The following is a 72089-nucleotide window of genomic DNA, read 5'->3' as shown; positions in this document are numbered from 1 at the left end:
GTACTGCTGAGTAGTTTATACTACTAAACTCATTACAAGCTTCGTATATCGATGCCACATGTGTGCTGAAAGCTTGAATGAACTCTCGATTAGTCAGTACATCTGTACATCAAAGGGTGTAGAGATGTAATACCAGCATAAATTTCAAAGCAAACTAGCTACCAATGACTATAGGACGTACACCTCCACTTCCTGGTGGCACTCCATTCGTAACTCTAACTTCCGTCCGATTGAGACTCTGAAACGTGCAGTTGAAACGTTAACGTAATCAACAGCTGGAAACAGAGTCCGCTTTCACGCTGCACGTCTGTGCAGTAATTAGAACTGCGAGAACTCTGATTGGTCACGCTTAGAGCTGGCATTTACGCGAAGTTAACACGCGTAAATGACTCTGTCAGGCGCTTTTGGTCTCATATGATTTCAGCGATCTTTTCTTTTTTCGTGTGTCAAATCAAGGCCCCAGTTTCTAATTATTTCTCGTCTATAACATACAGTAATTTTATTACCTTAGCAAATGGCGGCTCCAGGATTTTTTTTACGAGAAGGAGGTGGTTGGGATTGAAGCGAGAATCTAGGAGTTGCGTTTTCACTGTTTACTAAGCCGAGGAGAGGCGGGGTAGGAGAAACCTTAGGAGAGTGTTCCAGCCCCTCCATCTATATAACGTCAACTAGCGCCACTCCTATACCTTAGCGAAACTTGCATAACTTCACACATCCGCGTGAATGCGCTGATTTCATCATTCACTCTGTCCCTCAACCGTCCGATCCGACTTGGGGATGCAGTGGCATCTCCTATTCAAAAGTGGATTCACTGAAGCGCGCGCCCAATGATCCTATATTTTAGAATAGTGGAGAACATGGGCTCAGGCTTCAGTGCATATTGAATTCACGAGGTATTCGTACGCTTATCCGCCTGCCGTTGGAGATAACAGCCGACAAAGGGACGAAGACTAATTCTGTAGTCGCTGATGCGGTCGGCTGGCACACTTTGCCCAACGGCACATCTGCTGAGTCTAGGATGCACAGCCAGTTCCGACAAATCACATTTGAATACTCGCATAACATGTTCAGATACAAATATATTTAGTGCATCGTCTATAAATGTAGTCAAAACCAGTTTTTGAACGGTCGTTGCTAATATTTCGAATTCTCGGTGTTGCATCATGAATATGCCATTTTGCCTCTAGCGAAACATCTCAGCTGTGTTTTTGTTGTCATTCAGTTCCGTAATTCTTTGCCCTTGTTTTCTTGTTACTACTGCAAACTGTGCTCCATTAGTTAGTTTGGTACCAAAACGATTCAAAGTGTGCATGTTCGTTCGGTCTGATTGTTCTTTGAGGCCAAATCTCAAGATGGCTGTGGTAAGAAACAAATGTATTAATGAACTATTGATACTGATAAGCACGTTGAAGAAGTGCATTTTTGCGCCGTCTTCAAATTAAATGCAAGCTCCTAAAGAAAATAGGGGGTTTAGTAGGGTGGGGAAGAGGGACGGCGCACCTAATTGCTTTCATTCTTTCATGTTCTTTCGCTGAAGCTACCTGCTCATAGATGCAGAATAATTCATTGTCTGATGATTCACACTTGCCATAATCATTTATTTAAAACTTACACGCGTTGTGAATCCAGTTGAGCTGAAGTGTAGCGCTGTTTTAATGCCAGCTGCTGAATTTCGCGCACAAACATTATGAAATGTACAAACATAATATGGTGGTTACGGCATGCCACTGAGGTGTCAAGATTAAAATGAGGTAATTCTTACAAGATGAATTCTGACATTGAAAGATTTATAATTTTTTCAAGTAAATAGAAGGTTGGAAATAGGCTAGACTGTGGGTTTAGGACACTTGCAAAGCGGCATTTTTAAGCGTCTTATGGCTGAAATTCAGGAATATTCTTTACTACTTTCTTTATATTCTAATGGAAGCTTTGTGGATTAGAACATTGAAGCCTTTCAAATTTGGACACTCTGCCCTCTACGGAATACCACTTTTCTTTAGGTGTTTCTATAAGCTCACCGATCTCTGCCGCGCTCTTCAGTCGAGCAGCGCTCATTATCGCAAGCTTTAAGACCACCTGATCTGAAAGTCCGCTTCTCGTAACAACCCGCGCAAATGATGCTGAAACGCATACGCTTATATGGGATCACGAGCCTTCTTTATTTAAAAGCGCAAGCAGAGAAGCAGCAGCTTCAGAAGCAGCAGCAGCAGAGAGGCGCACGCAGAGAAGAGTCAGCGATGCCCACGAAAATAGGCGTGGTGCGTGTTCCTTGCACGTTTGGAAGAAGGAGATGAAATGACAGCCCGAGTCAGAATGGTGGTGGGGGGGGGGGGGGGGGAAGACCAAGTTCCCGGAGGCGCGCGCTTCCCGGAATTCCGGCGTTTGGGGTTGAAGCCGCTCGGTGAAGAGAGGCACACTTCTGCGTGGACGCAGCGATAACCGCGCACCACATTTGCCGGCCATCCGCCGGTATCGAATGTCTTCGTTGCGCTGGCGGAAAACGGTGGTGAAACTTGCAACGAGGAGAACGGCTTTGGAAGTGGTGCAGGGAGTACGCAACCAGGTATTACCTCCAGGGGACGACACCGACAGGGCTAAGCTCCAGGCTCGCATTGTGAAGACAGTCTTTCGGCTTGTGTTCCGAAGGCGCCCAGTGGAATCCACGGCGATCCTCCCACTGTGCTCTTCCTATATTTGGACTCTTTTTCATATCAAAATTCTGTTGTTCACTATTAGATACATTGGACTTTTTTAGGGAGAAAAAATAGGAAATTCATTGTGTGAGCGCATGCCTTCCGTGTGCCTGTTTTTTTGTGTATGTAACATTTGTTCAGTTTGTGTATGTTTTTTTGTGCTGACATGAGCGTGTTTGTGTATGCAAACACGCTCACGTCAGCACAAGCGTGTTTGTGAATGCAAAGCGGTTGTGGATCCTTCTGGCCTTATTCATAGAACGAACATCCACAAAAATGTGACAGTATGCCTAGTGCTCTGGAAGCATTGTTCGCGTGTTGCACGAATACTACAACGACCACTATTTGCGAAATTCACATCGTCAAACCGAAACTTTCACTTCGTTGCGACTAATCTGGCAGCCCTGCAGCAACTCGAGTGCTTACGACACCCCGGATCATGATCTACCCTTTGTAGGCCTTCTTAGCAAGCATTCCTGGCACGCCAGGCATACCAGATGTTCCAAAATAATGTTCCTAGTTCTCAAAAATTAGGTACCGAAGGCGGTATTTGCTTGATTCATTACAATAGCTTATTTTCTAGACACAAGTATGTCAAGATGGCTAAAGACATAATTAAATAATTAAATAAAGAGTTAGAACAACCGACTATTTAGAGGAGTTTGGTGATCATTTTAAAAAGGAAAAGTCACGTAGTTCATTCGGAGATACCCTACTGCGGTGGTCAAGTGGCTAAGGTACTCGGCTGCTGACCCAGAGGTAGCGGGATTGAATCCCGGCTGTGGCGGCTGCATTTCCGATGGAGGCGAAATTGCTGCAGGCCCGTGTGCTCAGATTTTGGTGCGCGTTAGACAACCCCAGGTGATCGAAATTTTCGAAGTCTTCCCTTACAGCGTCTCTCATAGTCACATGGTGGTTTTGAGACCGCATTGCAGCTTCGAGATTCGGAAAAACTAGCCTCTATCAGTACTGCTACTGGAGTAATTTAGTTCTGGCAAATGCAGCGGCAAAGCCAAGTTCAGAACACGGAACTGCCGTATTCTTCTGAGCCGTGCAGAATCAGCGAGCTTAGCCACATCAACTATCAACTGATTTCGTTGTGGTAGTGCACGAGCAGCGCTTGCAAATATAGCACGCATAACGCATACGCGTAAATGAATGCGGCTGAACCACATCTATGTAATCGCAGTCTTAAACAGTGACGTCATTCTGGTTGTCGTTTGATTGCGCTCAACGATGCTTCGGTTTTCGTTTCGTCGATGAATTTGGTTGAAGTTCATTTCGCGCAGTAAATTTGAAGGCCGCGTTTTCTAAATTTCAAAGGTACGATGGCTTCTTCGCAAGGAGTACTTAAAATCTTTTATTTGACATAAACGACTAAATACACTAAATAAACAGTTAATTAACTTGCGGTTACCACTACCTGAAATGATGTTTTAACAGCTTCAGAGGTATGCCGCTGCAGAATATTCTAGTATGAGGACACCGAATGAATATCGTGTTTCCCCTTGTTGTTGACAATTTCGATAACATTTCGGGAAACACCCGGTAGCTGCACGACTCCACAATTCACGCTTTGATGTGAGCGCACCTCGCAACCCGTGGCTTAAATTGGAAGCATCGTCACAAACAAATCTTTGTTCACAGGTTTGCATGAAGCGAGCTCCCGCCGTACATTAGGATCTGCACAGTTTTCTCGCAATCGAACTTTGAGGGCGAAAATTTACGTGTGACAAATCTATAAGTGAACAGATGATAGAGCAAATTATGGCACTTTTAACAAAGATAATATCGTCAGCTTCCAACCGATCAAAATTGATTAGGGACAATGACTGCACAGCTTTAGGGTCTTGCATGAAAAATATATTAGCAGTGCCGCTAACGATAAAAACTTTATCAACAAAATTAATATTCAACTTGAAGTATGCAAAACTGGTGACACCTTGCAGCTCGGTGTCCAACTCGTGAAGCTTGCAGAGGAATATCACAAATGATTGCCTGCATATGCAGTGACAGCTTTGGTATTTATTTGCGTTTTTATTCAATCTGGTACTAATATACTGAACTCCATCTCAGAGATTTTCAACTAATATACCCTGAAAGCAGAATAGGTATTCATAATGCAGGGAAAGTGTTTCAACCCGTCGTATTTCCTAACCAGTTCCAGAGTTTAAACATATCTTTGCACTCCTATCGCAATGGCCGCCATTTACAAAAAAGTGCTCGCTAATTGTGAAGAACTTTGAAGCCGTAAGTGATCTCTGCTACGCTTCTGTAAAGGTTTGCTTTTACATTTTATTGTGTTTAGTTCAGTCATGTCAAAAAGGGCGAGCTGTAGTGTAGGCGATTCTCAGAAAAAAAGTTCAAGAGGAACTCGCTGAACAATGCAGGTTCAATATTTATCTAGGCTTAGGTATGCGATTTCATGCTTCTAATGCACAGTGAGCACATATCGACCAATGAGATATGTCACTTCTATTGTGAGCCTGTCATAATTGGTGGCAAGCAATATTTGCTAGCACTTTCATTGTAGTCTGATTCGCCGCGAGGTGCGTTGGCATCTATACATGTGGAAAGGAACATTCTGATAATGTTATGTGGGTTTTAACGTCTCAAAACCACCATATGATTATCAGAGATGCCATAGTGGAGGGCCCCAGAAATTTCGACCACCTGGGGTTCATAAAGTGCACCCAAATCTGAGTACTTGGGCCTAGAGCATTTTTACCTCCATCGAAAATGCAGCCGCCGCCACCGGGATTCGATCCCGCAACCTGCGGGTCAGCAGCCGAGTACCTTAGCCACTACACCACTGCGGCGGAGCCAAGAAACATTCTCAAGCCTTATCACTGGTGCTTATGTAAGCTCTCGCATAAAATTAACTGTAGGAGACCGAGCCTAATTTTGAACACTCGCGAAGCCTGTAAAACACTGCGCCGTGTGCTACTTCCAGAAATAGAGAGAGAGAGAGAAAATGATGCAAGGAAAGGCAAAGAAGTTAACGAGACGCATGTTGGGTGCGTTACCCTGCACGTCAGGGGGAAGGAATGAAGGGGGGCGCGATAGAAAAGAGGGAAGAAATGTACACATAAACACGAGCACAACCAGTGAACACCTGTAGTCTACTAGTTGTCGTTCAGATTTGTTGTGTTTAGGGAACTGCAGTAGCACTTTATTCACTTTCTTTTCCTACCGTTGCTAACGTTCCATGCAGGTGAAGCCTAAATACATCCATAAAAGGCAATAAACGCGCGAGGCTATTTGCAAGGGGCTTTGAAAGGAAGCCGCGCTGGAATGTATTAGAGGCTTTGTTTATCCACTTGAACACCATTCTTGCTTGTTATCAAGCACAGCCGTTCACCAGCCTAAAGTCCAAACGTGACATAAGAACAAATTAGGAGATTGCTGCATACGCCCTTCAGACAGTCTGACGCCCGCCGTTCGTTAGCATGGTCCTTTACCGTTCTCGAGTGATTCCTTTCTTACTTCAGGGCACAAGTTCCTTCTATAAACTCCCCTCAAGTTTGTTGTCGACATAGATTTCATTTCTATCTATCTGGGTGCTGGCCAGCTCGTTGTCACCTACGTGACAACATGGTGGCACAAGTCCACGTGAGAAGCGACTGATCGAACTATTTTTACCTTTCGCACCACGTATAATAGAAAAATCAAAGGTAATACTGCACATTACTTCAATACTTTAAAAATAGTGCAAAGGACTCCTTGTAAAAGAAAACATTGTTCTTATGAGGCACGTTGCACTTAAATAACATAAACAAAGGAGTTGAGCTGCAAATGTACAGTTTTTCTTTTGTCATAGTGTTGTTGCTGTTGTCTTACTAAAATTCTTGATCTGCCGATTTGTGCAAAAACATGCAAAAGTTGACGCCGTATACTGGGGCCTGGCATAGAAATACTGCATGCTAGATCTTTGGGCTATATTTCCAGCACGAATAACGGCTCGTAGATAACATGAAATATCAGGTTAGTACAACGGTAACCACGCACTCTACCACTCTGAAGTAGTGTGATTTGGTCTGTACGTAAAAGCAAGTCAGAAAAAGCAAACACGCCATCAGTTAACTGTTGCTGCTCAGCAGCTAATTAACTGCTCAACAGCTAAATGTTCGAAAAATGACATCTAGACATTTTTATTGCCCGACATCTACGCTTAGTTATTCTTCATCACTGCAGGTGGAATTCAGGTGCATTTTTTCATTGTTACTTGATGGCCAATGAGAACCGCTGAGGTCTGCAGTATAGAGAAAGTTCTGTGAAACCAAACAAACTCTGAAGACGCTTGACCTTCGCATAGTGAAAACAAAAACGAGACACCGTAGTCGTGCCTCATTAATGCATCGCCTGCTCAATGGCTAGCCTTGCTTCACGGATTAGTGAACAGTATCATCATGCCACATGTTAAGAAATTTCTGTACGAATACCATCTGTATATCATATGATTCTAGATTGCATAGTACAAACACGGTTGCGCCCCGCCGCAGTGGTCTTCTGGATAAGGTACTTGGCTGCTGACCCACCGGTCGCGGGTTCAAATCCCGGCTGCGGCGGCTGCATTTCCGATGGAGTCGGAAATGTTGTAGGCCCGTGTGCTCAGATTTGGGTGCTTGTTAAAGAACCCCAGGTGGTCGAAATTTCCGGAGCCCTCCAATACGGCGTCTTTCATAATCATATGGTGGTTTTGGGACGTTTTGGGACACACACACACACACACACACACACACACACACACACACACACAAGATGCTGTAGCAACGGGTCAAGAAATAGACAGCATTAGGGTAAAATTAACGAAAATCAGGAGAAAACAACTGGACTTCGAGCTTTATTTTGACTTTCTAACAATCCAGGCAACGGCGCACATTCCTAAATATAACGACGGCAACTCCTCCCACATGTACTCACCTACGTGGAATTTTAAGATATTCAGAACCCTACTATTTGTAAATTTATTTTTCGTTGAGAACGACTCTTTCTTGCGGAAACTGAAACGTTCTGCTTTTATGTGAACGGTCGTGGTTGGTGCTCACTATAACCCCATTGGCTCGAAATAACAACCGCAGCAACGAACAAAGAGAGAGTTGACAGTGGCACTGCAAGTGGCCATGACGGCGGCATCACGTATACGTAGCACACTGTGTCACACCACCGATAACGTTTAGTGCAACTTTATGGATTGTGTAGTGTGCAGAAGTCCTCACACATGAAGTTAGAACAAATCACCGCTGCTCAAAAGTGCGAACAGTGCAATGTCGCGGTTAGAAGCAACTCATCCAACCGCTAGCTTCCTTTCGCCAGAGCGAAGCCAAATCACTTGATTCTACCCTGCACGTCACAGCGATTTCAGCGCCCACGCCTCCAGTCGTGGACCTCGCGTCCAAGATGTGAAGCAGTAAATTTTCAAATGGTGCGTTTCCTGCGTTTCTGGGGTCATATCCGCTTAAATTTCTCGGGATAACAATCGAAACCATTGCTAAATATTTATAACATTGAAAAGTGATATTTTTCATCTTAATATTGCTAAACAGCTACGCATTTGGACAACTGATAATTATGCTGTTCTTTATCTACAACTTTAAAAAGATGATTGGTTGTCGAGTAGCCATTTATTCTGTAGCACGACCTCTAATTATTGTAGGTAGTGGAGAACACTCATTGACTGAAAGTTAATAGGCCATTTCCATAAAACCAAAGTACGCTATAGTGCAGTTTAATGCACTGCATAATCGCGCTACTAATGGCACCACCAGGCATGCTTCTAATAGAAGCGAAGTCACATTTATCTAAACACGTGCTGGGCCTTTTTTAATGCGCGTGAACGCTAAATGAAAAGCTTTACATAATATTCATTTCCCGCAACCCTGAGCTGGCACACTGCGCTTGAACCCGCTGTTTGCAGTAGTGAATATTGCTGTTCTAAGCTGGAGGAACTGCATTATGTAAAGCAAGCTTTAAGGTTATGAAAAGGGTCTTTTTTTATCCTTTCATCACTCTTTTTTCACATTTTTTGGCTCTGCAGGCTCGATCACGATCAAAAGTGCTGAAATAATTCAATATTTGTAGGGAAAAAACACCGAAAAAGGAAACGAAGCTAATGTGTGACGACTACTATTATATATCTACAAAAAATTGTCAAGATTTTTGTTGCTATTTTAAATACCGAAAGCCATTTTTGCGATAAAAGAAATAAAAGTAAAACATGGCAAGTTCAAGTTTCGCACAGTGAAATATAAAGTGCCAATATCTTTATCTTTCTTTAATATGGGGAAAAGCTTAGTTTACTTAGTGCACGAAAATATGGTGGGCCTATAGTATAAAAAAACGCCGAGCATGCACACAAATCAAGAGCACCAGGAATAATTTTCACGCGATAAGCGAGTTATGGGTAGAGTCTTAGTACGTTTATTCTATAATAGACGTGCTGGCAATGAGCGTGATTATATGAATATTTTTTTATTTTCCACCTGAAAAAAACTACTCTCATTTAATGCTTGAACTGCGAGTGATCACTCCTTGGCCAATGTTCCCCGGAGTCGGAAACTTTCTCGTCGCCTATAAGATGCAAATGAGCTGGAATTGGTGTTCCCGCTAAATTTATCACTCTCTCGTGGCTTTAAAAAAATGCGCCCTCTCCTTCGGAAAGTTGATGTCAGCCAATGAAAAAAAAGACCCATCATGCGATTGTTTATCTTTATGAGAAGCTTATATCCTTTTTCCAAGTTCACTGCTGACCGACGAGATTACATTCTGGCAATCACTCGTATCTATACACACACCCTGCGTCATGTATGAATGTGCAAGTGTAGCTGCATAATGGAGACGTCTTTTCACGTACGAAATTGTGGCAGTTGTTCTATGGGTAGTCGAAGGCGTTCAATTTGACAAGATTAGAGACATTCAAAGGAGATCGTTGGCAAGCACTGAAAGCTGCTGACTTTTTTTTTCTTTAGGTGGCCTGCCTCTTCTAAAATGTTCGTTTAAGCCTGTGCTTACAACCATTCTAAATATAAAGCTTCAAACTGGTTTGTTGATGATATAATAATAAATTTGAACCCCCTGTCAGTAAGATTTCATAAAATGGCAGCGGCGCGCCCTTACAGTATATCGAAAAATTTGAGAGTGATGCCTACGCAGTGTCCTTCTAAACAATGCATCGATTCAGTTGTCACTATGACCTAACTCTCGTATGAATTATTTATTTATTTATTAATAAATAATTATATGGTAATTATTGGCCAAATAATTATTCAACAATAATTTAATCAATTAAATTATAATTAATAATTCATGCGAGAGTTAGGTCATAGTGACAACTGAATCGATGCATTGTTTAGAAGGACACTGCGTAGGCATCACTCTCAAATTTTTCGATATACTGTAAGGGCGCGCCGCTGCCATTTTATGAAATCTTACTGACAGGGGGTTCAAATTTATTATTATATTATCAACAAACCAGTTTGAAGCTTTATATTTAGAATGGTTGTAAGCACAGGCTTAAACGAACATTTTAGAAGAGGCAGGCCACCTAAAGAAAAAAAAAAGTCAGCAGCTTTCAGTGCTTGCCAACGATCTCCTTTGAATGTCTCTAATCTTGTCAAATTGAACGCCTTCGACTACCCATAGGACAACTGCCACAATTTCATACGTGAAAAGACGTCTCCATTATGCAGCTACACTTGCACATTCATACATGACGCAGGGTGTGTGTATAGATACGAGTGATTGCCAGAATGTAATCTCGTCGGTCAGCAGTGAACTTGGAAAAAGGATATAAGCTTCTCATAAAGATAAACAATCGCATGATGGGTCTTTTTTTTCATTGGCTGACATCAACTTTCCGAAGGAGAGGGCGCATTTTTTTAAAGCCACGAGAGAGTGATAAATTTAGCGGGAACACCAATTCCAGCTCATTTGCATCTTATAGGCGACGAGAAAGTTTCCGACTCCGGAGAACATTGGCCAAGGAGTGATCACTCGCAGTTCAAGCATTGAGGGAGAGTAGTTTTTTTTAGATAGAAAAGAAAAGAATATTCATATAATCCCGCTCATTGCCAGCACGTCTATTATAGAATAAACGTGCTAAGACTCTACCCATAACTCGCTTATCGCGTGAAAATTATTCCTGGTGCTCTTAATTTGTGTGCATGCTCGGCGTTTTTTTATACTATAGGCCCACCATATTTTCGTGCACTAAGTAAACTAAGCTTTTCCCCATATTAAAGAAAGATAAAAATATTGGCACTTTATATTTCAATGTGCGAAACTTGAACTTGCCATGTTTTACTTTTATTTCTTTTATCGCAAAAATGACTTTCGGTATTTAAAATAGTAACAAAAATCTTGACAATTTTTTCGTAGATATATAATTGTAGTCGTCACACATTAGCTTTGTTTGCTATTTCGGTGTATTTCTCCCACAAATATTGAATTATTTCAGCACTTTTGACCGTGATCAAGCCTGTAGAGCCAAAAAAATGTGAAAAAAGACTGACGAAAGTATGAAAAAAGACTCTTTTCATTACTGTAAAGCTTGCTTTACATAAAGCAGCTCCTCCAGCTTTTAACAGCAATATTCACTACTGCAAACAGCGCGTTCAAGCGCGGTGTGTCAGCTCAGGGACGCGCGAACTGATAATTATGTGAGGCTTTCCATTTGGCTTTCACGCGCAATAAAAAAGGCCCAGCACGTGTTCAGATAAATGTGACCTCGCTTCTATTAGAAGCATTGCTGGTGGTGCCATTAGTAGGGCGAATAGGCAGAGCAATAACCTGCGCTAAAGTGTACTTTTGTTTTATGAAAATGGCCTATTAACTTTCAGTCAATGAGTGTTCTCAACTACCTACAAGAATTAGAGGTCGTGCTACAGAATAAATGGCTACTCGACAACCAATCATCTTTTTAAAGTTGTAGATAAAGAACAGCATAATTATCAGTTGTCCAAATGCGTAGCTGTTTAGCAATATTAAGATGAAAAATATCACTTTTCAATGTTATAAATATTTAGCAATGGTTTCAATTGTTATCCCGAGAAATTTAAGCGGATATGACCCGAGAAACGCAGAAAACGCACCATTTGAAAATTTACTGCTTCACGTCTTGGACGCGAGGTCCACGACTGGAGGCGTGGGCGCTGAAATCGCTGTGACGTGCAGGGTAGGATCAAGTGATCTGGCTTAGCTCTGGCGAAAGGAAGCTAGCGGTTGGATGAGTTGTTTCTAACCGCGACATTGCACTGTTCGCACTTTTGAGCAGCGGTGATTTGTTCTAACTTCATGTGTGAGGACTTCTGCACACTACACAATCCATAAAGTTGCACTAAACGTTATCGGTGGTGTGACACAGTGTGCTACGTATACGTGATGCCGCCGTCATGGCCACTTTCAGTGCCATTGTCAACCTACACTCTTTCTTCGTTGCGGCGGTTGTTATTTCGAGCCAATGGGGTTATAGTAAGCACCAACCACGACCGTTCACATAAAAGCAGAACGTTTCAGTTTCCGCAAGAAAGAGTCGTTCTCAACGAAAAATAAATTTACAAATAGTAGGATTCTGAATATCTCAAAATGCCACGTAGGTGAGTACATGTGGGAGGAGTTGCCGTCGTTATATATAGGAATGTGCGCCGTTGCCTGGATTGTTAGAGAGTCAAAATAAAGCTTGAAGTCCAGTTCTTTTCTCCTGATTTTCGTTAATTTTACCCTAATCCTGTCTATTTCTTGACCCGTTGCTGCAGCATTCTGTGTAAAGTGCATAAGTAGATGCGAGTTGCGTAACACACAATTATTATTGCATGAATGACTCACTTTTATTTCTGAAAAGACACAGAAAAACGAAGCAAATCTAAACGCCGTTCGGCTGGACCTGGCTTCGCTACACATAAGTGCAGATTTCAGGAATTAATGCTACATTTTATAATAATTATAAAAATGAAAGGAGCAACAAGAAAAGAATAACAGAACCCAATAGTATAAAAATTTGCAAGATAGGCTACATGAGAATAAACAATCAGACGCCATGGTTCCTTATAAAAATAAATGCAAAATACGCACACTCACAGTAGTGCATCACATAATCATACACTCATATATTCATACATACATCTACACATATGTACGTACATACCTTTCTATACACACGTGTTGTGTACACAAAGGTGAGATAGTGTAATATAGGAGAAACCTAGCTTGGAATTTAGCGAAGGCATAATACTTACTTGAATCCTTTCACGAGTAATAATGATAGTAAAATGAGGTTGATAGTAATATACTATCAAGAGGTTGATCGTAATATGATAGTAATGAGGTTGATACAATGATAGTAAAACGCGTTTTAGAGCGGCACTCTTTTATAAAACAGGAGTGCGGTCATGACAAGTCAAGTGGTAATGGCGGAGCCAGCCTGTGTACCCAGCCAACCAAACGTCGTCCTCTTCACAGACTGAGCGATACCCCCTGCATATCCGAGCAGCACTCATCTTCACTACATTTTCCTCCCCTCCGGAGCCATCCTGGCGACTCATGGGCAGGAGACAATAGAAAGATCGTAATACGGTTGTAGGCGGTCTATGTGGACGGTCGCCCGTCCACGGCATCGTTGATCATGGGGCGGCTCAAGCGGCTCCACGATGTAATTTACGGGTGATGTTGATTTAACCACACGGTAAGGGCCGCTATACTTGGACATCAGTATCGTTGAGAGACCAGGGCTGGTTGAAGGGATGCGAAGCCAGACAAGATCATCTGATGCATAAGAAGCCGGAGGCGTCGGGCTATCGCGGTGGCGTTTCTGGCGTTGCTGTTCAGCACTTGTGAGGGAGCGGGCAAGCTGAGGACACTCTTTCGCGTATTTAGCACCTTGTGACACCATCGTCGACTCAGCAACATCCGGGTGGTAAGGAAGGATGGTGTCTAGTGTGCAAGAGGGCTTGCGACTATAGAGGAGGAGGTATGAAAAGAAACCAGTGGTTGTCTGGACAGCAGTATTATGCACGTATGTTACAAAAGGGAGAATACTGTCCCAGTTGGAGTGATCGGTTGCGACGTACATCGACAGCATATCTCCTAATGTATGGTTGAATCGTTCTGTAATGCCATAAGTTTGAGAATGATATGCGGTGGTGGTGCGATGAATGACTTGGCATTCCTTGAGCAGTGACTCGATGGTGTCCGACAAAAACACACGCCCTCGATCACTCAGGATTTCTTTTAGTGCACCCTGACGTAAAATGATCTGATGCAATGTGAAACGACCGACGTCACTCGCTGACGCAGAAGAGAGTGGTGACGTTTTCGCGTAGCGCGTAAGGTGATCAATAGCGAAGAGAACCCAGCAATTTTCAGTCACTGTAATCGGAAGAGGTCCATACAGATCAATACCAACACGGTCAAACGTTCGGGCAGGACAAGGTATGGGTTGTAGTGGAGCTGGAGAACTTGGAACTATAGAAGAATGCAGTGCGAAACTGCGTCGGTGAATGATGGGGAAGAGGGTGACGCGCAGCAATGAACAGCGTCAATAGGTAGCGTAGTCGAATGGTCAGGAACTACACGTGCACCCGAGGGATCAATGTCACCGGCAAACCCCAGGAACTCTCCGCACAGTAACTTGGAAGGCGAGGGAAATGGATTGGAAACATAAATTGCACTTGATCCATCTTGAATGTCCAGAACGGCGAAAGGGATCAGGAAGCACTTGCGGTGAACAGCAGTTTCAGAAGGCGTAAAAAGAACAGTTGAGCCACTAGAGATGTCACAGGAAAACGAAACCAGGGCGGATGAGAGCGGGGGTGTCGAAGTGTCGGCGGCAACGAAAACTTTTGCAGGTGAAAGGGGCGAGTCGAGTGAAGCAGCGTCGCATGATGGCGCGAACTCCACTTCGGCGCGAGCACAGTCGATGACGGCATGATGAGTGCAGAGAAAGTCCCAGCCCAAAATAATGTCATGGGAGCACAGCGGAAACACTACAAACTCGACGACATAAATATCGTCAGCAATAGTGACACGTGCTGTGCATGCAGCAAAAGGATGAATTCATTGCTCACTCACAGTGCTCAAGACGAAGTTGTGAAGAGGCATTTTGACTTTTTTTAGTCAACGGCAAAGTTTCTCAGTCATTACAGACACTGCGGCGCCAGTATCGACCAATGAAAAAACAGGTATACCTTCAATGGAGACATCAATGACGTTGGATGGCGAAAAACAAGGTCTTGTGGAGTTCGAAAGATCCGCAGTGCTTGCCCCCGGAACTGCGGCTCTTGGTTTTCCTCGGGGACAGGGCGAGGTCGACGTTGTATAGGGGAAAGAGAACGGCGTTGAGGTGAAGGCGACCGGTGTCTGTTGAAGTTCCAGCGAGGTGAAAATGTGTCCATGGTAACGGCTCGCTAGATACAGCAGGCTCCGGTCGTGGTGAGAAATCATAATTGTTAAACCGGGCGTCGTCACGCAGGAAAACCTCAACCCGTCGACGAAATCGTGCCACGTGACCCGCAATTCCACAGGCGAAGCATATGGGGCAGTTGTTTTGAGTGCGCCAAGGGTTCTAAAAGCGCGGTGGTGGTGGTGGTCGGGAGAAGGGATGGCAGCCTGGTACATAGGCTCAGTCGATACGACTAAGGGGAGCGTGGACGTAGGCGTTCGCGACAAAGAAACGTGGGCGTTCGCGCCAGGTGGACGTCGGGTTCCGTTCAGTGCTTCGGCATAGGTCAGTGGAGCAGCCAGAAGCGGTGCGTGAGTTTGGTAGCACCTCGGACACTTGTTCCTGAACTACTCGCTGTATTGATGGCGCTAAAGTAGATGGGGCACCTTCGAAGGTATAAAGCACGAGGGAAAACTGGCGTGCGACCTCCTCCGTACAAATTGCTTGACCTCGAGAATCAAACTGGTGTGGTCTACAGCAGTGCCAGCCGACGTTAACGCGGAAATTGTTGCACATGGCGCGCTGGCACGACGAGTGGTGTAACGCTGTTTCCAGAGCTGGTCATAACTATGACAAAGTTGTATCACTTCCGCTACCGTTTGCGGGCTCTTGGCGACAAGCATCTCAAATGCGTCGTCAGTCACGCCTTTCAAGATGTGTTTGATCTTCTCGGCTTCTGTCATGGCCGAGTTGACACGCCGGCAAAGGTCGACCACATCTTCGATATAACTGGTGTAATTATCACCATTCTGCTGAGCCCTAGTACGCAAGCGCTGTTCGGCCCATAGTTTGCGAAGCGCTGGACGGCCAAGCAAGTCCGCAAACGCCGTTCAGAAGGCCGACCAGGTGGGGAGGTCTCTCTCGTGATTACGATACCAGAAACTGGCGACGTCCGTCAAATAAAATCGGACGACAGTAAGCTTGTGCACATCGTCCCACTTGTTGTGCTTGCTCACCCGGTCGTATTCGCCCAGCCAGTCTTCCACGTCCTTCTCATTGGTTCCACTAAAGGAAAGCGGATTGCGTTGCCGAAAGGAGCCGAGACAGGCAGGAGCTGCAGTAGTTGGAGCCATGGCAGCCACCTGCTGATCGTCGTGCGTGGACATCGTAGCAACGAGGCAACGTACAGTTTTGCGATTCAAGGATTATGCGTTACCCAGCACCTCCACCCAATTAAAATGATGCGTTTTAGAGCGGCACTCTTTTATAAAACAGGAGAGTGGTCACGACAAGTCAAGTGGTAATGGCAGAACCAGCCTGTGTACCCAGCCAACCAAACGTCGTCCTCTTCACAGACTGAGTGATACCCCCTGCCTATCCTAGAAGCACCCATCTTGTTCACTACAATAGTAATAGTCATCGTCTTCCCAAGTCTGACAACCCGCACTCTAGGGCAAAGACCTCTACCATGTTCCAACATTCAACGATGTCCTGTGCTTGCTGCTGCGACGTTATGCCCGCAAACGTTTTGATCTCATCGTCCCGACTAATTTTCTCCCTCCCCCTCCCATGTTCGCCTTCTTTTGGAATCCAGCCAGTTACGTTTATTGAACGGCGGTTATCCTGCCTACGCACTATGTGCCTTGCCCCTGTACACTTCTTGACTTAAACTATGGTATTCGTAACATCCTTTTGTTCCCAAACCTACTCTACCCTATCATCATTGACTTGCATAGGTTTCGGCGAAAGAAAATTTCTTCCGGTCATTGACTCCATTCACTAAGAAATTTGGCTATGGGCACGCTGCCTGTTCCACAATATTTTCCCCGTGAACGTCTTAACGCCCCCCCCCCCCGTGAACGTCTTATCGCACAGGCATCGTTTGCGGTGATTGCGGTGATATTTCCGGCTTAACGATTTCTCATCCCCGCTTGTGTCTATGTAGCCATAAATAGAGCACGCGCTCAAGTTGTTCCGAGGAATGCGTATACACATTCGCCGATCATACAGCGAGGAAGAACGCGACGACGATCAATATCGTTTAGGGCCCCACGTGCTCCGGCACACCTTTTACTGAAATTGGATTAGATCTCTCGCAGAACAAGCTCCGGCTCCTCGTACACTTTGCGGTGCATTTCGGTTCAATAAAATTATATATGCGTGACCGCTTAATTGAGCACAACAGTATCCGCGTTGTCGTGCGTGATAAAATGTCGTTGCCCGTCAATGCACGCTATGTTGCGCTATAGCGTCTCAGTCGGATCTGAGTTACAATGTCTGCAATATGCCGCATGCATAGGCCTTGTTCTTGGAAGCGGTATGCTCTATCGTTGCGTCAATTCAAGCTGCCCTCCTTAATTACATTTTGTGACAGGGGTCTCAAACAGGCAGCCCGACCGCTGCACGCGGCCATCAAACCTTTCGATAGCGGGTCGCGTTCTCATGTGGCGTACAGTGTTGAGACCTTTCATTAAAGTTCTCGTCGTATTTGCTCACTAACTACAATTATTATCAGTTTGTTCGGAAAAGTATAAAGACCAAACTGGTCTCAAGCATTATGGGCAATACCATAACTGTGGAAATGAAACACATTATCTCAGAATTGTTGCCGTGATTTTATTTTAGTCACTGTGGAAGTCAACATAAAAAAGTTACACACATCTGAGTGTACAAAAGAAAGGCGTTCTTTTAACTGGCAGAGTTAGGTGGCAATTTGTTCAAACCTTCTCTCTCTACTCATCCCCCCCTTCCTCCGCCTTCCACTGCTGCCATCTTCATATTCCCAACCTTGGTGCGACTACATTTCATTTCTGCTCCCACGGTCTTATGCGAGTTGAAGATCCATGTGCATAGCTCACAAAAAGCACTACGCGCCAGTGCTCTTCATTCATGCGTAAAAGAAGTGCTATCTTAATGCGCAATCCGAATGCAATGTGCAATCATCTTTCTTTCTCGGTTGTATTGGCAGCGGACGAGTGGCTTATAGTTGATTCGATAAAAAAATGCCCGCAGCTTCCCTCGGGGGAACACTGAGAAGGATGCGGAGCATATAATTGGTTAACGGGGTGTTAAAGTGCGACTTACTTGGGTCGATGGCTAAATTGGTTAACGTGGTTGTGAAATGGGGTGTTAAATTGCGACTTACTTGTGTCGATGGCTAAATTGGTTAACGTGGTTGTAGGAGGGGGTGTTAAATGAGTGAACACGTACACACGTATGCGAAAGGGCGGCGCTGGTCGAAGGGACGTCGATCATTGTGTTTGTGGATTCGTTGGAATTCATTTCACCGCGACCTTGGACGTCGACGCGCCGTACAAACCAACCGACGAGCGGCAACTGAGCGAGCGAGCGCCGACCTTGAGTATATATACAGCGCGACGGCGCATGCACTGTCAGCTGTCGAATGTTCGAGAAGGGGGAGAAGCGCAACGGCGCATGCGCGCGCGTCAGCTGCCGATGTTCTCAAAGCGCGACGGCGCATGCGCGCGCGTCAGCTGCCGATGTTCTCGAAGCGTGACGGCGCATGCGCGCTACATTATACAGCTAGCGAATGTTCGTGAAGAGGAGAAGCGCACGCGGTGTGTAGAGGAGGAAGGGTGCACAGATGGTGGAGGAGTGAAGCGCGCGCGGTGTGTAGAGGAGGAAGGGATGCACAGATGGTGGAAAAAGGAGGAGGAAGCTTGCGGACGGCGCCGCACTACAAGCCTCGAGTATTATATGCTCCGCATCTAAAACAATTTATCACTGCGTAACTTAGAAGTGTGGCAGCTTGGGCTAGTTGGTATGGCAGGACGATAGTTATAGCGCGAGAAAAAAACGACGACACAGAGACAAGAAGGACACGAAAGACACGAGCGCTCGTGTCTTTCGTGTCCTTCTTGTCTCTGTGTCGTCGTTTTGTTCTCGCGCTATAACTATCGTTATCACTGCGGGCTGGTGAGCGCAACTACTGCAAACGGTAACTCTCAGGCTTGCATAAACAAATTTGTTAGTTTATTCGTGTGAATTTTAATAAGCATATTCATAAGTGATTGACCCCCTGTCTACTCAAAAAGCTGCTGAAGTAGCTCAGTGTGCCTCGGTGGTACATTAGTTACAGTGCTCGGTCGCCTACTCCTAACTCAGTTCCGGCAGTTGACTCCGGCGGAATACGAGACACCCGTGTGATTTGCGTTGTCATGGCGCGTATGAAAACCAGATATTCGCAATTGTCGGGGTCCTACGCCCCACTCGTATAATGTCGGGGTAGCCTAAAGCTAATATAAACCTAAAGTGGCTGGCTCTTCATAAGTATTCTTTCTTAGACGTATACAGCCACGCGTAGCAGTGAATGTAGAAGTCGAAGTACAGAACTTTTTTATCAATAGACAACGGATGGGCTCTCATTTCAACACCAGGGACGTCAGAGGGATGGAAAAGAGAATTTTCTCGGCAGGCTTGTTTCTCTATACCAAAGAGCCAAAGGTATACGGGCTGTCCACGCATCTCGACGAGCCTCCTGTAGAAGTAATTCTAGAGGCAGGGTAGACAACAACGCGCCCTCGTGCCACGCGCCACTTGTGTCGCGTTCTTCTTGTTCGGCCGAATCGTACTTGACGTGGAAGAATGTTCGCGTTGCTGTGCAGCATCGACAAAACTGTCCATATAGGCCGTAAATTATATCACCGGCAAGTCTGTGGATTTATGTTGGTTCATTTGTAATCTAAGTATCATGGCTACCCGCAGCGTCTTGAGTTTGCCATTACTTAAGGAGAGACTTTCTCTTTTTTCCATATATTATAGAAAACCCTGCACAACCAACTCAACTGTGTACCAGCCCACTTTTGGATGGCAGCCAAATTGAATGTTGTACGCTCCATTCTTAGCGGAATATTTTGAACGAAGTGTGTTTGCGTTTAGTCTGACGTAATATGTCAAACTCGTGAAAATCCATGCACATATCCGTCTGTCTACTTCGATATTTCTTGCCTATTTGACGCTATGCTTGCTAGTTTGACGCTATGCTTGCCACTTTGATGCCTGAAGAACTTTAATTTCTGGCATTCACTTAAAAGACTTACTAGACTCAGTTTTGTGTAAGCTGCCTCTGACTGCAATATGATGGTTCGAGTAATCGCCACACTTGTAGGAACGTAATATCGGTTAGTACAGCGTGAAGCGAATAAAGTTGTATCAAATCATTAGGGCCGTTTTTCGTAATGCGTTTTCGTTATTTTTGCTTGCCGCCAATCAGTCATTCTACGAAAAGGTTTCAGCACGGCTTTTCTTGCTCTCAATAACTTTACACCAAAATAAATTCTTATTGCCATAGGTATTTTTTACTGGCGTATAATGAATGAAATTCGCTGCTCGATGCAGTGATTTTCTCGGCTTCTCTCATTGCATTCTTAAAAGAGTTTCATGCTCTCGGCTATTCAAATTATCCGGTGTTTTAAATTTAACGCTAATCTTTAACGCCACGATGGGGACGCGAAGTGTTCATATGTGCTTTTTTCTTTCTTTTTTTTTACTCGTGGCAAGTCTGTGAAGTAAGCAGTGCCCTTTAAATCACATTTCGCGTGAGTGTTTATTACTGAACTGTATTGCATTGTTGTTCTATTCCTGTAATGAGCCTTCTAAGATTGACAGCATGAACAAACAAACTAATAAATAAAAGTCTGAAATGAAGAGTGGCTGTTGGGAACTTTTTTGTCCCCTAGAAACATAAGCCATCAAGCTTTCTTGCATTTCCTTTGCTAAAACGTGTACACTCACTGCATGCCTATCAATAATGTTATCTGGCAAAGACAGCGAAGACGTCATTTCTGGCTCAGAAGCTCCAATTATGCGGCTTTAGAGGGTCCCTCAACAACCTCCAAAATTACAAAAAACGCCATGTTATCCCACGATGCTTCCTGCCTTTTCAGTAAAATTGCTCGCGCCAAAGGTGTGTTTACGTAACGTCATGCACATGTGTAACCTCTCGATGGGTCCGTGTACGAAGTATACCGGTAGCGAATTGGTTTTTTTTTTATGCTTTGCTACGCAGTCTCACTACCTTAACTTTTTCTCTCGCACGGCTACATAGTGAGCGATTAAATTATCTTCCTTCGCTCGGAGATATTTCTACTCTGCAAACGGAGAAAAACCATGAAATGCTGTTAGTATTTCATGGTAATCCCAAGATTCCGATAGGCTCAAAGCTTTTTACTATCACTGTCCGCCTATCTTAGGTTTTGTTGTACCGTTGCATGAGATACGAACAGCACAAAGAAATGCAAACTGACACTAAGTTCTTTGTGTTGTTATACGTGTCTTGTGCTGTGCATGTCTTTTCTCACTATTACGAAGCGTAAGGGATTACTCGATATACCAAGAAGACCAAGAATCCTACCTTATTCACTGTCCACGTACTGAATGAGTTGCAAGGAGGAAAGGGCGCCTGCGAGAAGGGTAGTGAGGGCAACAACGAAACCGCTCCATCGTATATTCACTCGGGATCGTTAACAGGCCCTTTAAGGCAACAATGTGCGAACACAATAGAGGACGACCGTAGATCCAGAAAAAAAGTTTCGCCACAAGGGCGACACAGTGAATGCGATAGATAAATTAGAATTTCACGCAAAAAACGATTCTTGTACACGTAGCGCGCCGGTGCTGTCATGCGAAAAATGACAAGCAGCTGGGTACTGTACAGCGCGCCACTGTAGTACAAAGAAGGAAACTCGACAAGAACGTGCTCGTGTAGACGGTTTTAAGGTCACAAGCGTTGTACCCAAAAAAACTTCCAGTTATCACATTGGCCAGCACCTAACGTCAAAACTGAAAGCCAATTTTCCATTTCTATTCAAGCATAACAAAATTTTTTTTATTTTGCACATAAAAGAAACTTGCTTGAAGTACAAAAAAATATTTTATATTTTTATCTAGCTCAAAAGATTATTTATTTGAATATACTTTGCTAAATATGAGAAGGAAACAGTAGAAAATCAGCGGCTTATATTCTAAAGCTCTTGAGGTTCACCAATGTTATCAAAGCACATCGGTCGACAAAAGCGGATGTCATCAAGGGCCTGTGTTTGTAAACCTTGAAAGGGTTTGTACGCAAGGCAAGTAGGAGCTGACTGCGGTCACAGTTGTTACGTCTTGGTTTATGAGCGGCGCACTGCATAATTCTAAAGTGCGAAACCAGACGCTCTAAGACATTCCTTCTTCTTTTAAAACGCGGCACGTGAAGTGACCTGCCTGCATCTCCTGCCACGAGGTGGCGATTGACAGCAGGTGTTCCCGAAGTTCTTTTAGATGCGGAGCATCTAATACTCGAGGCTTGTAGTGCGGCGCCGTCCGCAAGCTTCCTCCTCCTTCTTCCACCATCTGTGCATCCCTTCCTCCTCTACACACCGCGCGCGTTTCACTCCTCCACCATCTGTGCACTCTTCCTCCTCTACACACCGCGTGCGCTTCTCCTCTTCACGAACATTCGCTAGCTGTATAATGTAGTGCGCATGCACCGTCACGTTTCGAGAACATCGGCAGCTGACGCGCGCGCATGCGCCGTCGCGCTTTGAGAACATCGGCAGCTGACGCGCGCGCATGCGCTGTTGCGCTTCTCCCCCTTCTCGAACATTCGACAGCTGACAGTGCATGCGCCGTCGCGCTGTATATATACTCAAGGTCGGTGCTCGCTCGCTCAGTTGCCGCTCGTTGGTTGGTTTGTACGGCGCGTCGACGTCCGAGGTCACAATGATCGACGTCCCTTCGACCAGCGCCGGCCAAAGTGTTGGCGGAACCGCAACCAAGTCGTCGTCCGAAGACAAGGCAGCGCGGAGAAGAGCTCGCGACGCCGAACGTAAACGTCGGCGTCGAGCAGATGCTCAACTTACAGAACGTGAAGCCACTGAGAGACGTCAGCGTCGAGCAGCAGCACCGGATTCGGCCGCTTTGAAACGTAAGCGTCGACAAGAGGACCCGGACTTTCGAAAACGGGATACGTGTCGTACGTGTTCACTCATTTAACACCCCTCCTACGACCACGTTAACCAATTTAGCCAGCGACCCAAGTAAGTCGCAATTTAACACCTCATTTCACAACCACGTTAACCAATTTAGCCATCGACCCAAGTAAGTCGCACTTTAACACCCCGTTAACCAATTATATGCTCCGCATCCTCCTCAGTGTTCCCCCGAGGGAAGCTGCGGGCAATGTTTTTAAATGCGAAGCATTTCTTAGCGTACTTCGGCGACTTTGAGCGTATCTATCTATCTATCTATCTATCTATCTATCTATCTATCTATCTATCTATCTATCTATCTATCTATCTATCAGCCGCCTAAGACTTGTAGCTCTCCTGGCCGTTTCGTTAGTGATATCAATACCAAACTTGGTATGGCATAACATGACTGTATGACGATCATAAGTAATTAGTCATAACAAGAAAATCATGACATATTTGTGATGAATATCATGATTTACATTTCATGGTCTTGCTGCTCTTGCGGCTATTTTGTTCACATGACATATTGCAAATCTGGTATGGTATGGAAAATGAGATGACTGAACGGCGAACATAAGAGGCAGGCCCTAACGAAGAGATCATGACTTATGAAAGGCACGTACAGAAAGGCACCCCGGTCCTACCATATACTCCCAGGTGCGCACGCGCTGCGTTTCTTTGACACATACACGCTTCAGCGCCTCCGGCGTCCCGAAGTCATGAAAAGAGGTAGTCGCAGTGTTGTCTGGGGAACGCATCGGCACAAAATGCCGCATGTCGCATTTCGCGCCAGTTGCTGTCGGGCAGCGCCAACGGACACTGGTCGCGCCTGGCGTCAGACTATAGAGTGCTCGCGGTTTGCTAACGTTGCGTTGCTGTGCCCAGCGCGCGCGCGCGTCAGCGCTACATTAGAATATAATGGACCCTTCATGATGCGGTCGCGGCCGCTTCGCTTGCTCCACATATAACAATGTTGGTGTTACGTGACAATCGTAACACGCATGTCATGTAAGACAATGACATCCTACCACAATGATACCATGCTCGTGGCCATTTCGCTAGCTCCCCATATACTAAATTTGGTATCACTTGACGTGAATAGATGACGAATCTAAACGACACATCCAAACATAATAAATATGATACGGAAGTCATGTCCGGCCTTATTTAACTCCTCCCCGTAACGTTCTGCTGATTTTAAAGTGACATATCAACATTTCTCATTCGTGCTTCGCATATCATCGATTTCCATTGTACGTGGGATCTGCTAAATTTTTTCTACACCACGAGTGCGTGCAGAAACGCCCCCTTTTTTGTGCGTCTCAAAGAAAGTTTTCAAAATGTCAGGAAATGTAGGATTCTAGCGTGATAAAAATTACGCTCGAGATCCTTTGAGATTTGCGATCCGTGAGACGTATACATGCTGTATATAAACAACTCGCCCTTATGTCTGCGTAAGCGTGATGCGAGGAGTGGTTGTCTGAGGAGGCCCGATGTCGAGTGAGGCGTGAGCTTGGACCAATATGTCTAGTTAACTACAGAGAGAAGCAACAAAGACAGCGTTTGTTGTGAAGCCCACCCACACTTTCCGCGAGCTCGCGAAAGTGAAGTGAGACAAACGTTTCTTCCGCGTATTCTAATGTTCCTGTTGCTGAAACCATGAAAAAAAATCTTGACATCATCGAGAATAATGACAGTCCTTGTCAGCCACAAATATTTATCGAACTCTAAGACATCCTCAATTTCTTAGCCTTACCTGATTTTACAGCAGCTGATAGAGACAGGAACGTTTACGGGACCCGTCCGATATAATAGTAACTTCTGATACCTTTGACAGCTAAATAAAAATGACAAGGCTTATTACATCTACAGCAGAAAACGTTCACAAAATGTAGGAAAGGTGTGAAGGCGTTAAAAAATGCTGCGGTTACTATAACGTTAACTGCTTTTTGGAAAATGTGGTATACTGTAACAGGATATTTTATGCACTTAATAAATAACAAAATTGTGAAGGCAGTGTTTTTGTTAGGAATACGCCTTTATCGAGACAGTCAATTGGTAGGTCCGGGTAAACACGCAGTCTGGTATTACAGTCTCATCCTTTCGAAAATGCACTCAGAATATATGGGCTCCATACATTGTCACGGAACATTTCGGTACTTCTGGAGTGGAGCTAATTCTGAGCAAATATGTTATTTAGTCATCCCATTTATTTCGTCTTGCTTGCAATTGAAGTCCGACTCTCCAGTTCGCTCATTCATTCAAATATTTTTTCACAAGACTCAAACAGACGTCTACACCTTAGTAATTGTTTCGTTTTTGTTGCACATTGCTGTTACGTTCCCAAGACACGTTCACATCGTATTGGCTGACTCTAGGTCATACACGCATATTTCTAACGTGCGTGCAGCACAGTAAGTAAACTAAAAGTCTTGTTCACTATCCACAGTTGTTCCCCAAAGCAGACTGACGTCATAATTACCACCTCGTGATTTCTACATTATTTTTCTGAACACCTCTCCTACAGGCCTCATGTCTTTCGAGCACCGACAGCACGTCTTGCAGTAGCTGCTGCTTACTCACGTATTTACAACTTCAGAAGAAAATTTAGGAAATCAGATACAGCAATGTACTTGCTTCATTTGTCCTTGTTCCAAATATTTGACTCTAAGAGATCAATCAATCCAATCTACAGAATGCACCTACACAGTTTGCTGAAATATCTCTTTCATTTCAGCCTTTTTTCTGCTAGCGTGGTTAATTTGCTTACATGTGTGTTCACAGAAATGACATACACAAGTGACGTTTACTAGGAGTGCGTCTTTATTAGAAATGAATTACAAACAAGTTGAATACGAATACAGACAATACTATAAAATTCTTTCCGCCACCGTCAATCTAGAATTTGCGCCGGAGACACTCAGAATCGCGGTTCAGTAAAACTTGTTGCTTGGCGAGTTGGGTAATATTTCTCAGTAAACTGGTGTGCCCAAACACATACAAACGACAACCGAAGAGACAGAGACAATCGCCACCAGTTTACACAAAATATAAAAAAGTCGCCCCACTACAATATTTACTAGACCACATTTCTACTATAACGCGCCCTTTCTTCATTGTGCCTGAAAATTTGCGTTTGTTCCTGTCTCTTCTTTTCTCCTGTCGCTTGTCTGCATTTGCGCACACCAGCTTACACGGAATACTAAGAACCATATGAACTAAAGAATTCAAAGCTCTGGTGCTTGTCTATCAGCCTGTAGAGAACAGCCACAAGCCAAACGAAAGTGTTATACGGAAGAGAGAAAAGGCTTGTCACATGTTCTTGTATCTATACCCTGAGCTTTGTCATAGAGATTGCAGCCCTTAGTCTAAACAAAATCTGCTACCGAAAAACCGGTAATAAGTAAACGTCGCGTACCAAACGCAAGTCTGCGTAGACATACAGAACTAGGAAGCCTTAAGCTCAGATTACTCCGGGAAGGTCAGTCTCTGTGTAGGGGGGTGAAAAGGTCTCAGACCACGCTGCCAAAAGAATAGATAAAATAGTGGCCTGGAAACAATTGACTAGCCCTGTATATTTAGTCGCAGTCGCAGCGTTTCCACTTGGAGTTCAGCCCGTGGTGTCTGGTGTGGTGGGCGGTCCGCAGTCGCCCGTTGAGAAACTTCATGGGGCATAGACCGCACGGAATGGGGCGCACGCCCGTGTGCTCGCGCAGGTGCCACTCCAGCTCGAGCTTTTTTGCAAACAACTTGTCGCACGAATCGCAGCGGTACCAGGTGCCGAAGCCGTCGTCCACAGTCTGCTCAGGTTTCTTGTTCTTGTTCTTGATGCCTACAGGCTTTGGGCAGCCGTTGGACTCACTCTTTATGGCAGCCGCCTCTGTCTTCGGCTTCTTTTGCTTCTCCTGGGACTGTCGTTCACCTGCAGCGTGCCATCAATAAAGTAGAAGGAAAGAAGAGTACATTTAGGGGCTAGTTTCTTTGTTAGACACAACATTCACGAGATCTAACAATCATGCCAAGGAAAGCATAGGAGATAATATTAGAAGCATATTTATGTATATGTGAAGAAATAAACGTGGATGAAAAAAAAATTGTTTTCCCACGTACAGTGCGATTGATAATATGTGAAGCACGATTGAGAAATGTTGATATGTCACTTTAAAATCAGCACAACGTTACGAGGTGGAGGTAAATGATGCCATACATGACTTCAGTGTCATGATTATCATGTTTGGATTGTCATTTACCTTGGTCATCGACCAAATTTAGTATATGTGGAGCTAGCGAAAAGACCGCGAGGACGCTACGAGCGTGGTGGGTTGTCATGTTCTTAAATGACACGCGTGTCAGGATTATCATGTTAGCCCAAGTCATATACTACGTCATCCATGGACGTCACGTAACATGCAATTTGGTATATGTGAAGCTAGCAAAATGGCAACGAGCGCATCATGAAGGACCCAATATACTCCATCGTAGCGTTGACGCGCGCGCACGCTGGGCACAGCGACGCTACGCTAGCAAAATACGAGCACACTAAAGTCTGATGCATGGCGCGACCAGCGTTCGTCGGCGGGGCCTGGCGACAACCAGCGCCAATTGCGACATGCTGCATTTCGGCATTTCGCGCCGATGCATTACCCAGACAACACTGCGTCTCCCTCTTTTCGTGACGGAAGGACGCTGGACGTGCTGAAATTCCGCATGCGTCATAGAAAGGTAGTGCGGCGTGCGCCTGCGAGTATATGGCAGGACCGGTGACTGGCGTGGCAACGCCGGCGTGACCCGATGAAACGAACGCCGGTGAGTACGCACACCGCGTAACGTCGAAATGTATTTGCGCCTTGACTGTGGCATATAGTCATGTTCTCACATGACACGCATCTCATGAATATCATGTTTGCACCAGTCAGCTACCTTTGTCAGCCATTGGCGTCACATAATACCAAATTTGGCGTATGTGAAACTTGCGAAATGGCCATGATTGTATCATAAATGTGGCATTAGTCATGTTGTTACATGATACGCATGTCGTGGTATCATGTTTGGATGTGTCATTTACCTATGCCGTCCATTCGCGTCGCGTAATATCGAGTTTGGTACATGTGAAGCTAGCGAAACGGCCACCAGCGCATCAATAGCGTAGCATGTAGTCATGTTGTTACATGATTGATTGATATGTGGGGTTTAACGTCCCAAAACCACTATATGATTATCAGAGACGCCGTAGTGGAGGGCTCCGGAAATTTAGACCACCTGGGGTTCTTTAACGTGCCTCCAAATCTGAGCACACGGGCCTACAACATTTCCGCCTCCATCGGAAATGCAGCCGCCGAGGCCAGGATTCGGACCCGCGCCCTGCGGGTCAGCAGCCGAGTACCTTAGCCACTAGACCACCGCGGCGGGGCTGTTGTTACATGACATGCATCTCATGTTTATTATGTTTGCTCCAGTATCATACCTTCGTCACCCATTCACATCCCGTAATACCAAATTTGGTATGAGTGAAGCTAGCGGAATGTGTGCCAGCCCATAATGAGCGTTGCGTGTAGTCATTTTGTTACATGAAACGCATCATGTGGTTATCAAGTTGCCACCAATCCCATACCTTCGTCATTCATTCACGTACTGTAATACCAAATTTGGTATATGTGACGCTAGTGAAGTGGCCGTGAGCTCATCATGAGCATGGCATGTAGTGATGTTTTTACATGACACGCATGTCATGATTTTTTTGTTAGGGTCTGTCGCTTGCGTTCGCGATGGAATCATGCCATACTATATCAGTTTTGCAACATGCCATGTGAACGAAACCACCGCAAGAGCTTCAGAACAATGATATGTAAACTATGGCATTGATGACATCCATGTCACGATTTTCATGTTACGAACTAGTCAAATACGTTCTTCGTGCAGTCATGTTATGCCATACCAAGTTTGGTATCGATACCATTATGGAAACGGCAATGAGAGCTTAAAGTCGTTGGCGGCTAGATTAGATAGATAGATAGATATATAGATAGATAGATAGATAGATAGATAGATAGATAGATAGATAGATAGATAGATAGATAGATAGATAGATAGATAGATAGATAGATAGATTGATAGATAGATAGATAGATAGATAGATAGATAGATAGATAGATAGATAGATAGATAGATAGATAGATAGATAGATAGATAGATAGATAGATAGATAGATAGATAGATAGATAGATAGATAGATAGATAGATAGATAGATAGATAGATAGATAGATAGATAGATAGATAGATAGATAGATAGATAGATAGATAGATAGATAGATAGATAGATAGATAGATAGATAGATAGATACGCTCAAAGTCGCTGAAGTTCGCTAAGAAATGTTTCGTATTTATTATAACTTGCCGTGGGCAGGCACCATACCTGCGACCTTCCAATACAACGTCCTATCCTCTGCCAACTGAGCTAACACGGTGGCTATGCCTCCGTCTGCCTAATGGAGCAAATATGTGCGTTAAACATGGGAGCGTCAGACAGCGCCGCCAGTAGCTATGAAGGCGAGCGTAGAACACCCTTTATCAGCCTTTATCAGAATTTATTGCAGCAGTACCGTAAACCTGATATCTTAAAGGGTTGAAAAAGATGGCACCTTCAGAATAAGTCAATATCAGGCACAGCTCCATGGCATTCCACTTTCCTTTTCTTTCACCAAAGTTCTTTTAAATTAGAGTGCGTACTTTGTGCTAGTCGATGATGTTAGACTGATTTAGTTGCGAGTCTGCAGCAGCTGTACGGACGCAGCCTCCCATTGTGTATGGCTGGCAGGCCGTGTCTGCATGGCTGCTGCGGACGCGCAACTGAATCTTTCTATCATGCTAAGCGTTTTCATGGTGATTATTCACTGCATGCCCAGATAATGAAAACTGAGAAACACATGGGGTGGTAACCTCTACCACTTGTTTGGTGTTCGAACGTTTTTCATTACTTTGATCTTTAAGTATTTCGCTCCATCAGTTTACGAACCCACTACCGCTCACTATACACACAATATTATAAATGAAAGGCTATGAAACTTAGCATGAACGCAAGCTTTGTATATGCTGGGCCAAGATTGCACAGAGAAGTGTGGCTCAATGAAATGATATGCAGTCTCACTACATCAAGCATCCCCAAGTTACATAGAACTTCAACCTCTGCAAAAAAAAAAAGGTACGCACTCACTGATACGCATTTTTCCGGCACAACGTGTTCTTTATACTTAAACTGCCTCTCTCTTCAAGGTGCATTCACTGTGAATGCAGCAGTTTACTGACAAAGCAAAGAGTTTCAGAGCACACAGCTATACTACGAATTTCGATTCAAGAATTAAACACATGCTATGAGGAACAAAAGTAAACTTTATAAGAAGTAACTTTGAGCTTTTCCGTAATATTGATCCTTCAAGTATAACCGATCGAACTAATCTGTACAGAATATCTAAATACAGCCCCCTCGTTGAGAACAAATGAAGACCACGAGTGTCGAAATATTTGTATTCATAATATTTACCAGTGGAATAGGCCACCTAAATTTATTGCGGTTCAAGCCGATTACTTCTGGCGTAAACTCTTCAGAAAGAATACTCTTCTGCAGTCTGCTATTTTGCACCGTGAATAGATGTTAATCAATGGTTCTTGCAATGCGACCCATCTCAGAGGTGTCAAGCTACAAGATCTGGAAACAGGGAGTACGTAGAGGTGAGGGGAGGGAAGTCATCGCATATTCCTATCAAAAATGCGTCTTCAGCCTACGAGTACAACAAAACTTTCAAGCTGAAATATGCGAACTATGCCATGTGGCTGCTTCCCGATACAGTCTTCAGAGACATCACACAGATATTTTCAAGAGCACTTATAATTTAGCCGGCTTATTACAGTGGAAAATAATGTACCATCTTCCACTAAAGGGAACCATTTGTCGATGCGAAGCTGCGGGGACATGGTCCGCTTGAGTGGACGATGGTGTACTTGTTGAGAGTTTGTGCTTGCGCTAACGCTGACACTGGCGGCGGCGTTGACGTTGGCCCTCATCGCGCTGTTGTACAGGAGAGGATTGAGCGGAAGCACTCCGTCATTTTATACCGTGGAACTTGAGAGGTGTTTCAGCGGATTATGCAGCTGACGCACCATTTGTCGTGCACGCCGCTCCCTATGGTGTAGAGAATTACTGCAGGAGAGAGAGGGAGAGAGAAGAAAGAAGGGGAGGGGGCGCGAATGCGCTTTGGGGTGTACGGCACGGGAACGTGTGAGGGACGGACACAGTCCTCGCCATAACTTCCTTCGCATCTAGAATTTGTAAACGGGGTGTGTGTGTGGGGGGGGGCGGGGGGGGGGGGGGTTGCAAGAAGACAAGTATACTTGTCAAAACGTCGGGCTGAACACATAACCCCTGCTAACGTATTTTCATAACGAAACCTGTTTTGGGACCACAACTCGCGTCACGCGCAGTTGTCTGAAACCGCCGCCGCAAGCGTCCGTAGCCACATCGCGCGAAATAAGAAAAAAAAAACACTGAGCTACGCCAGTGCGCAACACTTGTTGGCAAACTTCCTTTAGATAGGCTTGATGTCGGGAAAGCAATCACGTTAATACGACTCATAAGCGTTTTAAAACAGTGGAAAAACAACCAGTCGCCGCACAATGCGAATAGCGTAACGAGTGGGCCGTCCGATGCGCCAACCTATTACAAAAGCCTGTTCTTGTCCCCCTGTTCGGTGGCGCATACCCACTTGAGCCATAATTCATCATCGTCGTCAGCCACTGCATGGACAATTGGCACAAAATTCCTTGCAAGTGTTAAGAGGACACCACGCTCTTCAGAAGAATGACGTAAAATAGCATAGCGAATGCCACCCTACTACCCAAAAATTTTGATTAATAATGCCGTAGTGTATATCAAGCAAGTGTGCGTGCAGTAGTTATCCAATAAACGTTTTCAAAAGGCTCTGAAAAGCTGCTCTTCTAGCTTTAACCATGACTGTGCTGCGGCTTAAGCGCAGGCCTGGCATCTTTTTTGTTTTCATCGCAAGCTTTCATTTTCCCCTTCCTGTCATGTTGCGGTCTAATAGAGGTATGGCAAGTGCATTTCGCCAACATGGCCAGCGTGCCTGAAATTTTTCTAGCTGATTGTCTTAGAATCTTCCAATAAGACTGCAGTGCATTACACGTGAACGATATAAATCATTCTGCAACTAATGCGGGGTTCAAGAGTAACGGTGAAAATTTTCATGTCGCAGGATTAAAAAGCCGACACGCTTTACTGCTTTCACAAGATTCCTCGAATGTCGACGCTGTTGTGGCCGCTATCAATGTACAGCCTTGAAAGCTTGCGAATTCACTTTTCGTTTCGTGGGCACAAGTTAGCCCAAACAGATTTTGATATTGTCGAATAGTGCTGGAGTCTTCTTCGCCGTCATGACCACATGGCAATAATGTGACAGCACATTTTTCACAGAAAACTGATTCGCGCGCGCTAACAAAGCGAACTTCTACGACTCACTGTTCCATGACCACCAGCTCGGCCACTGCTGCTCCTTGACCTGCTTCCTGACGAATTTCATGAATTTTCGGAGATCCTTTTCTGTCGCCTCTTTGCTCCTTTTCAGGTCTACCGTGGAAAGCCCCAACGGTGCTTCGGGGGCTTCTCTCTTCACCACAGGGGCCATCTGGGCACTGAACAGAAACAACTTGCTTTGTATAAATTGATCATCAAAAAACGCTAGGTTGCTATGGTAATTACAATAAACATTACGTTTATGCGTGTATACGATTCACAGAGGAGGAGGAGGATTGAAAGAGGAAGGACAAGAAGGTTTGCCAGTTCTACACTTCATGGGCTCACGTGAGTGCCGAGGAGCTCGTACTACGGCGAAGAAAGGTGTCTGACTGGTATCCTACCACTATTGTTAGACAGGAACCACGGTAGGAACTAACATGGCCGTGATGACATTGCAATATACGGGTATAGATGACTTGCGTTAATGTTACTGAAACCACCATTTCGGAGCCCAGCCAGTAGATGCGCAACGCTTGCGATGCCGCAAGTGCGTTATCAAAACACCCCATCCAGGTGCTTTCGTTGTTCATGCACAAAGACGCTCCTGCGAAGTCATCGTTTTCACATTGTCGAGATTTTTTTCTCACCAAAGCCGCCATCGTGGAGTGCAAGAACATTGAAAAGCTCCGTGCATGATGTCTCGTGCAAGCCATTACATAGCAGTTCATACACAATAGCACATCCAACAACTAATTAATCAAGAGTAATATTGATACAGATTTTTAAAGCATGTAAGTAAACGAAGAATAAATCAAGCTAAAAACGATACATATTCGGAAACGGGCATTGCACAGAATCAATATAAACACTGATAAACCTGTGACTCAGTGTTCTGAATAAGATGTATATAGTCTGGTTTATGCCAAGACAAAAAAAACACAAAAAGAAACTACAAACAACTGAGGATGTCGATTTTAATGCATTACCAATGCAAGAGGAGGTGTGGATTGTTCATTGACTTTGCAGATGACTTCATTCACCTACTTACAATCTTTGCTATTGTCTAAAACTATGCACTATCAGCAAGAAACCAAGTAATAAAAACCATGGCTGAACTTCTCCTTTGTTCTGACGCTCACCTCATCTCATTTCAGTCACTGCTTTGTTTTTGTAGAGATTATTGCGTATTTTCAGAAAAGTAGCCTAAATGAAGCTTGTTTGACTACTGCATAACGAACTTAGTTTCTAACGAAAAAATACATACGCTATTTTATGAAGACTTTTTAAAAATAACACCTTAGTATTATAATACTTGATGTTATGCTCTAACGCTGTTTATGTGGTTGGAGCTGCACTTATTCACTTAAAATTTCTTCTTCTACTCCGAAACGTAATAGCCTGTAGGAAGGGTAACAAAATTAAATGAATGATTAGGAAAATTTAGAATAGTGCACTGCGAGCCCTTGCGGTGCGGTTGCTGCCACTGCGCATGCGTCGTAACGCGAGTCGGTGTTCGCATTCGCGGACCGCAAGCAGAAAATCCGAAACTGCGTGCGGCGATCGTGGCCCGCGAGGCCCACGAAGTGCTGTTGTCGAGGTTTCATCTAGTTTCCCTGCATTCGAGTGTGCGGGGAAGCAGAAGTCTCTAGCTTTTTCCCTAGGAGGGGCAAACGTTATTCTAAAACGTCCTATCAAGTCGGATGCAAGACAGACAATTTAAATTTGTTACCGGCATAATGGTGTGCAGGGCATATATCAGTGAAACATTCACATTAGCATTATTAGGTGGTGTAACTAAACAAAGGCATTCAGCTGCACTTGCAGCGTGAAGAAACTTAGCGCACGTCCCTCTGCCATAAAATTACAAACGCGCAGAATACCGTGTACTGCGCAATTGAACGAGTTGGAATACTCCGGATTCCGCTACGAAGCAGGTATGCCGCAGACGGAAGCCGCGTTTACAGATAGGATACAACGTTGAAAAGCATGGGAATCATTTGTTTAGAAAACTGTCTTTAACCACTGAAAATATTATGTACTATACTATAAAATGTAAGTGATTTTGTTTAATGAAATTTATATCACCAGGAGCCAACATCAATAAACACTTTTCCATTCGCGTAACGCAAAGGTTTGTGTTGCTGCTGCTGCCACTGCGCATGCGTTATAACGCTAACCATCGTTAGCATGTGCAGTTCACTCACAAGAACTCCAAAATAGCGTGCGGGCCACGAAGTTCTCAAAGTCCTTTTGCGGTGACTCCAGCGTGCGTTAGCGTTTGCGGAGGACAATTGCTATGCGATACCCCATACGGCGGAGATAAGCATACGCTACGCCCACATGGCCCGCTGGCTTCGCGTATGCTATTGAAAAACCCACTATTGAAGCAAAAAATTTGTAGTCGGACGTTAATAAACAACACATAAAATATATGAAGTATTATACAAGAAGATATGCCACCTGTGGGCTCCTACGCAAAATGCCTGAAAACCTTTGGTATTCCATACCGGCACGGCGTTACACAGAACCAAACACATCGCAATGTTGCAGTGAATAATAAAAGCAGCTCAATGCAAGCATTACTGATTTTAGTTACGTATAACAGTGCGTACCTTTAGTAAAGAGCGTAGTTGAAACGCCTCGGTGTCGTCCAACTTCAATGCGCTTCGGCCAAAAAGTCGCAAGAGCGAAGACTGCTGCCTCCTCTGACGAGCGGTGCACGGCGTCTGAACAGCGGACCCGTACCAGCGGCAGTTGAAGTGGAGACGCTAGCTGCGTCGGCGTCTCGTCCACTGCACGCGCATCGATGGATCGCACCAAAGACGCTGGCGCGCGTTCTTCTAGAGGCGCTGATAAACAATGCAAGTGCCGCGCTAAGCGGGACGCGTTCGGGCGTGTCTCTTTCGTGCAATGTCTTTGTGAGGACAAGGCATCTCTTACCGTGGCGTCTCTGATTATACCATCTCCTCCCGTGATACTTCGCTTCATGCATCAGCTGCAACGCTGTGGAAGCTATGTGACTAGTATGGTTGGCCGTTTGGCTCTTTTCGATGAACCCGCGTGAGATTTAATCGCGATGAGCACGAACGCGCTTGCACAGCGTCATCGCCAGCTGCAGCTGAAATATCAAGATGCGAGAACAAACATACGCTAAGTGGTGCAGAAGAAAAGAAGCCATATTCATGGTCATGGCGGCAGCATTTTCGATGGTGCGAAAATGCTTGAAGTTCATGTGCATATTCTCGCTCACAATTTAGGTGCACGTTAAAGAATGCCATGCGGTCAAAATTTCTGGAGCCTTTCATTACGGCGTCTCTTATGATGACGTGGTGGTTCGGGAACGTTAAACCACAATAAAGAAACTATGTCTGAAATGGAAATATCACCGTACTACTTCTTAGTGCAAACGAACTCATTGCAAGATTTTGGGAAGGTCTGCACTGCGCTGCACCTGATGTTTGAAATAAAGGATACCCACAGGAATGCTGCTGGAGCTAATCGTTAAGGTCATGACCCGACTTCTGAACGCCTCTCATTGTGCTGGTGATTTGATTGACTTTTGGATGTTAACATCCTAAATTCGCCATATGATTATGAGAGACGCCGAAGTGGAGGGATCCGGCAATTTCGACTGTACCGGCGAAGCTTCCGAATGTCTAATACGGCATGGTTGTGTTACATAATACGGAAAGCTGAGGATCGGCATGACGTTTTAGCATAATTATTTAAAAATACCATGGCATCCTTGGTGCTGCAACAACATCTCAGCTCATGCTTGTTCAAGGTTTACCTGATTGTGCAATAAACGTAGACGCACTCCTAATCTCACTAAGTCTTACTTGAAGGTTCTCAATAATAAAGTAGAATACCAGCAGAGCATCTGTTACTTTATCTACTATGTATAAAAAGCAGACGAGCCATTTACTGTTGTTTAGTTGAGCATATACCATTTTAATGCCTATTTTAGCTGTATATATCTGATGTAAAGAATAAATCACCTGTAACAAATGGGCGATTTGATGTAAACGATAGGTCACCAATAGAACACAATAAATATAATCAACCATGGTATGCGGTTATACGCTCAAGGGAAAGTACCTTGCCACACTGAATTCTGAGAATGTGCCCATAACAAAGCACTTTCACCTTGAACGCCACAATTTTTCCACCTCCACATCCAAAACTTAACAGACCTCAGGCGCTAACTCTGCGCCTATTACTGACACACACGCACCCAAACCCTGCCAAGCTGCACGTTTAGTATCCTGATTCATACCGCAGCGACCAATGCTCCTCGTGGGGACACACAGCGACACTCGCACACACGCTCCTGGAGTGTAAAAACACTCCTCTCAACTCTACCTCGAACAAGTGGGAGAGTCCCTCAGGACCTCAGTTCTCACCGACAAGCAATGGGCCGGGCCGTCCAGCAGGCCCACGAAGCGGCCGCCAGTTACTCCCTGTCAGTCCCTACGTGAGAGACGCCCACTACGCGCTGAGCGCATCTTGAAGGACGGAAATAAAGATTTTCTTTCATTCCATCCATCGTTCAATACCTCGTAAAATTCACCAGTAAAGTACCAAACAATACCTAGGGTTCGATATCCTTCTGCGAAGCCTAATGGCAATATGCTGCTCACGTAATATGTAAAATGCAGATTCGATTTTCATATGCAGGAAGTTCGGTATGATTGTGTGTTCGTTTCTCTTTTCGTTTCCGAAACGTCATGGCGGGATCCATTCTCTGTTTACTATTTTAGAGCTTTCTAACCCTACACAAGCTCTCACTCCTTCTTTTTGCCTGGTTGGCTTCCTTTATCTGCTTGCTTGAGTTGGTCACGATGACAAAAAAAAAACTATAGATGCTTCCGTCAAGTTTCTCTCCTTAGTTTTTGTTGTTGAATTTCAACCTGACGTTCGCTTCTGGCAGAACTCTCTGTACATGACGGTTTCTTTTGCAATGTTTCTAAACCTTCCTGCTAATGAATTTGTGTTTCCGGAAAGAAAATATCACAATAATTGAGTTAACTAATGTCTCTATGTAGAGAGATGGTCTCAAAATGAACGTGAGAGTGGACAACATTTTTCAATATTAGAGCTTTTTCGTTCTGAAGATAACAATAATTTAAGGGCATTCATATGCAACAACAGGGACCTTTTAAATAGGATGTTTCAATTGGACAAGTCTGCTGTAGATTAGATATGTAAGTGAAAGCATAACACTGTTAAAATTGTAGTAGGAGATGACACGTATAGAATAAATAAGCAAGTGAAAGATCATCGCTAAATTGTTTTAAAGGGATGCAGAGTTGTAGTGCCAATATTATATAGAACATTGGTTAAATATAGTGAATAGGCTTACATGAAGAAAGGTACACCTAAGCTACCCCGCTAGACTAGTGCTACTACAGTACAGTGAAGGTAGATAGTATTCGTTGAGACAAAGTTTTCCGTGCAGTTGTCTTTGGTTTGAAGAATGCATATTACATGATACCCTGTTTAGGGGTGTTGCGGGAGCTTTAGTAGGCAGGAGCAGTTGAAGGGGAATCATTCAACCAAGCTGGCTACGCTCTGTGGCAACCTTTCAAAGCCCTTCTTCCGTTCCGAACTGGGTCATGTCTTGCATAATTGTTACAAAATGGAGACTGACACCCCACAAGGTGGCGTGTTTAGCCTTGTGGCGTAAAAATCAGTTTCATAATTATTTATTTATTTATTTATTTATTTACAATACTGCTAGCCCTTGCGGGCTGTAGCAGGGGTGGGAGGTGAACAGGTTAACAATACACAAACAATGTTAGGCAAAAAACAAGTCCAGCCGTCGTTGAAAATCCTGTGAGGATCTACAACCTGTAAGTACCTCGGGAGGAAGCGAATTCCAGTCAACAATAGATCGCACCAGAAACGAAAACTTAAATACATCCACCCGCGGTACATAAGCTTGGACAGAAAATGAGTGATTGGTACGAGCCGATACTCGTCCTGGGGGGCGCAGGTATACACTGGGATCCAGCTTGTAGTTTTTATGATACAGGTCATAAATAAATTTTAAGCGAGCTATTTTTCTACGTGTAGCTAACGATTGGAGGTCAGCCCTAGCAAGCAAAAGTGATACAGACTGTGTTCTCATGTAATTTGAATAAATAGTTATCTTAAGCAACATGTTTTTAGCACTATACAAATACGATGACTGGATCTGTTTTACATCCCGCATTGTGGCTGTCTGGCAGTGCCAGGCAGACCTTTTAATAATAGGGAAGCTAAATGGCCGAAGTAAAGGGCTTTAGAATAAACTAATAGACACATTGGGTATTTTCACTCATGAACGCAAAAAGAATGATGGTTGGTACGAGGAGGTACAAAAGCACTTTATGGAAATACCATATTGGTTTGCAAAAAAACAGTATTTAGTGGTACTATTATAAACCTTTAACTGATTTTCATCGAACACAACGGTTCAATCTCAGATGCACAAATATAAGAGTGCATTGAATATTGTGTCACCCACGACAATCAACAATAATAGCAATTATCAGTTGCCCCTGCCCCGCCGCGGTGGTCTGGTGGCTAAGGTACTCGGCTGCTGACCCGCACGTCGCGGGTTCGTATCCCGGCTGCGGCGGTTGAATTTCCTATGGAGACGGAAATGTTGTAGGCCCGTGTACTCAGATTTGGATGCGCGTTAAAGAACCCCAGGTGGTCGAAATTTCCCGAGCCCTCCACTACGGTGTCTCTCATAATCACATGGTGTTATTGCGACGTTAAACCCCACATATCAATCAATCAATCAGTTGCCCCTGTGCAAAAGCTTCTCAGCTCATGCTTCGCAGATATGTAATTTTTAATATTTTATGCCAAATGCTTTGTCTGAACATCCTTGATCCTGATGGCCATTTACATAGCTATACTTCATAACACCAAAACCTTCAGAACATGTACTGCGCAAAGTCTCTATGGAGAATCAGATCACTGGCAACTCTATGTTCTCCGTTCATATGTACTGTTTTTTATTTGAGAAAGTCTGCCCCTAGTCATAATAATTTTTAATTCAATTTGAAGTGTTGATGTCCTCGTAAAGAGATATTCACACTGCAAACAACAATATTTTTCAGCCATAAACTAAGACTTTGCCGTTTTACTGTAACTGACGTCTGGCAAGACAATCACGCTCACCCACTGCACTCACTAGGTGTCAGGCAGCTTAACGAAGAAATGATGAGTCCTCTATTCATGAACAAACACCATCGCTTGGCAAACACGACCGCGATACTTTCATAGAACTTGCTGTTCATGCAAGATTGTGTGCGTGTGAGTTGATAGAAGGCAAACAGAACACACTAACGACAATTCTGTGCACACACAAAAAGCATCCTCATTGCTTAGCCTCCGGATTGTTACAAGCTACATTAACTAAGCATTACTTTGATGCTTTTAAAGGTGGCTATATTTATAGGTCATCCGACCTTTGTAAAGTCTGAACGTGATGAAAGAGTGTGAAAATTCAGTATTAACAACTTTTTGTCATTTCTTTGCACTATTTACACATAAAGAAGACACAGCATACTCAGAAGTTCGTTTCAAGATCTTCCAAAAACTGTAACAGTAAAAAATGTTACTCTACAATATCGCTCGCAAAAATGACGAGCCTTGTGCACGTAAGGTATTCACGAGTTATCGAAAAATCATATAACAGACGCGATTTAAATAAGTCTGCTATGTTCAGCCATACATGAAAAGCTCGACATTTTATAATTCATGTTTCACAGATGGGACAGCTGTACTATTGTCTACACGTCAGACTGAAGTTTTGAAGACACGTAGCACTACCCGTCGATGCAGTTTTATATAGTGCCAAGCCCGACTCTCTTGCACAGTTGGCTGTGCATAAATGTGAAACTAGCACGTGCCAAACGACGATCGAGCTAAATATTGGGTGCGTAGGCACATTGAATATTTAGAAAAAGAGCTACGAATTTCTATCTGCTAATATTCTTCTCACCAAACCACCCTGAAGGGCTTGCTGGTTCACTCGCCCAAACGATGGCGAAAACAAGAGCAGACGCAACAGCTCAGCGTTTTACGAAGGAAAACCTCAGTCGACGCCACTTATGCGTTGTGAATCGCCACAGACGTAAAGGACTTCAGTTATATTGATTTCCGCAGCTGTCGCGAAGCAGAACGGCGAGAGTGCTGGATACGGGCCATTGTGTTGGGTAAGCAAATAAATTGCGTTGTCCACAGCCAGTCGCATGAGAAAAGGCGATAATTAGGTTTCCTGTTATTGTTTTGAATTGACTTGACGGAGAACCATAGAAATTTTGATTGTGAAGCTCAACAGAGCCTCTGATCGCGATTCGCACCGTGTTAAACGCAGACGGGTGGCGCCCGCGGTAAACATCGCATACGCCACGACTACCGGTAATCTGAAGTGGTGGTCACCATCGCCACGTAAGCTTTGAAGACTAAGTTCCGGCTTTAACTGGAAAATGTGAGCATGTACGTCATGCCGGTGAATGATGAAATGTTGGACGCGACCTCAATTGGGTTGTTCTTGCCGTTGGTCTCTGCCAATGCCAGAGACAAAGATCTCGGTTTCGCCTATTCTTGTACACCGACAAAAACAACATGCATGTATACCCATTTGCAGTATTTACAAAACAGAAGACCGGCCGTCAACATAACTTTCTAAGATGCCTAATAAAAAGTGCAAATATTCTGAGACAGGACTCTTACAGGTATCGTCTAGCCGTCACACTGTCACATATGGTAACGTTACGGCACAGATAAACTATGTCTTGGCGTTGCCGCCACTCCATGAAAAATGCAGTGATTTCGTTGACACTGCACATGCTATAACAACAAGAGTTATCTATTAGGGAGCTCTTCCGCTTTCCAGATAGTTTCTCAGAACAAGCCCATGCAAGAAGAAAGCGGTGACCTTGCTTCTCCTTCAAACAAACACGTACCCGAAACCGGTGACCTATAGCCCACTATTGCCCAAGTCAGTACAAGGGCCGGTGTAAATTATGTATGGAAAGGGTGGGGCTACCTTGTATCCTGGAAGACTGTTCAAAGGCGGTCCGACAGGGTCGCACAATTGATAATGATGAGCAGCAGGAGACCGTAATGCTCAGCTCAGACCCAGAGGAACAGCTCTTAGAAATTCGACAGGCAGAGGACGCCACCAGAGCCCTTCGGCTCTTGTCTGACAACTAGGCATATGATCCGCATCATCTAGGCCGATTTATTTTCAAGGTAAGACTTTTTCTCCTCCTTCATACGTGGCGTTACAAGCATCCCGCGTTTTCTAAACACTACGAAATATCACAAAATCTCTTTCATAGAATCTGGATCATTTCTTTGTCTTACTCTTTGCAAACATATCTGATAGTGTGTATGGTATTTTACACTTAAACGCAAATAATAGTATGAGGGATGTGTTCCTGCCAGACAGCAATAATTGACAGCAGGCTTGCTTGTGGTATACTTTGCATGGAAACCACGCTATCGCTACATTACTTTCAAGAGCTCTGTGTTACATTGATGGCCGCACGCGTTTGTGACCGAGAAGGACCAGGCGTGCAACGTCAATGCTACAGTGCGCTACATAAAAGGTGGTTACTGTGGTGTACGAAAAAGACGCATCAAGTGCACGTTTTTTGTTGTCTTTACACGTAGAATGTACACGAGAGCTAATAAAAGCTTGAGGCTTTATATGTGAAGTTTAACGTCCCGAAACCCCCATGATTATGAGAGACGCCTTAGTGAAGTACTCCGTAAACTTCCACCACCTGAAGTTTTTAACGTGCACCCAAGTATGAGCACACAGACTTACAACATTTTCGCCTCCATCTAGTATGCAGCGGCCGCAGGCGGGGTTTTATCCCACGGCCTGCGGGTAGGCAGTCGAGTACCTTAGCCACGAGACCACCACGGTGGGGCAAAAGCTTGAGAAAAGAGAGAAAAAACTTACTCGAAACATAAATAGCATCCGTTGGCTTGCTACAGGTAGCATTCTTTCTTATATAGCTGCCTAAGTAGCACAACTTTAAATGTAGTTCCGCAATTTATTAAAAAGCTTTTTAATATAGTCTCAATGACACTTCTGTGTAACTGAGACATGCCATGTGGCCCGATAGCAACACAAGATTTACTGGGTCTTATAGGCAACGAAAACAAACATTTTGCTACAATAAGGTAATATAAACGTAACTAACAGGTGCATTATGAAATTACGCTGTATGGAATTGGAGTAACCGCACAAGACGCCCATCTTATCTTAATTGATACATGCTTCCCTAACCACTTTCGGTTTAAATTTTTTGATTTGTTTCATGCTTTGATGTAAGTGTCTAAGCGTTAAGAGCAATATACTTGTTGTCCTGGCATGACATATCTTCCACATCTTTGTTTTCTGTCAAAAATTGTTGAGTGCAATGTGGTGTTGCAATTGACGGCATTGTTTACTGACGTCATCATCAGAGCCTTGCTTAGCTGTTGGCACGCTTGTTCAGTGCTTTGGGGACTTCACCGGCATGTCTGTAGCCAGTGTAAGCTTAACTATAATTCCTTCAAAGCCACAGTACTTCGCAGGTTGATAATTGTCAGCTAATGTAATACTCGTGTCCATTAAGAGTTATTGTTAAGCGCGCCTACTTTAATTTACAGTAAACAATACTTTGGCATCTTTGCTAAGAAAAAGAACGCGAATTAGATTACGGGCAAAGACGGCCACTTGCAGATGAAGGTGAAATGCAAGAAAACTCGTGTACTCAGGATGAGGGCGAAAATAAAAAAAAAAACAGTTTCTTCAATTTAGTCCACAATTATACCTTAAAAGGCATTTTTTTATTATAGCCACCTCACAATTAACTACCCTGATTGGCTATGTAGTCCGAACTATGCCACCTGCTCGGTTGTCCAACATGGTGGAGCAGTGGCTTAGTTGCTGGGCTGCTGACCCAAGGGTCGAGGATTCGATCTCAATCCCGGCGGTCACACTTTAATGGAGTCGAAGTGGTAGAGGCACGTTTACTCTGCGATGTTAGTATTTCAGTGGAGGTTAAAGAACACCGGACGAACGAAATTCACGGAGCCCTCCACTACGGCGTCTCTTGTAGTCATATCTCGGTTTTGGGCCTATAAAACCTCAGATATTGGTAGCCTGCTTGATTGTAGTCAGGGGCTCTATGCAGAAGCAGCCGAGTTTCACGAAACACGGCGTAGTCTCGAGCTCTGGTGGCGCCCCCTTATGAACGAGCCAACTGGACGAAAAAGCGAAAGCCACCTCTCAGCACGCTACGTTTCGTTGTTACGAAGAAATCAGTCATCGCGTGAAGCACAGTTCACTAAGTTAGGTGTTGTTTTCAAAGCAGAGGCATCTGCTTTTACTTGCTTGTCGTTCTACTCAGTGCAGAAGTGCACCCATGCAATGAATGTGTCAGAAACTTTTTGTAATGATAGTTTTCAGAGACATCAGAGAATGATAGTTTCAGAGACATGGGTGATAGTTTTCAGAGACATCGCGCCTTACACTTAATAATAAGAATTGTTATAATTTGACGTCCAAAAACCACTATACGATTATGAGAGACGCCGTGGTTGATTGATCGATTTGTGGGATTTAACGTCCCAAAACCACCATTTGATTATGAGAGACGCCGTAGTGGAGGGCTCCGGAAATTTTGACCACCTGGGGTTCTTTAACGTGCACCCAAATCTGAGTACACGGGCCTACAACATTTCCGCCTCCATCGGAAATGCAGCCGCCGCAGCCGGGAATCGAACCCGCGACCTGCGGGTCAGCAGCCGAGTACCTTAGCCACTAGACCACCGCGGCGGGGCAGACGCCGTGGTTGAGGGCTCCAGAAATTTCGACCACCTGGAGGTATTTAACAGGAACCTACATCTAAGCATACATGTCTGAAGCCTTTTCGCCTCCATCGGAAATGCAGCCGCGTGACCGGGATTCGATCTCTCGACGTGCTGGTCAGCAGCCGGGTCCCTTAGCCACCAGGGCACCTTACTACAATTCAAATATGCTAAATCGAAAATGCCTAGTCTGCCATTAGAGTCACGCTATTCCCGTCATGTAGCATGACCGGGACCCACAGCGACCCTTGCAAGAAGCAGCCCCCGAAAAAGACCTGTACCGCTCTCAAATATATTTTAATAGTTCCAAAGCACTGCATTTTTATAAATAATGTTCATATCTCAAATAATAGCACTTTCCTCTTATGTCCACAAAATTGCTCAAACCTTTAAACCCTTACAAGGTCATATGCAAGGTATTTAAGGGATTAATAAAGTATGATGACGGTTATAACGTGAACACACCTCTTACTTACGCCCCAATACTCGGGCACATACGCCGATTAGTATTTCGATTTTGCTTACAATGCGCGCAATACCGTTGTCTCCTACTGACTGCTCTCGCGAGATATCAAGTTTAGGCCTTTGCAAACTTCGCGAAATGCGTAGTCTTGTTTTATGCGAGGTTCAGTAGCCAACAACTACACTGCGCGCACGTGTGAGGCCTATGATACTTGTCCCGTAATAAAATTATAACTATTGGGGTTTAACATCACAAAACCATTAAATGATTGTGAGAGACGCCGTACTAGAGGACTGCGGATATTTAGACCACCTGGGGTTCATTATTATTTTTTATTTTATTTCAAGGTACCTTACAGGCCCCAGCGGTTTGAGCATTGAGTAAGGGGGGCGATACACTAGATATATGTACATATACATATCGAGTTGGCAAAAACACATAAGAAAAGATACAATTGCAATATAACTAACAGAAAGCATTGCAGATAAATATATACATGTAAATATGACGTACACATGCAAACAGTAAGCAAACGTGTGCGTTTATTGAACACAAGATGGAGCGGTTACATGTCAAAGCTGCAACAATCTTAAAACGAGTTTTATTTTTTACAAAATAAAAACTAATACCATGTGTGATGAAGATAAAAAACGATACATTTCATAGTGGCAATACAGGGGAGTGAATTTACTGCACGAAGGAAGAAAAAAAAGGTGATAGGCGCTTATATACAGACATCTGGAATTTAATAATATCTTTTTAAAAAATCAACATGGCCTTTGAAAAGGTTTTTTGTGTGAGACTCAGCTTTTCGAATTAACCCCAAATCTTCATGCAAATATGGACAAAAATTATGAAACTGACTGCGTGCTCCTGGAACATTCGAAGGCTTGATTGATTTGTGGGGTTTAACGTCCCAAAACCACCATATGATTATGAGAGACGCCGTAGTGGAGGACTCCGGAAATTCTGACCACCTGGGGTTCTTTAACGTGCACCCAAATCTGAGCACACGGGCCTACAACATTTCCGCCTCAATCGGAAATGCAGCCGCCGCAGCCGGGATTCGAACCCGCGACCTGCGGGTCAGCAGCCGAGTACCTTAGCCACTAGACCACCACGACGGGGCAAACATTCGAAGGCTTTTGACCAGGTTGCACCCTCTCACCTGATATCGAAGCTATGCACCTAAATCTAAGCACAAGGACCTGAATAAATTACGACTCAATCGAAAAAGCGGCTGCCGCAGCCGGCGTTCCATCCCGCGACCTATGGGTCGACGAGCGAGTGTCTTAGCCACCAGCCCACCACGACGGGTACACTTGCTTTGTGCACTGCGACGCCAGATATACCTAATTAAACGAAGTCATATCTTCTACGCAGCTACATATATGCAATACACTCGTGGGCCTTCCTTTTCTTTTATTCGTCTATACGTTACAACTGGCCATCTAGCACTTAAAGTCGGTTACAGTATAATGTATTTAACCTGCCGATGGTAACACGCAGTGTCTTCGATAAATGGCCCCAGAATCCCGAATGCAATGACCACCATAACTTTCTACAAATACGGCCTATAGACTTGTAAACAACGAAGCGTAATCCCCTCTTCTATTTGCACTTGTGAAGGTTGCAGCAGTGGCGTAGCCAGCTGTAGACACGCCAGGACAGTGCGCCTCCCCGAAATGTTTTTCGCCATGCATACATAGCGCAAAACGAGCATCTGCCGGCCCGGCCACTACTTGTACGTACAATTCCGGGGAAACAATTACCACGTGATAAGTCTAAGAAAGAAATTTCCGATATATATATATATATATATATATATATATATATATATATATATATATATATAAGAGAGAGAGAGAGAGAGAATAATTAATTTGACGTACGCATGTGGGAGGTAGTGGCCAGATACTGCACCAGGGTGGCCAATCCTTCTCTGGTTAGGGAGTGCGTTCCCGGTGGTGGTTACCGGTGAGGCCGCACCCCAGGCCTCTTAATGCAGTTTCATCACCACGCGGATTTTTTTTATCCAGTTGGGAACTGCGCGGCAACGGGATTCGAACCATTTGGAATCGAACACGCTCTGAAAGGCGCAGGAAGCGTCAAAGCAGTGAAGAGGAAACTTGGGATAGGCAAAATGCGGATGTATGCTCTAAGGCAAAGAAGGCAGAATAACTACCAATATGGATAGGATAGTTAATATAGCGGAGAATTTTTACAGAGATCTGTACAGTAGCCGGGACAACCACGACCTTTATACTATAAGAACTGGCAGTAACCCGGGTGACACCCCACCAGTAATAATAGAAGAAGTCAGAAAAGCTTTGGAGAGCATGCAAAAAGGCGAATCTGCTGGTGAGGATTAGGTAACATCAGATCTGCTGAAAGATGGAGGACAGATTGTGTTACAAAAACTAGTCACCCTGTTTACGAGGTGTCTCCTGACGGGAAGAGTACCAGAGTCTTAGAAGAACGCTAACATCATCTAAATACATAATAAAGGGGATGACAAGGACTTGAAGAATTGCAGGCCGATCAGCTTGCTCTCTGTAGTATACAAGCTATTTACAAAGGTAATTGATAACAGAGTAAAGAAAACATTGGAATTAAATCAACCGAAGGAACAAGCAGGAATTCGAAGAGGCTACTCAACAATCGAACACATTTATACTATCAATCAGGTAATAGAGAAATGCTCAGAGTATAACCAACCACTATATATAGCCTTCATAGATTACGAGAAGGCGTTTGATTCAGTAGAAATATCAGCCATCATGAAGACAATGCAGAATCAGGGCGTCGATGAAGTACATATAAACATCCTGGAAGAAATCAACAGGTGATCAACTGCTACGATAGTGCTTCATGAAGAAAGCAACAGAATACCAATCAAGAAGGGTGTAAGGCAGGGGGACACAATCTCCCCAATGCTATTTACCGCATGCTTACAGGAGGTTTTCAGAAGCCTAGAATGAGAATAGTTAGGGATAAGAGTAAATGAAGAGTAGCTTAGTAACCTGCGCTTCGCCGATGGCATTCCATTGCTGAGTAACTTAGGGGACGAATTGCAACTCATGATTACGGAGTTAGACAAGGAGAGCAGAAAGTTGGGTCTTAAAATTAATCTGCAGAAAACAAAGGTAATGTCCAACAACCTCGGAAAAGAGCAGCGCTTCGAGATAGGTAACAGTCCACTTCAAGTTGTCAAAGACTATGTCTACTTAGGGCTGGCAATAACCACGGAGCCGAACCACGAGATTGAAGTAACTAGAAGAATAAGAATGCGGTGGAGCACATTTGGCAAGCACTCTCAATTTACGACTGGTAGATTGCCACTATCCCTCAAGAGAAAGGTATATAACAGCTGTATCTTGCCGGTACTTAGCTACGGAGCAGAAACCTGGAGCATTACAAAGAGAGTTTAGCTTAAATTGAGGACGACGCAGCGAGCAATGGAAAGAAAAATGGTAGGTGTAACTTTAAGAGACAAGAAGAGAGCAGAGTAGATTAGGGAACAAACGGGGGTTAAGGATATCGTAGTTGAAATCAAGAAGAGGAAATGGACATGGGCTGGGCATTTAGCGCGTAGACAGGATAACCGCTGGTCATTAAGGGTAACTAACTGGATTCCTAGAGAAGGCAAGCGGGTTAGGGGGAGACAGAAGATTAGGTGGGCAGATGAGATTAAGAAGTTTGCGGGTATAAATTGGCAGCAGCAAGCGCAGGACCTGGTTAACTGGCGGAACATGGGAGAGGCCTTTGTCCTGCAGTGGACGTAGTCAGGCTGATGATGATGATGATGGACGTAGTCAGGCTGATGATGAAGTTGCTCGCAAGAAACTGGCAGAACGCGTTGAACGTTGCGGTGAGTCCTACGCTTTCTATATTGACGATGTGCTTGCAATTTGCCGCCGTATCGACGACACTATGCCAGAAGGTGATCGTGTCCGGCACCTTCTGAAGGGTGTCGGACCTACCGCCTTCAGCGCCCTCGTCACGCACTATCCTTCGACGGTTTCCCACGTCGTCTCTGTATTCCAGCGGCTTGATACCTTGCAGTCAATCTGCCTGCGACCCGACTTCTCTGAGAACCCCCTGGCAAACAGTACGGAGCTCCGATCCATCATTCGAGTCATAATTAGTGAGGAATTGCAAGCGTAAAGTTTACCTCCTTCTAACAACGTTCCCGCTCAAACCGCCTCAAGCGATCTGCGTGGCATTATTACAGAAGAAATGTCAGCGTTTCAAAGCACCCACCATGCTCCCCCATGTCCCCAACTCGCTTCGTATGCACAAATCGTTTCAATGCAACCCTCGCCGTCTCAAGTACCACCACCTGTGCCTGATCACGAACATCTCGCACCTCTAGTCGCCCGTCCTCCGAACCCAACCTACCAGTCTTCCTGGCGGGCCCCACGGCCTAATGCTACTACTGTGGAGTCCGAGGACACATTTCCCGGTTCTGTCGACGTTGGCAGCAAGATGAACGTCGTGGTTATGCCGCTTTTGAACGTGACGACACATGTGCTCGAGATTACTACCGTTATGCCAACATTCCTGCCAACCACCGATCCCCGTCTCCTGTGCGCATTTCTAACACGACCAACGATACACGTGCCTCCCGACCACGCCCACCTTCGCCACTCTGACGCTCTGTTTCACCACTTCGGCCTGTCTCTCAACTGGCTGCCCAGCGATCGAAAAACTAAACAGTGCAGTTTTTGGAGGGAAAACTGCATCGCAGCGAAATGACCCAAGTCCTCCTGAACGAACGTCAAACATGTTATTGGTAACTGTGCAAGGTGTGTGGGTGTTGGCTTTGGTGGACACGGGAGCAACTATTTCAGTTATGCGTGCCGACTTGTGTTCTCGATTGCGGAAAGTGAAGACACCCTACCTTGGATCATCTTTCATTGGGGCCAATGGAGCGATAATTAGACCATTGTCCCAATGTACAGCGCGTGTCTTCATTGATGGTATCCGTCATCACATCACCTTCGCTGTCTTGATTTCATGTGCTCACGAACTAATTTTAGGTTGGGACTTTCTCTCATCAGCACCTGCAGTAATTTCTTGCCGTCAACGTGTAGTCGAAATGGCCGAGACCGATCACTGCAGCGAACGCGTCGACGAGAAACCACTGCGTTTCTTCACAGCTTCCGAATCCATACTGCTCCCGGGTCAGGAGCAACTCATCACCATCACTTCTCCAAATATTGCCAATGGTGACGTCCTTATCACCCCTTCCAGCAGCTGTCTAGCTCGCGGCGTTGTAGTCCCCTTCAGCCTGGTGCGGGTCAAAGTCAGTGCTGCGATAATCCTTGGCCTGAACCCTACCCCAGAGCCTGTCCTCCTACCCCAAGGTTCTGCAGTGTCATGTTATGTGGATACCCAACCAGTATTGTTGGTCTCTCTTGACGCCCTGACAGCTCAGCCACAACAAGCCCAGTCTGTTACTTCCTCCTCCTTCGCTCCCGGGATAAATCCTGACCTTTCTGCTTCTCAACGTGAGTCGTTGCTAATGTTGCTACCGAAACACCAGGCCTCCTTCGACGCCAATGCTTCAGCACTAGGAGAGAGCACAGTTGCGCATTCTCGCATCGGCACTGAAGTTTAGACTGTTGTACGCCGTCGTCCCTACCGAGTCTCCTTGGCCGAGCGCAATATCTTCGAGGAGGACGTGACCGATATGATAAAAGAAACATCATACGACCCTCTACCAGTTCTTGCACATCACCCGTTGTGTTGGTACAAAAGAAGGATGGATCGGTACGATTTTGTGTTGATTACCGCGTGCTCAGCAATATTACCCGAAATTATTTATATCCGATGCCCCGTATAGATGATTCACTTGACTAATTGCAAGGCGCCCAATACTTTTCCACCCTTGACCTTCAGTCCGGGTATTGGCAAATACCAATGAACGACGCAGACAAAGAAAAGGCCACATTTTCTACGCCGGATAGTCTTTACGAGTTTAACGTAATGCCATTCGGCCCATGTAATACTCCCGCCACATTTGAAAGGATGATCGACACTGTTCTTCGAGGCCTCAAGTGGAAAACTTGTCTATGCTACCTCGATGATATTGTCCTGTTTTCTTCCACTTTTGCTGATCTTCAGAAACACCTAGATCAAGTGCTCACATGTCTCTGCAATGCTGGACTTCAACTAAACACAAAGAAGTGACACTTTGGAAAAACAGCTACAAAAGTTGTAGGACATCTCGTTAGTTAAGAAGGCATCCAGCCCGATCCGGACAAAATGTCCACAGTCCTCAAATTTCCGCGACTCTTTTCTTCCAAAGAACTACGCAGTTGCCTTGGACTCGCATCATACTTTCGCCGCTTCATTCGCAACTTTGCCACTATTGCCGCTCCTCTCCACATGGTCCTTGCTAGTACCGGTTACTTCGATTGGAATGATCAATGCGAAGCCTCATTTCAAGAACTCAAGCAGGCACTGACATCCCCACCAGTGCTTTGTTATTTCGATGACAAGGCAGCTACGATATTACACACTGATGCTAGTGGACAAGGAATCGGCGCCGTACTCCTCCAGCGCGACCTTGCCTTTCGCGAGAAAGTTGTCGCGCATACAAGCCGCACAATGACCTCTGCAGAAAAGAGGTACTCAACAACCGAACAAGAGTGCTTGGCTGTTGTCTGGTCCACCAGAAAATTTTGTCCGTACCAACATGGTCGACATTTTACTGTTGTGACAGACCACCATGCTCTTTGCTGGTTGTCCACAATAAAAAACTTGTCGGGAAGACATGGCAGCTGGATTCTCCGATTACAATCTTATGACTTTGACATCATCTACAAGACTAGAAGACAACATCAAGATGCCGACTCTGTCACGATGCCCTTTGCCGCAGATTTCGGCGCACGTCACATCCCCTTGTCAAATTAGCTATACGGAGGACGCCTCGACGATATCATCCATTTCTTCCCTTCCTCCATCTACCCGTCCGTCAGTACTTACTACTCACCAGCGAGCCGATTCTTGTTGCACTGACATCATCGGTCGGTTTACCGGTGCTTAATCTTCCCTTATGCCAGGCTCCGGAAACAACTCCGACTATCCAAGTTGCAGGATGATGTGCTATATCGATACATTTTCCACCCGGAAGGCCACCGATGGGTTCCCGTCGTACCACGAGCACTACGCACTGAAGTTCTGCACGCTCGGCACGACGATCCGACGTCAGGACACTTGGGTTCCTACAAAACGTACGAGCGCATCCGCAGTCAATTCTTCTGGCCAGGTCTTTTCACGACGGTAGCTAAATGTATCGCCTCGTGCGCACTTTGCCAACACCGCAAGCGGCCCACTACTGATCCAGTCGGGACCCTAAAACCACTTTCTTGTCCATCAGAGCCGTTGTCTGTCGTCGGAATTGACCTCTTCGGGCCCCTCCAAACTACATCAGACACCAAGAGATGGATCGTCACCGCCGTTGATCACTTGACCCGGTACGCTGAGACGGCCTCGATCACTTCAGGAACTGCTTCGGAAGTAGCAAGTTGCTCCTTGAGTGCTATTTACCTACGTCACGGAGTCCCTCGTGTTCTTTTGAGCGACCGGGGCAAGGCATTTCTTTCAAACACGCTCAGTGAAGTTCTTCAAGCATCAAAAACAGTTCATGAAACAACATATAGCTATCACCCGTAAACCAATGGCTTAACGGAAAGATTTCATCGCAGGCTGTGTGACATGCTGTCCATGTATATTCAACCAGACCATCGCAATTGGTATGCCATACTTCCCTTTGTCACGTATTCATATAATACGTCAGTTCAACGAACCACAGGCTATTCTCCACTTTTCCTAGTATACGGACGCCAACCGACATCACCACTCGACGTTTCATTTTTTCTGGCCCCGTCAACTCTTCACCATATGTTTGCGATTAGTTTATGTCCCGTGTTGGGAAGACGAAGACGAAGTGTTGCTGTAGCTGAGTGTTTGCCATTCATTTTCAGACTTTTCACTTAATTTCGCAGTTTTACGGGGAACATAGTTCCCTTTTCGGCGGCGATGGAAGTGGACTCATCTGCACGCCCACCCGAGTTGCCGGCGACAGCTCCGGCAGCCTCAAGGAAGCGAAACTGTCTTTCCAGTGACAGCGAGGCTACCCTCATTGACACTGCCGAGAGTGTCTACAGCTCCGACGACGAATACGTGACTGTCATGAGCCAGAAAGCAAAGCGGAGGATGCTCAGGGCATCCATGGACGCATCTGCTGGGAGGGCCCCGCAAAGCTCCCCGAGGTACACCGTCCTATTCTTGCCTACGCAACCATCCATCCACATGAGACTACTGAACAGGCAAGCTGTATCTTCAGAGCTCGAGGCACTGGTGCCGAACAGTATTAAGGATATCAGAGTGAATCCCCGGAAAAATGTTGTAGCAGTGGACGTCACTCAAGCGTCAGCGTTAGATTCACTGAGCAAAGTGACCGTCCTTGGCGGCATGAATATTCACACTATCATTCCGCTAAAAAATCAGGCAACTACAGGTGTCATATATGACATCGATGTGACCATCTCTAACGAAGATCAGCCGATTCTTATTGGGCCCGCTAATGATGGGCCCCAAATACTACAGGTGTGCCGTCTAGGAAAGTCGAGATGTGTGAAGACAGACTTTAAGAGTGATTGCCTGCCGACACATGTTAAGGTGGGTCATTTCCGACATGCTGTGCGGCCATTTGTCCCTAAGCCGCTTCAGTGCCAAAAATGTCAGAAATTTGGTCATGTGAGCGCCGTCTGTGAAAACCCTACAACATGTCCTCGTTGTGGTGCACCACACTCTGCCGACAACTGTAAGGCTAATTCCTATAAATGCCCGAATTGCCAAGGGCCCCACGACGCCACATCAAAAGAGTGTCCGAAAATAAGGCAGGACATTTCGGTTTTGAAGAAAATGATGAGAGACCGTTTAACTCACCGAGAAGCGGTTGCTGTCATCAGGCGACATCGTTCTCGTCGCCGACGCTCATCTAGAAAGCCTTCCCACAGTATCAAGTCTTCTGTAAAGCCTCCTTTCGTTGAATCGGCTTCACCACCACCGCCGGACAAAAGGAACACGTGCACCGAGAATGCTGCCCCTGAAAAGGAGGCTCTGGAAGAAGCATGACCATCACTTCCAAGGATAACCCCTGCAGAAAAACTGGAACGTGCACTGGTAGCACCACTTTCTGCATCTCGACAAAATGAGGCGACAGAGCGTGACCGAGAAATTTTGACGATGATCAAGTCTCTCATCAATGCCGTTCGCACACTTATAGGCAACACGAACACGCCTACAGCACGATGCGCAGTGCAAGGATTGGATGCCTTTGGTCCAGTGCTTGCCAACTTCGCATAGACAAAATGGCTCTTTCGCTGCCTTCATTCCGAGACGAAGTACGTAGTGCGACAGTTTTACAGTGGAATGCCAGAGGACTTAAATCATGGATCTCGTGTTTTCGACATTACGTTTTCCGCAACAGATTTCCTATATTAGTAATATGTGAACCAAATTTGTCAAAAGCGATAAAGTTTTCTGGCTACGAAGCCTTCACTTCACTGACTTGTGGTGAGCCCAGCAAAGTAATTATATATATCCGCACAGATTTAACCTGCATTCCACATTTGGTGCAACCCCATAACGGAAATCAATACGTATGTCTCCGCGTTGCAAAGAAAAAGGTAGCCTTCATACTTATCGGCGCATACATCTCACGATCTGGTCAGTTCGATGGTGAAAGACTACATGACATCTTGACCGCTACCCCTAGACCTTGGATTGTTATTGGGGATTTTAATGCTCATCACTTGCTTTGGGAAAGCACTAGGATTGATTCCAGAGGCCGGAAACTTGCTGAATTCGCCTCACGCCACGAACTTAACGTTATGAATGATGGCAGTCCAACGTATTTGCGTGGTTCGAGATATAGCAGTTGCTTGGATCTTGCATTGGTGTCACGGCAATTCACCAAATAAGTGCGATGGTTCGCTGATATTGAGACTCACGGCAGTGATCATAATCCGACGTATCTGAAGGTCACAGGTTTTGTAATTTCCTCCTCATTAACTAACAGAAGAGTTAATTGGACAATGTACAAGGCAAAGGTGGAAGAGGCATGCGATGATATCGCATGCGGCCTCGAGGAGGTAATGAAAAATGTGATGGAAGAGGGTACGTGCGCCTTTAAATACACATCAAAGCGTACAGAATTTGATATAGAACTTGAACGACTACGAACGACTCGTAGGCGGGCGGAGAGGAGGTACAGGCGCACTAATTCGACTCATGACCTCAGAGACGCTCGACGTCTACAAAAGAAAATCCAACGTCGAATGGACAAGCTGGAGGACCAACGGTGGAAGAAATTTTGTGAATCACTTGATCCTCGCAAGCCTATGTCCCATATATGGAGGACCGTGCGTGGCCTTGGCTCGACTCCACAACAACGTCCATTCAGCGCATTGGCTCTCCATCAAGGCCACCTGCAGGTTGACGTTGCTGAAGATTTCTGCGTAAGGATTTCGGGCAATGTGGTTACCATGAGTGACGAAGTTCTCGGGGATGTTCCTGTAGCACTAGTTTCTGAACTGATTATGCTTTTCTCACTCGAGGAACTGGATGCAGCTCTAGCCACCTGCAAACATTCATCATCACCTGGGCCGGACGGTAGTACATACGCTGCTTTATGCCATCTGGGAAGACGCGGCCGAGACCAGCTACTAAAATGCTACAACCAGTCATGGAACGATGGCGTCGTTCCAGAAAGGTGGAAATCCAGCCGCTTGGTACCAATCCTCAAACCAGGAAAGTCGCCGCTTGATCTGGCATCATATCGACCCATTGCGCTATCCAGCTGCGTAAGGAAAATAATGGAAAGAATGGTTCTGACACGTCTCGAGTGGCACCTTGAACGCTATAATATATACCCAGAGGACATGGCTGGTTTTCGAAGAGGCCGCTCTTCTATTGATAATGTCAACGACCTTGTAACCTCTGTGCAACAACAGAAATACCTCAAGCGCATCTCGGTTGCAATATTCCTCGATGTGAAAGGTGCGGACGACAACGTAACGCACGATGCCATCCTAGATGCCTTGGCGAACATTAGAATCGGTGGAGAAACGTTTCGATGAATTCGGAGCTACCTGCAGAGGAGATCATTCTTCGTGCTCACTGCGGAAGGCTGCACCATTGACCATTACACCACTCGTGGCGTTCCACAAGGCGGGGTTCTCAGCCCTACGCTGTTTAACCTCACGATCATTGGCCTTGTACAAAGCCTACCGCGATCAGTCAATATATCTACAACGCTGATGATATATGTATCTGGGCTTCAGCAGTGACACGACTCCAGGTACGCGCACGGCTCCAAAAAGCAGCGAGAATAACGTCGACGTACCTCCATGCTCGAGCCCTCACAATTTCCACCGAGAAGTGCGCCTTAGTCCCTTTTACCCGCAAGCCCATGATATGTTATCCTGTTTCTATCGACAAGGTGAACCTTTCGTATATGAGACGTCATCAATTCCTGGGTGTCATTATCGACAGAGATCTCTCGTGGAGTGCTAACATCTCGACCTTGAAAAAGAGGCTCAGCTCTATTACACACGTGATGAGATTTCTCGCTGGTAAAACGTGGGGCACATCAGTGTCATCTATGCTTCAGCTGTACAGAGCGCTCTTCTTGGGATATTTGCGGTATAGCACGCCCGTGCTTTCCAACGCCGGAAAAACTAACATCAGTGTCCTGCAAAGCATTCAAGGCCAAGTCCTCCGCACATGCTTGGGGCTACCTCGGCGCGCTAATACGTTAGCAACAATTGGTATTGCTAAAGACCATCCGATCACGACATATATAACTGTTGACACACTCCGGACACATATCCGTCACATATCCAGAGTGCCTAACCACCACCTTGCTAGCTTGCCACTAGAAAGACCAAAGGCAGCGTTTTCCGTAGTTGTCGCGGCTAACCTGAATTCCATCTCGTGGAGATTCTCGCCCGCAACCATACCACTATCTCCAGGGGAGTGCATGAAAAGACCGACTGTGCACCTTAAAATGCCGGGGACATCTAAAAAGGCAAGCCTGTCATCTGCAGCCCTCAAGCAGATCTCACTGGACCTTTTGCATTTGTCATATGCTAACCGAATTCATGTTTACACGGACAGTTCGGTCTCGGGAAGTTCGACAGGTGCCTTTGTCATACCATCTCGATCAATCATCAAATTCAAGACATCACACGTCACGACATCTACGGGATCCGAGCTCGCTGCTCTTTGAGCTGCCGTGTAGTTTGTTACGTAAGAATCCCCTAGTAGATGGGCCATTTTCTGTGACTCCAAGGCAGCCCTTCAATGCGTGCGAAGTCTAGGACGTGGAAACTACCACCAGATGGTGTATCGTATTAACAAAATATATCATGGCGCTGCTGATCAAGGACACGACATTGTTTCACAATGGTTGCCGGGCCCCTGTGGCATCAGTGGTAACCACCTCGCCAACGACGCTGCCCGATGTGCCCACGATGGAGCGCCGAAACTGTTAATACCCTTGTCAAGAGTAGACGCAGCTAGAGAACTTCGTCACATCGTGCATAATACCACGCTTGCGCACTGGCATTCTCCACCTAATTCCAATCAACGCGCTAAGAATCTGAAGTCATTACTTCAGAAAAAACAGCCATCCAAGATTTCTCGACGTGACGCTACAATGCTGTGCCGGCTGTGGACTGGGGTAGCGTTTACTAAGTCATTCAGCCATCGCATTGGCATGGCGGATTCAGCCATGTGTGAAAGCTGCAACTGTATAGAAACTATTGAACATCTCTTTTGCCACTGTGTCCAATTTAATGAAGATCGCCGGACTCTCTAGTGTGCCTTGAATAGACTCGATGACCGGCCATTTAATGAAGCAGAGATCTTAGGAGCCTGGTCGCGCAGCACATCAGCACAGAAAGCCACACGAGCCCTCCTGAGATACTTGTCAACCACTTCATTGAGGGACCGCCTGTGAAACTCGGCATTGTGTGTGTGATGTGACATGTGTATATCCTTCTCTCTCTCTTTTACTCCCCTCTCCCCCTCCTCATGTGTAGGGTAGCAAACTGGACGCATAGTCTAGTTAACCTCCTTACCTTTCCTACATTCCTTCTCTCTCTCTCTCTCTATGTCCCGTGTTGCTCGATGCCCTCGTCTTGCCCGTGTAAACACCGAAGCTAGCCAAGAAGATCGCAAACATCGTTACGATGTCATTCACCGTGTCGTTCTCTACCGCCCTGGCGACGATGTACTTCTCTACCGCCCTGGCGCCAGGGCGACGATGTCTCTACCGCCCTGGCGACGATGTACTGGTGAGCGCGTACAATAAGTGGAACGCAGCCGATAAGCTCACAAATGTGAGTTTTTACCTGACCGACGTGGCAAAACTATGGTACAGGAATCATCAAAGTGATTTCAGTACCTGGTCGAAATTGGCAAAAACTCTTTTGGAAGTCTTTGGACGTCCTGCTGTCCGCCGCCTTCGTGCTGAACAGCGCGTGCGTGGCAGAGTACAGAGAACAGATGAGACTTTCACGAGCTACGTCAAAGATGTGCTCTTCCTCTGCCAGCTCGTCAACCCGACTCTGGATGAGGCAGGAAAGATAAAAAACACCATGAAAGGAATCGACGACGGTGCATTCCAAATGCTTGCTGCGAAGTGTCCCCAGACGGTCGCCGAGGTGATTCAGCTCTGCCAAAGTTATGATGAGCTGCGTAGGCAACGTGCTTCCACACGTTGCGCTGCTCAAGACACCGTGGATTTCTCATCTCTTGACTATCGCCACGACACTCCCGACCACTCTGCTTTAATTCCACTCATAAAGCAATTCATACGCGAGGAGGTCGCCCGGCAGCTATCTATAATCACCAGAACTACCGAATCGATAGCACCCTTATCGCCTTCGCTTCGCCAGGTCATTGAATCGCAAGTTGCCGAAGCATTGCCGCCAGCTCAGGCTCCACCATCTGTTACCGCACCACTAGCATATGCAGCCGCTCTTGCTCGGCCACGCGCTCCATCGTCTCCGGCTATCTACGAAGCAACTCGCCACGTTTATTCGTCGACGCCACCTGCCCACCCGTTGACGGTCCCGTCTCCGGCTGTATACGAAACAACTCGGAACGTTTATATGAAGCCGCCGCGTCACGACCGTTTGCGGTACCTTATTCAGCGACAAGTGCCCCTAAAGTCAGCCAATGGCGCACTCCGGATAATCGGCCAATATTTTTTTCATGTGGCATCCCAGGCCACACAGCTGGTCCCTGCCGCCGTCGCAGCTTCCCTTCTCATGACATTGCATGGGCCTCACACTACATGCCCACTCAGCCGCGATATTCCATTCTTGCCGATCCGCCTCTAGACGTATGTACCGGTCGCCGCCCATCCGGCTCAAGCCGTTCGCCTGCTCCTCGTCGCAGATCTATTTCTCTAATGTTACGTCGCAACAGCCCACCACGAGGGGAAAACTGACGGGCGCAGTTCCGGAGTCAAGAACTGCGTTGGCAGCGAAAATTTCAAGACTTGACTGCTGTCCCCCGAACGATATTGAACTCTATATTGATGGCATTAAGGTACATGGACTTGTTGACACTGGAGCTGCCGTATCTGTAATTAGCGAGAAACTGTGCCGAAACTTGAAGAAAGTGACCGCGCAACTTACCGACCTATCTTTGTAGACAGCTACGTCCTATCATATTCAGCCTTCAGTTTTGTGCACTGCACGAGTCATCATTCAAAGTGCGATGTACGTCGTCACATTCGTAGTTTTATTCCGTTCTTCGCATCACGTTATTCTTGGATGGCACTTTCTTTCATAAAATTCTGCTTTAGTCCACTGTGCTCGTTCCGAACTCGCATTATCTGTGCAATGCTATGACCCCGACGATGGCGCTTCGTGTAGAGTGTTTGCTGGTTTGCTGCTTCTGACGTTGACATTGGCCTTTCTCAGCTGTTGTTGTCTCGGTGTCGTGTGCCTCCCCTCCGAAATCGCCTGTGTTGTTTATGCCATCGGTTCCATCTGCGTGCCGTCGAAATATCATGCTTCCGTTTGCCGTCGTCCTTTTTCGCAACGGTCACGCTGCCATTTATGTGTGCAATCCCTCGGACAGCCCGTCATCTCTACTACGTGAAAAATGCCTAGGAAGCTACGAACCTTACGAGTGCATTCTTCCGGCTACTATACCCGATTCTACGGTTTCGCTCCCAATTTGTGCTGTCACTACTACCAACATGCCTAAAGATGTTCTCGACGTAATCTTGGATGCCATCGACTCTGAGCTCGCACTAACTGAGCGCGCAGAGATTATAAATCTTCTACTCCGCTTTCGCTCTTCATTCGATCGTGACCAGTCAGGCTTAGGCCGAACCTCTGCGGTAGTTCACCGTATTGACACCGGTCAACAAGCCCCGCTAAGACAGCGTCCGCTCCGTGTGTCATCTGCTGAACGCCGTGTCATCAACCAACAAGTGGACGACATGTTGAAACGTGGCATCACCGAGCCCTCCTACAGTCCCTGGGCTTCACCGGTTGTTCTCGTCAAGAAAAAATACGGATCCATCCGGTTCTGCGTTGACTACCACCGACTCAACAAGATAACGCGCAAAGACGTATACCCTCTGCTGCGCATCGATGATGCTCTGGACTGCCTACAAGGTGGAGCGTTCTTTTTTTTGTTAGATTTATGCTCCGGCTACTGGCAGGTGACCATGGCGGAGGGTGACCGCCCGAATACAGCTTTTGTAACACCGGATGAACTATATGAATTGCCCGTTATGCCCTTTGGCCTCTGCAATGCGCCTGCCACTTTCGAAAGGATGATGGATACCATCTTGCGAGGTCTGAAATCGAAAACGTGCCTCTGTTATTTGGACGACATTGTGGTATCTTCAAGCGACTTTGCGACCCACCTCAGCCACCTCGAGCAAGTTCTTACGTGCCTTTCCACGGCGGGACTTCAACTTATCTTGAAGAAATGAATATGATAACCAATTTCTACAGTCAGACCTTGACACTGTCTCAACCTGGTGCAATAAATGGCTTATGACTCTCAACTCTAACAAATCTAAATGCATGTCAATAACCCGGCGATCTATTTCTCCCCCCTGTACCTACAGAATTAACGCCGTTCCCCTTCAGCATGTCTCTTCATATAAGTACCTCGGCGTTTACATTACCAACAATCTATCTTGGCACACGCATGTTACCTACATCTGTAATAACGCTAACCGAACGCTAGGATACTTACGCCGCAACTTTTCTCGCGCTCCGCTGTCCCTCAAAATTCTATTATACCGATCACTAATTCGCCCAAAGCTTGAGTACGCGTCCGCTATATGGGATCCCGTGCAGCAAAATTTAATTAACGCGTTAGAATCTGTTCAGAACCGCTCAGTTCGGTTCATTTGTTCTAATTATTCCCGTACTGCTAGCATATCAGAAATGAAATCTAACCTTGACCTACCCAATTTAACTGTCCGGAGGAAACTGGCGCGACTGCATTTTTTTCATAAGATATTTTTTCACAATCCATCAATGAAGCGAGACCTCATTTCACAACCGTCATACCACTCATCGCGCATTGATCATCAGCATAAGGTTGCCATTCCGTTTTGCCGCACCAAATTCTTTTCAGCAGCCTTCTTACCGAAAACAGCCGCCGATTGGAACCACCTTCCCTCTTCCGTTGTATCAATAACAGACCCTTTGTTATTCAAGACTGCAATTTCTCAGCAATGCTTGTAACTATACGCAGTTTCCTTTATCTATCTTTGTCTTGTATGTGCTTGAATTCTTATACATTTTTAGTTGACTTATGTTGCCTTCCTGATTTGCGCATCTGATACTTGTTTCTTTATTTTGTCTTTTTTCTTGTGTGTTATATATGTTGTACCCACCCCCTCTGTAATGCCCTACGGGCCCTGAGGGTATTCTAATAAATAAATAAATAACTGCCACTTCGGCGCTCGCAAGCTTGTAATTCTCTGTCATGTAGTTTCTAAGGACGGCATTCTCGCGGACCCTACGAAACTAATGCAATCGCGGCGTTCCCAAAGCCCACCATCATCAAAGAGCTTCACCGGCCTATGTTCTTACTTCCGGCGCTACGTGCGCAATTTCGCCTCCATTATCGCCCCCTTGACCAATCTTCTTGCCGGAAGTTCTGATTTGTCAGCGTGGTCGCAGGCGTGTGATGATGCGATTCAGAAACTCCAACGGCTCCTCACCACGCCTCCCATACTCCGACATTTCGATCCGTCTGCTCCAGCGGAGCTTCATACAGACGCTATTGGTGTTGGGCTAGGGGCCATACCGGCCCAACGCAAGGATGGCTTTGACGAGTACGTCATTGCCTATGCCAGCCGCACCCTCAGTAAAGCCGAGAAGAATTACAGTGTAACTGAAAAGGAGTGCCTTGCCATTATTTGGGCAATTGGAAAATTTCGACCATATCTATATGGACGCCCGTTTGATATTGTAACACAACACCATGCGCTTTGCTGGATATCTTCACTAAAATATCCTAATGGGTGGCTCGCTCGTTGAGCATTGCGGTTACAGGAGTTCGATATTCGTGTTATCTACCGTTCTGGCCGGAAGCATTCCGACGCCGATACTCTGTCACGTTCGCCATTGGCTTCAGAGTCTGTCGGCTTGCCTATCTCCACCAGTGCTGCCTTGGCCATCAGCATTTCGGACATGCCTTCCGAGAAACGCAAAGATGCTTGGATTTCTTCTCTTTTGGACTTGCTCTCAAACCGGACGCCCGCGCCAGTTTCCAGGACGCTTCACCGTCAAGCAGCACACTTCGCTATTCGGGATAACCTGCTTTACCACCGAAACTACAGCTCGATGGGTCGTAAGTTGTTGCTCGTCATTCCCCGAAATCTGCGTTCTGACATCTGTGCCACGTTCTACGATGATCCGCAATGTGGCCACGCTGGTGTGTTGAAAACATACACTCGCTTGCAGCTGCGGTACTACTGGCGCGGTATGTACCATTTCGTTCGCCGTTACGTAAGGTTTGGCCTTACGTGCCAGCGACGCAAAATGCCCACTCAGCATGCCACAGGTCCCTTGCAGCCGTTATCATGTCCAGCACGAGCTTTCGATCGTGTCAGAATCGACCTTTACGGTCCGCTTCCCTCTACTTCGAGTAGCAACCGCTGGGTCAATGTCGCTATCGACCACCTAACGCGGTATGCTGAAACAGCTGCGTTACCTTCTGCTACCGCAAAAGACGTTGCAAGTTTTATACTGCAAGACCTGGTTTTAAGGCATGGAGCACCTCAAGAGTTACTAATGGACCGCGGCCACGTTTTTCTCTCCGATGCCATCAAAGCGTTGTTGAGCGAGTGTCGCATCATACACCGCACTACCACAGCCTATCATCCGCAAACTAATGGGATGACAGAGCGTTTTAATCGTACACTTGGGGATATGCTGGCCAAGTACGCTTCATCCGACCAGTCAAATCGGGATAGCATACTGCCTTTTGTGACATATGCTTACAACACTGCAACGCAAAGCACCACTGGATTTTCGCCTTTCTTCTTTATGGACGCGAGTCATCATCAACAATGCATACTATTCTTCCTTATCGACCAGACCCTCCAGAGATGACTACCGTTGCTAGAGCTGCAGCACACGCTGAAGAATGTCGGAAGCTTGCTCGTGTGCTCACGTCACATGATCAGACGCGCCAAAAACATCGCCACGACGCGTCAACCACGCCTGTGAGCTTTGCTTCGAACTCACTGGTGTGGTTATGGATTTCTTCTACTCCTCCAGGACTCTCCCACAAGCTTTCGTCCAGGTACCATGGCCCTTATCGATTTGTACGCCAAACATCCCCTGTCAACTACCTGGTCGATCCGCTGGATGCATCTCCTGACAAGCGCCATCGGGGACAATAAATCGTACACATCTCTCGGCTCAAGCCATACCATGACCCTTCTGTGTACACCTGTCCTTAGGTCGCCAGGATGGCTCGGCTTCCTTATCGCCCAGGGGTGATTGTAACGAGGGCAGTGGGCATGGAACTCGAGTATAGAAAAGGAAGAAGACTTGCTGTGAACGCAGGCTTGCGTACAGTTAGCCCTTGCGCTAAATAAAGCTTTCGTTCACCGAGTCAACTCCTGCTGGTTCTACACCATATTGCCACCATTGATGAACGAGCCGCTGTGGCTCATACCTGTTTTGGGCTACGAAGAAGAAGAGAACGTTTTTGCTGCTCTGGTTCGGGTGAACTCCTGGCTGCCGGTCTTGTTTTTGCTCGCGACGTTACTGGTGGAGACGCTGGGTACGTGTACTTCGGCTGTGTCGGCCATCGTGGAGACAGCTACATCTCCCAGAGCAAGAAGCAGCCACCGCCTGCGTGGGTTACCCCCTGAGTTTAGTCCCTTGACATCGACACCCAGAGAGATGGCAACTCCGATGACAAGCCAGGCGGTCCAAACCAGTCATGCCCATGGTTCTCTTCTCGCCCATGTTTTTCATGCGCCACAGACACTTAAGCCGTATCATGGAGGTATTTTCGAGGATGTTGATGACTGGCTCGACCATTTTGATCGGGTTGCCTGTATCAACGAATGGGACGATGTTCGCAAGCTGCACCGAGTTTACTTTTACTTGGAAGATTCTGCGAAGACGTGGTATGAGAATCACGAGGGCTCCTTTGCAACCTGGCAAGAGTTTAGCCGTCAGCTTCGTGACGCCTTTCTGAACACCGAGAGGAAGGATAGGGCTGAAGAAGCCATAACCTGCAGAAACCAGCGGCCGAACGAACGAGTATCCATGTTTGTCGAGGACATGCTTCGGCTCTTCAAGCGCGCGGACCCTGCCATGCCCGAGGAAAAGAAGGTGAGGCATTTGATGCGCGGAGTAAAAGAACAGCTTTTCGCTGGGCTCGTGCGCAATCCACCAACGACAGTCGCCCAGTTCGTCAGTGAGGCGACCACTATGGAACGTACGCTGCAGCAGCGGTCATCACAATACGAACGTCAGATCCCGGCCACCGCATGCTTTATCGGCTTTGACAGTGAGAGACAGGCCCTCGCAGACTTCATTCGAAGTATTGTTCGGGACGAACTGCGACAGCTTCAGGCGGTGGGATCCCATCAACCTGTGTCTGTCCTCGCGGATGTAATCAGAGAAGAAGTCCGGCAGGCCGTCACACCCCTGACCCCAATCGCACCACCGATTCCCGAGACGCCAGTCCTGACAAACGCAGCGGCATTGCGATCCCCGGCGCCACCGGCTACAGATCCTGCCATGCGGCCCAGGTACCAGGCTATGCAGTCATTTCACACCACTGCTTCGAGCCCACCTCACGGCTCAAGGTTCCTGAGCACACCCACCTATCTGCAGTCTACCTCAAGACAAAGTGGTAGCAAGGCAAGCACGTGGCGCACCTCGGATAACCGTCAGCTCTGCTACCACTGCGGCGAAGCGGGTCACGTATACAGGCACTGTCAATACCGGCAACTAGGTCTCCGCGGCTTTCATCCTGATGCTCGATGCCCGCGCTACGGTGAGCGCCCCCGTGAAATTGAAGCCTATCTCACGGGCCAGCGAACGCCTTCGACTGTTCAGCACCACCAGTCGAGATCACCATCACCTCGCCGGTCTACGTCACCCAGTTTGCCCTCATCGTCTTCCGCTCCTTTCAGGAGCCGGTCACCAAGTCCCCTCAGGGGAAACTAGGAACGGCGACTTCTGGGGTTGAAGTCGCGCCCGGTGAACTGTAAAAGACCCTCATTCGACGCAACGACCAGACGAGGACCATTCCAGCTTTGCAGTGTTCTTTGACAGCAGAAAGATCGCTTCTGCCGAAATCGCCGTCTTCGTCGATAATCATGCTGTCAACGCCCTCGTCGACACCGGCGCCGACTATTTCGTAATGAGCGCCGCACTGGCATCTGAACTGAGGAAGGTTACAACAAAATGGCAAGGACCCCAGTTGCGCATGGCAGGGGGCCATCTGGTGATGCCTACCGGTATGTGCACGGCACACATTCGTATACGTATGTCGACATTTGCAGGCTCTTTCCTCGTATTGCGCGTGTGCTCTCGGCCAGTCATTCTAAGAATGGACTTCCTTCGTGAATACGGCGCCGTCATCGACCTCCGTGAATTACTTGTGTCGTTCGAGGATTCCTTTTGTGCTGCAACTGACAGTACACAATTCCAGAAAAGAGCACTTCGTGTTACCGACGATTTTCTGACTCTCCCACCTCGAAGCAGCCTCTTTGTCGAAGTAGAATTGGGAAAGGACATGTCTGACGCCGTAATTGCAGAGGCCAATTTGTCTCTCCTTATTTGACGACAAATCTGTGTTGCCCGAGTAATCATTCAGCCTAGCAATAGGCATGTTCACCTGCTGGTCACGAACTTCAGCGACGAATATCGCCACCTAACGAGACACACTGCCATTGCATATTGTGAAGAACTTGCCGATGCCGATAGTTTGCCCACGTTAGCTTTATTTCCATCGAATGGCTACCCTGACGAGGCGTTCGCGAGCACTCTCGACGTAAACGAGAGACTACCTTCATCTCAATGGGAAAGCCTTTTGCGTTTACTCGGCTCATTTCAGGACTGCTTTGCCACTACGTCAAAGGTTAAACAGACACCACTTGCTCAGCACCGTATCATCACGGAACCCACTGAGAGACCCATCCGACAACACGCCTATAGGGTGTCGCAAAAAGAGCAAGACGCTATACGTGACCATGTCCAGCAGATGCTTCAGGACGACGTCATCCAGCCATCAACCAGTCCCTGGGCTTCAGCAGTTGTGCTAGTAAAGAAGAAGGACGGTACGTTGCGTTTTTGCGTTGATTACCGTAAACTGAACAAGGTCACCAAAAAAAAACGTTTATCCTCTACCCAGGATAGATCACTCGTTGGACCGTATACGCAGCGCTAAATATTTTTCTTCCATGGATTTACGTAGCGGCTACTGGCAAATCGCAGTGGATGAGCGCGACGGCGAAAAGACGGCGTTTATTACTCCCGACGGCCTGTACGAGTTTAAAATGTTGCCTTTTGGTCTATGCTCAGCGCCAGCTACTTTCCAAAGAATGATGGATACGGTCCTCGCAAGACTCAAATGGCAATCATGTCTTGTTTCCTTTGATGACGTCGTGGTCTTTGCAGACACGTTTGAACCACACGTCCAACGCCTTGATGCAGTACTTCAGGCAATCAGAACAGCGGGGCTTTCTCTCCAACCCGAGAAATGTCATTTTACATATGAAGAACTGAAATTCCTTGGTCACGTTGTGAGCCATACCGGCATCCGCCCAGATCCGGAGAAAACCCGTGCTGTTGCCGCCTTTCCCGTTCCCACATATAAGCGCGACCTACGCCGATTTCCGGGGCTCTGTGCGTATTACAGGCGCTTTGTCAAAAACTTTTCGAAGATTGCTGAACCCCTCAACAAGCTTACAAAAGACGGTGTCTCGTTTGTCTGGGGTCCCGATCAGTGTCATGCGTTCGACACCCTCCGAAACCTCCTCCAGGCTCCGCCTGTACTGGGTCATTTTGACGAAAGCGCTGACACGGAATTACACACTGACGCCAGCAACGTGGGACTAGGAGCGGTATTAGTTCAGTGGCATAATGGCGTAGAGCGCGTGATCGCTTATGCGAGCAGAACGTTATCCCCAGCGGAGAAAAACTATTCTGCAACCGAGAAGGAATGCCTCGCTGTTGTCTGGGTCATAACAAAGTTCCGCCCATACTTGTATGGCCGCCCATTTAGGATAGTTAGCGACCACCATTCCCTTTGTTGGCTCGCAAATCTCAAAGATCCCTCAGGTCGTCTAGCACGATGGAGCCTTCAGCTACAAGATTTTGATGTCACCATCATCCACAAATCTTGGCGGAAACACACCGACGCCGACTGTCTCTCACGTGCACCGGTCGAAAATGCCAACACTGACCTTGAAGACGACGACACTTTTCTTTCTGCTGTATCAGCAACCCGCTTGGCTGAGAACCAGCGTCACGACTCGGAGCTCATTCCGCTCATTGACTACCTGGAAGGACGCAATTCCCTCCCTCCTCGAAGCTTTGCACGCTCGCTATCCTCCTTTTGTTTCCGCGATGGAGTGCTTTACAAAAAAAACTTTCATCCTACACAAGCTATGTATCTGCTTGTTGCGCCAACTACGCTTCGTGGAGACATTTTACGTGCGTGTCATGATGAGTCATCGTCCGGACACCTCGACTATACGCGCACGCTGCAACGGATTCAACGCTCCTACTACTGGCCACGTCTCGCAAAGACTGTGAAGCATTACGTTCGCACATGTCCCGACTGTCAGCGACGTAAGGTTCCACCTTTACGACCAGAGGGACTACTGCAACCAATAGGCCCACCAAATTGGCATGGACTTGCTGGGGTCATTCCCCACGTCTTCGTCTGGAAACCGGTGGATTGTATTCGCTACCGACTACTTAACACGCTACTGTGAAACGAAGGCGCTTCCAAAAGCAACCGCAGCAGATGTCGCCCAATTTTTCGTGAACAGCATCGTCTTACGTCACGGTGCTCCAGCTGTCGTCATAACTGATCGTGGGACAGCTTTCACCGCAGAGATGCTGCAGGAAGTCTTGCGATTAAGTGACACGGAACATCGTAAAACAACGACTTACCACCCGCAAGAAAATGGGCTGACTGAACGACTCAATAAGACAATTGCAGACATGCTGTCAATGTAAGTGGACATCAATCACAAGAACTGGGACGCCATACTCCCCTATGTAACTTTTGCGTATAATACTGCTGTTCAAGAAAGTACCGGTTTCACACCTTTTCGCTTAGTCCACGGTCGCGAGGTCACGACGATGCTCGACGCCGTGCTCCTACCCGACAACTTAGGAATATACCGCACCGATGCCGCCAAATTCGCGCAGTGTGCAGAAGAGGCTCGTCAAATTGCTCGTCACCGTATTCAACATCATCAAATCGCAGATGTATGCCGCTACAATCTTCGTCACCGTGAAGTTATTTTCAAGCCCGGTGATGAAGTCTGGGTGTGAACCCCTATCCGACAACTTGGCCGTTCAGAAAAGCTTCTTCGCTGCTACTTAGGCCCTTACAAGGTCGTACGACGTGTCAGCGACGTCACATACGAGGTTCTCCCAGAAGTCACTATATGAGCTAACGCCAGACGAAATAATAACTCTGTGCCACCAGACAAAATAAATTAACTGGTGCAGCTTTTTACTGTCTGGAGACGTAGAGCGGTGATTTTACAGAATGACAAAGGCACCAAATTTTCCAAGGTAAACTGTTTGAGCTAAGTACGGCATTCAAAGAGGGGAAAGTTGAAGTGTTTGGCTTTATTACGTCACTTTTAAGATTTCGTGCAACGGCTGGCCAGATGCTCTCCTGTACACCAAATGCAGTGAAAGTAACGCCTAGTATTGTAATGCTAGGAGACCGTAGTTAAGGTGGCGTGGTGCTGATACGACCATTGAGGCTTCCGATAATAAATACTGGCTTTTAGAAAACTTTAACCTTGAACCGGAGATAATGCCGAAATGGAAAGTATCAAGAGCATGCTGCTGCGACTGTTCATTATGAACATATTGAGTAATATCATCTGCATATGCAGTGACTTCTACAAGAGTGTTACCAGGTAGAGTAAGCCTTGAATCTGCGGGTCACGTTCAACGGCCCTTAAGAAAGGCTCTGATGCCAGAATAAATAGAACTGTGAAGATGGGACACATTTGACGAACCCCACGCGTTATTTGAAAGGCGTGACTCTCACGGGAATCTAAGTAGAGGGTACTTTTTGGAATTAGTGTACAACGTGTGAATGAGGTCAATGAACTTATCCGTAAATCCGAATGCATGTAAAACATTTATTAAGTAGCCATGTTCTATGGAATCAAAAGACTTCTCCTGACCTAAGGAAACCAACAGTCCTTGCGCACATCGGCTAGTGGGGTACTGAACGTTGCCTCGCGTTAGCCACGTATGGATGTGTATTTCTGGGCCCGGAACGGTACATACTTGGTGGGGAGCTAATGATGGAGCAATAAAACGTCTGATGTAACGCACGAGAAAGTTGACCAAGATCTTGTAATCTACATTAGGCAGGGGAATAGGGCGCCGATCTTCTGGTCGCGGGGATATTTAGTGTTTCTTGGGGACTATAGTGTTATACGGCCTCTGTGGACAGAGGTTGGAAGGGTAATATCTCAGAAACACTTACGAATGACTGTCACAGAACGAGCGCTAAAAATGGGTGCGCCGCCAAATTGTCGCGACGAAACGCCGGAGTGGCGCCGCGAGGTCAAAAGAAAAAGAAAACAAACATCTAAAGGCTCCCCGGGGCGCGCGCTCTCCCCTCGGAAGCGTGGCTTCGCCAACGAACCTCCTCGCCCCACATCGGTGGCCGAGATAGCCCGCGAAAGTTCTAGAACGAAAGGGGCGTGGTCATACCGAGTTGAGTCATCGGCCGCGGAGGGCATTCCAACCGTCTCGCCCTCTTCCCAGCCTTCGCTGCGTATCGCGCCGACGAAATGACGAGAACCGTCTGGAATGTCGCGCGCAAGGTATTTAACCGAGCAGCCAAGATGAGAGATCAGGAGAAGACGGAAGTTAGCGGCAGAGCGCGTAGGGATTCCGCCGTGTAGTCGGCGAACGTTTTGTCCGTAGCGACAAAGCAGGAGAAGAAGAGGATTTCCACCTGTGGGTGAAGGCTCGAGCTACAGGCAAGAGTGTGTGTTTACCGCTATCGAGCGAGGACGCGTGGCGACAGCTGCGTGTGTGAAGCCGACGTGTTCGGGCGAAGAAGTTTGGAGCTTGGAGAGTGGCCAATTGAAGACGCGAGGTTTCCTGGAAGAGAAACTTCGAGGGCACGGAACGACAACAACGCTGGACTTTGAGTGAGTGATTCTCGGAAGAGTATCATTCAGACTTTTGTTCCAAGGACTTCGCACTGAATAGGTTTTATATCTCTTTAGTCTTTAAGTGTCTTGGTTGTTCAGTGCATGCGACCGCATTGTAGTGCTTATTGTTGTCTGTGTCCGTTGTTTCAAGTTTGGTTGATTGTACTGTGTAGTACGTTGTTTGTTTGGTGACGTATTGTATGTAACTATTGTGGAGTGTGCATTCTTGTGTATTGTTTTCGATCTGCCATTTTTGAGAATATAATATTTGTTTTGTGTATCAACTCTCGGCTCTGACTTGTTCTTTGGGCCACAGCCGGCGTCTGCTGGCGCGCCAATAAGGACCACTTCTAAATTGTCCACGCTTTCGTGGTGCGGTTCGGGGGGCCGATACTTCGGCTCTTGGAATTAGCCCGGCGATCACCTCCCTGTTTGACGGGACCGGTGTGACAATGACCCATGACATAAATGAACCGATGGTAGGCCAGACCTGTACATAAAACTTTGCAGGAAGTCCGTCAAGATCTGGAGCCGAATCCTTGTTCATTGCGTCCATTGCACCCTTTATTTCGTCGTCTGATGGTGGTGATAGCAAAAAGTCTTGTGACATAATCTGATCATGTGGTAAGTCTTTCAACAACGATGCGAAGAAAGGGGTCCTGGGTAGCTGACACCAGCAACATACTGAGCCATCGTCTGAATGTGTTGAGTGAATGCCTGAAAGTCCCGTGTATCCGCAGTAGCCGGCGTGGTAGGGTTTATCGAGTGGGCAGGCGAGCCTGGTGGACGAAGCAGAGCTCAGCGTGCATACCTCAGCACCTCAGGGTGCACACACGGGGCAGGTCTACAGCGCCAAGCTGCAGCGGAGAACGAAGAACCACGCATAGCACGTGGGTATCGTTCAACGAGCTCGTCTTGCCATGCCCGCATAACGGGGGGAAGGTCTGGGATCACGGTGGGCGATGCGTATTTTTTGGATTAACAATGAAGCATATTTGGACATAAGGGTGCGAAGTCCCCTGCCCGAAGCACTGCGATACTGACGCCACTGTTCTTTGAGGCGATCCCAATCAGCTATATCCGCACTGATGAGTGATGAGCGTAACGCTCTGGACAATTTTTCCGTAGACTGAAAGTCCTGGAGGACGCAGCAATCGAGACGCCATGGTCTGTGCATCGCCAGCGTCCACGCTGGCAGGCGAAGAGAAAGCATAACC

The 72089-nt window shown here is 46.2% G+C and overlaps 1 protein-coding gene across 1 annotated transcript; it reads right to left on the bottom strand.

The window, feature by feature from the left end:
- Nucleotides 1-25860: 25860 nt before the first annotated feature.
- Nucleotides 25861-35374, bottom strand: LOC142771857 (uncharacterized). The gene is made up of 3 exons (XM_075873766.1): nucleotides 35176-35374; nucleotides 32567-32739; nucleotides 25861-26961 (listed from the first exon to the last, which is right to left on the bottom strand). The coding sequence occupies exons 2-3, from the start codon at nucleotides 32730-32732 to the stop codon at nucleotides 26618-26620; spliced, it is 510 nt and encodes a 169-aa protein (XP_075729881.1). The 5' UTR covers nucleotides 32733-32739; nucleotides 35176-35374; the 3' UTR covers nucleotides 25861-26617.
- Between the last annotated feature and the right edge of the window lie 36715 nt (nucleotides 35375-72089).

The sequence above is a fragment of the Rhipicephalus microplus genome, chromosome 9, assembly GCF_043290135.1.
Source record: "Rhipicephalus microplus isolate Deutch F79 chromosome 9, USDA_Rmic, whole genome shotgun sequence".
NCBI classification, from domain to species: domain Eukaryota; kingdom Metazoa; phylum Arthropoda; class Arachnida; order Ixodida; family Ixodidae; genus Rhipicephalus; species Rhipicephalus microplus.
This window is presented reverse-complemented; position numbering and strand designations above follow the sequence as displayed.

Bases quoted from the DNA above. Each gene is read 5' to 3' on its own strand.
- LOC142771857 (XM_075873766.1), bottom strand. From the start codon at position 32,732: ATGGCCCCTGTGGTGAAGAGAGAAGCCCCCGAAGCACCGTTGGGGCTT. The intron at 26,962-32,566 runs GTGAGTCGTAGA...GGCACGCTGCAG, and splicing joins GAGCTGGTGGTCATGGAACA to GTGAACGACAGTCCCAGGAG.